The sequence below is a fragment of the Pinus tabuliformis genome, chromosome 6 (genome assembly GCF_031772625.1).
Source record: "Pinus tabuliformis cultivar Carrire ecotype Pingquan chromosome 6, CPIR1, whole genome shotgun sequence".
In the NCBI taxonomy this organism is placed as follows: Eukaryota; Viridiplantae; Streptophyta; class Pinopsida; order Pinales; family Pinaceae; genus Pinus; species Pinus tabuliformis.
The window spans coordinates 1,873,960,152-1,874,032,240 of NC_142292.1; the positions used below are offsets into that span (position 1 = coordinate 1,873,960,152).

Consider the following 72,089-nt stretch of genomic DNA (forward strand, 5'->3'; position numbering starts at 1 on the left):
TGCAACAGGAGTGCGCGTGGGGAATTTGTACAGACTAGATGTGAAGAGTATGCCACAGCAAGCAATGGTTGCAGCTGGATCGACAGCGGAAAATCTCTAGCATCAGAGATTCAACCATCTTAATCTGCAAGACCTCATTCTACTTCAGAGAAAAGGTATGGTCGATGGACTCCCTGTTCTCCATAATGTTAAGTTGGATTGTGATGGATGTGCATTAGGGAAAATGTATACATAAGAGTTTCCTTTGCATGTTAATAGAAAGGAAAGAGACGTTTTAGAACTGGTGCATACAGACATCTGTGGACCCATGCAAACCAGGTCATTAGGAGGAGCATATTACTTTCTCTTATTTACAAATGATTGCACTAGATTTTCATGGGTATACTTTCTGAGTAAAAAGAGTCAAGATTTTCAGTATTTTAAAGAGTTTAAATCCATGGTAGAAAACCAGACAGGAAAAAACATAAAAATTCTCCGCTCAAATCAAGGGGGAGAATACAGGTTGGGAGAGTTCATGGATTTCCGCAAGCATCATGGGATTGTGGAACAGTTTATAGTGCCCCACACTCCACAGCAGAATGGAGTGGCAGAACGAAAGAACAAAACCCTTGTGGAGTGCGCAAGGAGCATGCTTCAAGGTAAGGGTCTAACAAATGGTCTTTGGGCAGAAGCTATTAACACCACTGTATATTTAAATAATAGGAGTCGTACTAGATGTTTAGGCTTCAAAACCCCTTTTGAAGCATTGTTTGGATTCAAACCAATAGTTAGTCATTTAAGAATATTTGGGTCAAAAGCTTATACTCATATACCTAAGGCAGATAAGAAGAAGTTAGATCCTAAAGCACAGAAAAGTATATTTGTTGGATATGGCATTGAGTTCAAGGCATATAAGTTATTTAATCCTGTGACTCACAAGGTTTTTGCAAGCAGAGATGTCATATTTCATGAAAAGGTTGAAGAAGAAAAGAATGACTCTAACAATTATTGGCACATTCCATTGCTATTGGAAGAAAACAGTGAGGAAGATGAACAGCAAGAGGAGAAACAAGAAGAAGAAGTAACAGATGATATAATCAATGAAGATGCAAGCTCGGAAAAGGTTGAAATTGAGGTAAGTCCCCTAACAAGGAGATCAGGTAGGAAGACTCGATTATCTTCTAAATTGAAAGGCTATGCATTAATGTCAAAGATTTTAAACATTGTAGAACCTGCAAATTATGAGGAAGCATGTAAATCTAATGCATGGAGGGCTGCAATGTATGAAGAAATAGATTCAATAAACAGAAACCATACTTGGGATTTTGTTGAATTTCCTGAAGGTAAAACCCCCATAGGATGTAAATGGTTGTATAAACCAAAAATAAATGCAAATGGGAGTATAGAGAAACTTAAAGCTAGACTAGTAGCAAAGGATTACTCACAGCAAGAGGGAATAGATTTCGATGACACCTTTGCTCCTGTAGCCAAATTAAACAACATTAGAATGCTAATTTGCTTAGCAACAAAACACAGATGGTAGCTACACCAACTAGATGTCAAGTCTGCATTTCTGAATGGTGACTTGAAAGAAGAAATTTATTTAGTACAACCTGAAGGTTTTGTGAAAAAGGTACAGGAATATCTTGTGTGTAAATTGAAAAAGGCACTTTATGGTTTAAAACAGGCACCCAGGTCGTGGTATGAGAAAATTGACTCATTTTTTTTTCAGCATCGCTTTCATAGGAGCTTGAATGATCCAAATCTGTATACCAAGTTTAATAAGCAGAGACAAATTATTTTGATTCTTTGTATGTAGATGATATGATCATAACAGGGAATGCTAACAATCTGATCAAAGAAATCAAGCAGCAGATGTCACAAGTGTTTGAGATTAAAGATCTTGGAAACCTTCATTATTGTTTGGGATTGGAGGTGTGGAGAGACTCTGGACAAACTTTTCTCACTCAAGGAAAGTATGCCAGAAGCTTGTTGGAAAGGTTTAGAATGGAGCAGTGCAGATCAGCAGCAACACCATTACAGCAGAACTTAAAGTTGAGCAGTGACGACAGTACTAAACAGGTGGATGCTACCATGTACAGATAGCTAGTTGGTAGTTTGATATATCTGACTACAACTAAACCAGATTTGGCATATTCTGTTAGTGTGTTGAGCCAGTTCATGTCAAAACCACTCGAGAGTCACTGGATCGCAGAAAAAAGTGTGTTGAGGTATCTTAGTGGTACTAGTAATTATGGCGTTTTGTACACTGACACTTTTAATGTTATTCTAGCAGGTTTTTCAGATTCCGATTGGGCAGGTAACTTGGATGATCAAAGATCTATCACAGGTTACGCATTCAGCATTGGATCCGGGATCATAGCATGGAGCAACAAAAAGCAGCACACTGTAGCTCTATCTTCATGTGAAGCTGAGTACCAAGCATTGTGTGCAGCCACATGTGAAGCTATCTGGTTGAGAAGACTTCTCAACGATGCAAGAGAAGAGCAGAAAGAATCAACTATTATCAAAACTGACAACCAGAGTACCATCAAGCTTGCAAACAATCCAGTCTTTCATAAAAATACCAAGCATATTGATACTCAAGTTCATTTTGTTCGAGAGAAGCAACAGTCAAAAGAGATATGTGTTGAATATTGTAAAACTTGTGATAACATGGCTGATATTTTTACTAAGCCTCTTGGGCATGTAAAGTTTGAATTGTTTAGAGGGATGCTAGGAGTTCAGGATAATCCTTTCTCCATTAAGGGGGGGAGTTGAAAATAATTAATATTATTTTGTATTAATGGAGAAATGGTTACATAAGTTGTAACGTATCTCCTTAGTTTAGGATTTGTTCCTAGAGTTTAGGAGTTTGTTTGCAACTACCTGATTTCTAGTGATGTACTTAATGATGTAATCTTTCATTCATGAAGAGTAGAGTGTACGGAGAGAGTTCTCTTTGTATGAGTGCAGTCTCCAGGTGCAGTACTCACCTGTGAGCTGTATCTCCTTCTTTTTAATTCAAATCTGATTTTTATCTAAATAAGATAAATTATAGAGAGGAAATGAACAATATCGTTATGTTGATCATTTATTGAAGTTGAGTTTTTCAATACATTTATAGTGTAGCTAGGTATAAATTTTAAATGAATTAGTATATTTACAAAAAACAGTTAGATAAAATCATTTATATTAATGATGTGTGTCTTCAAAGTCACTTTATCAAGTAAACATGCCATTGAACCATGTGAATTATGAAGAGGGGTAGGCATGTAGGAAATATTTTTTTATTACAATGAATTGAAAATATTTTTTTGATTATAATGAATTGGGATAGGACGGATGAAAAGTATATATTTTTACATCTATTTAAAATCTTCTTTATAATCGTCTCAACCGTTGGTCTTTTGGCGGATTATCTCTATTTTGAATTATTTAAGCGTATATTTGGCGAGAGACCACATTTTCAGGATGTTTAAATTGTCGGCACTGCACTAAGATTTATATTCCACAATATTTATTAACACGAGGTTTAATAAAAAAATTAATATATTATTTCTAATTTTTACCTTTATCCAAATACCTCTATGACACTTTTATTAAAATAACTACCTATATATATTTTATATTTAAATTTAATTGTCTTTATTTATATTTGATATTTAAGTGTCTATATATATTTTATATTTAACTAGTTTTTTGGTATTTTTAATGACATTATCTACTGAAGCATCAATTTCTCCTAATAAGAAACGTTTTCTAGGCATTTCTCCCAAGTGCATTTTCCTAGGGTAAGTTTGTTGTATCTATTATGCTTGGTTGTTTTTTATTGATCCCACTGTTATTATAAAATTGTTGAAGATTTTGCAAGTCTAATTGTTTAATGATAGATGTGACAAGTAAAATTGTTAAATCATTGGAAGTAATTATCGAAGTTAGAAGATCATATTGTATTATGTACTAATGTAGAAAATTCAACATGGTATTAGAGTGAAGGTTGTTAAAGAAAAATCCTAAGACACGAGATAAGTGAGGTTAAAGAGAAACCATTTGAAGCCAATGGTGAGAGGACGAGCCTAATAAAACTAAGTGCTTGTGATGAAGAAATAAAATCAAGCAAGAATAAGGGATCTAGTAGAAAAATGACATCTCAATTATTAGTGTAAAGTATATTGTTTTTCCTTTTTGACAAAACTCTATCCATAAGACATGGATGAATTTGATGGAATGGAATCCTTGAGTTGCATAGCATACACATTACAAGATTCTTTTGGAAGTCAATGGTTGAATTAACGAAATTCATATGTCTAACATTCACTCAAGAATCCTTTACTTACCATGGTTTGAAAATTTTTAAGGTACATAAGAGCAGACACAACTTAGCACTTGCCAAGGACCTCAGAAAGTGTAAAGAAAAAAGGTTGAGACTAAGTATAGGTTGGACTATGGAGTGTATAGACTGAAATGATAAGGTGTTGTTAAAGTGTTGACTGAGATCTTGATTTGAAGGACTAGTAGAGTTGAGACAAGGTATTGTAACTAGCACCAAGGGCTACAAGGAATAATTCCATTAGAATCTACAATAATGGTTTTGGACGCATGGATGAAAACAATGCTATTACTACTTGAGATTGGGATAAAGGGATTTGGGACAAGACACCTCCAATGGCTTACTGCTGAAGGATATTTTTGTTCGTGATTATGGATACATTTTTTCAAGATGGCACATTTCTTGAACAACAATGCAAGCTACTACACAAGAGTGACAATGTAAAGGTATTAGACATAAATTATGTGTGCATATGAGAAGATTCAAGAGGTTCAAAGAATAATATGGATCAAATGAGATCAAAACAATTTTCTACCATGGATATCATGACAAGCTAGAGGGATCCAGGATCCTTATCCTCCTTAACACTAAAGTATGTGCTTTTCCTTGACATATTTATGGTTTTGTGGCACAAGAATTGGAAGCCTCAGGGTTTGTAAACCCTAGAAGACTTGGAAATTACAACTTGTATTAAAGACTTGAATGAAAATCCTAGGGTTTGTGAGATGAAACCCTAGAGAAATACCTAGAATGTTGATGCAAGTGAAGCTGGTGTGATGCATCTCTTTGATAGCATAAGGATGACTTGGTATTGATGATCCAAAAGAAGCATACCAGCCACATCAAAACAAATCAAAGGATTCTTTCATACAAAAGATAAGTAAGAGTCGGGAAATCTAAGAGGAAGTGTTTTTCATCTTCCACCCTCTTAGTATTACAAAGTTGATATATTCTATCATCCTAAGGAGTTTTGGGAGTAGACCATCACCCGATTTCACTTTGAAGCTCATGAGAATTAGTTATAATCCTAGCAATGTTCCTTTTTTCTTGTTGATGGACAAAACAAAGAGATAATTCGGGTTATCAAGGTTGGGATTGATCACCTCCTTATCATATTTTAGCTTTCGTTTCCATCCATCTCCTTATCATCTCAAAATTTATCCTTAAATTTGAAGGTAATAGTATCTTTGACACTATCCTTGTTTCCCAGGATGATCTCCTCATTTATCCCCTAGTGGTTGAGCCAAGACTGCACATCCTTATGCCACCTACGCTTGAGGCATAAGTCAAGATTTTGACTAGAGTTAGAAGAAATTTTGGGAAGCCTCTTGGATTCCATATTGTAAAGCTTCTTATTATACATCATCTACCTAAACATACTTATGCTTTCAATGGCTGAAAGGCAAACCTCGATCAAGAGTATAAGATAGGATAGGATATATTCCCCTTGATCTTGAGGTTATAGGTTATAAATTACTTTTGAATACTCTCAATATTTCTCCATGTCTCTTTGGATATATTGCAACCCCAAACTTCACATATGTATAAGATAATATGGGTGACAAGAGTCTCCAAAAGAAACCTTTTTTTACACCAAATACAAATATCAACCAACTTACAATTGTTTTCTAACTCATAATAAGTTTTCCAACCTCCAATAATCCTTTTTTTAATGCTATAATTTCAGTTGATTTAATGAGGAATGTCAACACCTAAATATTTATAAGAAAAAACCTATTTAAAGTAATTGTTATCATAGACGAAATTACCATGGGTGATTTTTTGGATTTAATTATTAGGACTTTAGTCTTGTTGGTATTAATTGTCATACCAATCTTAGAGCAGTAATCATGAAGAGACTTAAGCTACTTGTCTAGGTCATCATGGCCTCTGGCAAGAAGAACGATATCATCAGCGCAAAGGAGAAGACTAATGCTTATACCAGCAAGCTTGATGCCCTTGCAACTTGCATATTCCAAACACTTCTCAAGCTTATCGAAGCAAATGCCATAAAGGGTAGGTGATATGGGACACCCTTGCTTAACCCTAATATTGCGTTTACTATATTTAGACAACCCTTTGTTGGTCCTAAGATTAGAAAAAGTAGTCTTGTAAAGGCGAGTCACAAAAATCCTCAATTTAGAAGGAACCATTATCTCTTCAATTCTATTCCAAAGCTTATCCCAAGGAACAATGTTGAAAGCTTTTCTAAAGTCTAAAAAATAATAAAAGGGATCAGTTTTACTATTACGACATTCCTCGGCAATGATCTTGAGAGTGACAAGATGGTCGATAATGAAGTGATGTCTCCTAAAGCAAGCTTGCCCTTCAGCTCTATTACCATGGATTTAAAGGCAAAGGCTAATCTTCTTTTCCAAAATAAGCCCATATAGTTCGGCTAAGATATGACTAGTCATAATGGTCCTATAGTTAGAGGGAACGTTTTTGTTCCCACTTTTAAAGATAGGCACAATAAGGCTTTGCGTTCAAGGCTTAGGGAAGTCATGCTTTACCGCCAAATTGAGAAGCTTGTGGAGATGAGATATGAGGATAGACCTTCCCATTTTAAAGATTTCAGGTTGTTATCCTTCAATATCTTTATCTTTCCGATTACCGAGATTATTAATCCAAGATTCAACGTCTTCTAGAGAAAATATATCCTTCTTAATAAGAGTGCTTAAAATGGTCCCCATGGTATCTAGAGAGTAATAATGATAATAGTAATAAAAATCAAAGTTGAGTAATTAAAGTTTGTAAATTTTAGAATAGTAACATTATGGAGTTGACCAATCTTAACTAGTCTAGATCCATGTTAAATCCAAATCTACTATGGATCTAGGCTGGTTTAACCCCCCTTTAAATAGGCTATATTCCAAATTTTAAAGCTATATTCCAATTTTTATTTTAAAGATATTTTCTATTAATTTTATTTTATTTTGACTGAATGAAAATTATGACAATTTTTTTTTCAACTATTTAAAAAATAATAATTTTATTAGAAAAATAAAAATATGATATATTTTTTAAAATAAAATATTACATTTAAAAATCTTATATTCAAATACAAATTGTCTATTTTACTTTAATATCATTTTAATTTTATTTTTATTTTTATGTAATTTGACCAAGTCAAAATGTTAAATAGTATAGGATAGGACAAGACACGACATCTCTACAAGGCTTGAGAGCGCCTCTATATTATTATTATTATTATAAGCTTGAATATATTATTAATAGTTGACCATGATTTAACAACCCTTTTACCATAGTTAACAATAATTAACCTTGTTTATTCATAATAATAATAACAACAATAATAATATCTAAATAAATAAATGAAATAATAAATAATTAAGAAAATATAATAATAATAATAAATAAATATAAATATAGGAAAAGAAATTCTAAATAAATATATAAAAAAAAATTATAAGAATAATTAGATTTAAAATATAAAAAAAATAATAATCAAGAATTAAATTTAAAAAAAGAAATTGAGAAAAAAAAAAAATTATGATAACACATGGATTGTGTATATGAGGATCACTTTCCAATCCCCTCACCATTTTTGGAACAAATGGTTCTATTTAATGGATGAAAATGGACAGGAGAAGCATTCATTCTTTGAAGAGGAGAATTCTGAGAGACAAATGAAACATTGGGAGTAGTGGTTGATTAACGGTTTGAGGATGACCAACTAATAGAAAGATTTTGTGTAGAGCAGCCTAAGTTGGGTGAAGTGTATTCCTAAAAACAATGTTGCGGTCACTGGAAATAGGATAACACAACCACTTTAAATTATCCAATAAAAAATATTATCACTTACAAGTAAGCCTTTTCATTTCATGTTCTCGTAAATTATGTGCTAGCTAAATGAATAATTATGTGTTGATATTTTACACAACCACTTTAAATTATCCAATAAAAAATATTATCACTTACAAGTAAGCCTTTTCATTTCATGTTCTCGTAAATTATGTGCTAGCTAAATGAATAATTATGTGTTGATATTTTTATAACATAGATTAATGTAAAATTTGTATGTTATAATTCTGAGTCTTTATATGACTGCTTGTATCTACCCATCTGTGGATGGAGTATTGTAGACCTTTCAACTTAGTGTTCATTTTCTCCCACAAGGTAGTCCAAAATGCACTGAAAAATCTTGTGTCCCTGTCTAAAACAATGCTCTTTGGTATCTCAAAATGCACAGAGACCTATCCAAAGAAAAAGTTTGCTGCTTCTTGCCCACTAATGGTATTTTTAGAGGCTCCAAACACACATTTTGGTGAACCTATGAACTACAACAAATAGGTAGGCATATCCCTTCATTGTTATTGGGAAATCTCCCACAAATTACATGGAAATGTTTTTCCAAAGACGACTGGATACATGTAAGGGATGATATAGACCCTATTTCTTGTTACTAGGGTTGTTTGTACGTCAAAACATGCATCTTCTTATGAACTTAGCCACATTCTTACATCTTGGGCCAATGCACATACCTCTATGTCTCCCCTACATTAAAGTGCCCTGCAACTTTGGACGTGTGATCCCTCTAATCAACCATAATTAGTGACCTTTAGGAACACATAGCTTATCCATCATTTAGAGGAACTCATTGTGGACACAGTGGTCAACAATGTCATGGCTATAGTGCACATGACTTTGACTTCGCCAATAGACTTTACTTTCACATTTGATATGCCAATTAGTATATAAAAATGACTCAAATCTACCTATATTCAACCATATTTAATAATGTAGTTGTGCTAGTTATGCATATTAATGAAGTTTCTAACTAATTAATACTTGTATGATTAAAAATTTCACTTTCATCCACCTACATTCTCCATTATTTATAATTTCCCATACTAAATCTCTCGTTAATCTCCATTATTATTGTCTTTTCAAATGACATTATTTTTAATTCTATTATATCTTTCTATTTTCGTGTTTATATCTTAACAAATCGTCAGAAATAAAAATTCATATGGTTAGGATCCTAAAACTTAAAATCCTACAACTTCAAATTTATGTTTTGTATTATATAATGCAATCCACTCATGGTATAAGAACAAGCCTTTTCTTATGATTATTATTTCTTTTCAACTAACCATTATTTTTAATTCTATTATATCTTTTTATTTTGCTCTTTATATTTTATAAAATCGTCAAAGATGAAAATTCATATGGTTAGGATTCTAAAACTTAAAAACCTACTACTTCAAATCCTATATTCTAGTGGGAGGCTGGAAAAGTCTTGTAACTTCGAAGATGAAAATGAATGATGAGACATCATGGATATAATCTCCAAAACTATTTTGATTTTAGTAATTGATTCTAGGTGTAGCTATTGGAAATATTATAGAGTGCAAGCGCAAGTTTAATAGATTCTCTTGGACTGAAATAGTAATCATTATAAAATTGACCTATTTCATGTTATTTCTTAGGTTGTTATAGACTTTGAGGTAAATGAAAGGGATTCTTATGTTCATTAAGTTTTCTATTATATCATTCCATACAGTAACACCATCATAATGAAATAGAATAAATTGTTTATGAAGTCTATAAATTCTACACAACATTATTAATTAAAGGTGTTTGAACATTGAATTTGGATATTGAGAAGATCTATCTTTAATTAGTTGAGCATAAATTAGTTCTTACATTTACGTTGGAGTCCAAGAGAATAGAGAGAGCGCACCATCATAACCAAATAGAATAAGTTGTTTATGAAGTCTATACATTCTACACAACATTATTAATTAAAAGGTGTTTGAACATTGAATTTGGACATTGAGAATATCTATCTTTAATTAGTTGAGCATAAATTAGTTCTTTCATTTACGTTGGAGTCCAAGAGAATAGAGAGAGCGCGCTGCAGTAAATAATTTGCATTGGGTAGATAAAAACAACTGCATATTTGAATTAACAACGATACTAAGTGGTTTACTTATTAGCGAAACAGACATGAATCCAATACATCCAATGATGGGTGGTGATCCAAAAAATCCAAGAGAATAGAGAGAGCGCGCTGCAGTAAATAATTTGCATTGGGTAGATAAAAACAACTGCATATTTGAATTAACAACGATACTAAGTGGTTTACTTATTAGCGTAACGGACATGAATCCAATACATCCAATGATGGGTGGTGATCCAAAAAATAAATGATGTGAAGAAAACAATTTGCATTGGGTAGATAAAAACAACTGCATATTTGAATTAACAACGATACTAAGTGGTTTACTTATTAGCGTAACGGACATGAATCCAATACATCCAATGATGGGTGGTGATCCAAAAAATAAATGATGTGAAGAAAACAATCTGAAATTAACAACGATACTAAGTGGTTTACTTGTTAGCGTAACGGACATGAATCCAATACATCTAATGATCGGTGGCGATCCAAAAAATAAATGATGAGGAGAAAACAATCTAAAAGCACCAACGAATCCTGACGATGGCGCTCACTCAATATTGAAGTGAGAAGGTATTTGTGTATGCCTACAGCGAGGCCATGGCAAATAAAAGAGATCCTCCAAGGAGGGCAGCACCCATGGGGTATGAAGGGGAGGCTGTGCTCGCTCCGTTTGTCGACGACGATGGTGTTTGCACTGCAATCAGCGTAGATGCGGATGATGGGGAAGGCGTTCCAACAGTTGCGTTGTGGGAGAGGTCGATGACGAGGAAGGCAATCCAACAGTTTGTGCGGTGGGAGCCGCCGATGATGGGGATGACGATTGAACAGTTGCTGTAGTGGGAGGGGCTGATGATGATGGAGAACGGGCCGGCGAGTGGGATGGTCTCGGAGAGGCCGATGATGATGGAGAACGGGCGTGCAAGGGGGATGGCGCTATTCTGTTCTTCTTTGAAGCAGATGCAGCGCCAACGGTGATAGTGACTTTCATACCGGCAGAGCAGACCTGTGATTCGGCAGATGTAATACTTGGCAGCCGTGTTGTGCAATGTAATGTTATCGTTTCCACTGGTGTGTGTTGCCAATGGATTACTAGCATTTGCACCAGATGTTGCAAAGGAAACGCCGTAAGGCATAAATTGAAAAAAGCAAATAGAACAAAAAAATACTTTGATAAAGAATAAAAATATATTGAACCACTGAAATCAATGCCCCATTAACTGAAACCACTTAGTAGACGTTGCATATGAAATGGGCATATGATCCAAGAGTCCCATCCCCAAACTGCTTCCTCTCTATGTAAAATTGTTTGGGTTATATCGTGATTCCATGGGATTGATGCCGACTTCGCAGGCAATGCCCATCCCTAGTGAGTATAGAGGTATTTTGGGTGGCATGATTGGAGGAACAGTACTGCAGACTCTAATTCTTATGTTTATCACGTATAGGACTCACTGGGACAGAGAGTTATTTACCTGTAATTCCAAATCTACTCTTTACTAACATTCTTCCTGGGCTTCGTAATTTAGTATATCATTGGTTTTACCCATAAATTGCAGGCTTCACAAGCTAAAGATCAGATTAAACTTTGGGGAGGTTCAGTAGATTCAATCAAAGACAGTTTAAGGAAGGTAGATAAAGCAAACCCTTTATGATTTACTATGTGATATCTTGTATTATACAGAGATGTTTATTGTTTAGAAGATTAATCCTCTCATGTTATATAGAGATGTTTATTCACAAGATTAATCTTGTGGCAGGACAGTGAAAGAGATGACAGGGAGCAGTTATCTTCTGAAGTATGAAATGAGGATTGCTACACTGTTACTCTGAAGTGATGCATGTACTCTAATCCATCCACATCACCAGTTTCGGCAGATAATAGACATTTTTAAGTGTATTTGAAGAGGACAGTGACTTCATGGTGAATTTGATTATGGTGTCTTCTTCCACAATCAAGAACAAGGAAAGCCATTTTGTCAAGCTGCATTCAATTGTCTAGACAAATTTTTAATTCCCTCATTCGTTGTTTTCGTGGAATCACCCTGTTCTTTTATTGTAGGCTTTGACTTTTACAAATGTTGATTAATGGTATTCTATTTTCCATAACATCATGTGACTATCAGGTGATGTTGAAAAATATACAATCTTCTGCCACATTCAAGGGCAAGGAGAGTCATTTTGTCAAGCTACACTGAATTGTCTAAACAATTGTTTAGTTCCCTCATTCATTATCTTCATGGAACCACCCTGTTCTTTTATTGCAGACTGACTTTTACAAATGCTGATTAATGGTTTTCTAATGCTGATTAATGGTTTTCTATTTTCCCTAGCATTACGTGACTATCAAGTGATGTTGAAAAATATACAAATAGAAGGAAAACTTCACCATGTCTATGTGAATTTAAAACACATGACATATTTAAATGTGAAAATTATTTTTGTTTGTTTGTAGGGTTTAATCTTTATCAAGCTCTAGGTTTAAATTTCTTGGTGAAGAGTTGAGGATTGAAACTCTCCTATGGAACATCCAGACTTGATCAAACATTAGATACTTTCAATGACAACATCACACAATTGAATAGATTATTCTTCCATCCAACATAAAGCTGAACCTGACATGAAACCAGCCCAACCTAGACTCAACCTTCAACTTATAAAAATATAGATAAAAAAATTCAAATAGCTAAGAAGAAAAGGACTACTATAGAGTGTATAAATATAAAGGTATTAAAACTCTATAAATTCTATTCAAATAGTGTCTACATTCTAACTTCAAATAGCAAAGTAGCATAATTAATATGTTCACTTACCTTGGTATCGTTTCTTGCCTCTTGGTTGATTCTTCGGCTTTTACATTGTGTGGGGGCACATTCGTTGATGTTGTTCACCACATCTACTCTCCTTTCTACTTGACTCGAACCTATGTCTGATGACATCTTTCTCTACTGGCGTTTTATCTTCTTGAAACATCTTAGTTATCTTGTTTTTCCCCTAGGGCTTGAATTGCTGGACAAATCTTTTCCAAACGAATCCAATCTCATATTTCTTCCCAAATTGTTGGACAGATCTTCTCCGGATATAATCAATGTCATGTTCTTTTTGCTAAATTGTATTCTAATATCGTCTTCGAGCCTTCCAATATCATGTTCTTGATTAATGGAAACACCTTTGGCAAATGATTTCATGAATTTGCTTTTCATAAATCTCGGAATTTTATCTCTCTAAATCTTGTGAATAGTCATATGCTTGTCTGAAAGATTAAGCCATGCATATCTACATATTAACCAATTCAGACTTTCAAACTTTAAAACTGTGGATGGCTAATAAGATCCAGTCTGATCACAATGCTTTGAATCTAATCAAATTTCCATACAGACAAGCCACCTCTTCAGTCTTACATAAGTGCCGAACATATCTTCTTTAGACAAATCCGATGTCATGTTTCTTCCTAGATTGCCTTACAGATATTTTCTAGACAATCCAATGTCATGTTTCTTCATATTTCTTACCACACACAAGCCACCTTTATATATTTAAATAGATTTAGTGGGTAGTTATAAGTCAAGGAATAGTTTGTTGAGCTCAAGGTAAATAGTAATCAAACTGCCCTATTTTCCTGAGTAAATTTGGCCTTAAATCTAGTTTGAATTATGACGGAAGTCAGAGTTCTGTTTATTGGAGGTGAACTTTGCCTGTGGAATTTATTTTTGGAGTTTTAGTTGATTATCTCTTTTCAAATAAAGAATAAAAAAGATTGGAACTTTTGACTCGTGGAAAAACAAAACTCACCAAAAATGAGGCGATATGAGTGCTGGATATCAAACATGGATCTCAATATAATTTCATTGCATCGACCTGGTTGTTAAGTTACCAATAATGTGATTCTGTACACGTTTCTCGTTTATTGGTAAATAATACATTTCTCCACCAACCTCTTTTTGTTGTCAATGAAACCATAATGTTTCTTAGAGAAATAATCTCTGTTACTTACGTGAGATAAAAAAAAATTAAACCCAGATTTGGCCACTGCAGCAAAGTAAGTCATTTTCCCTTAATGTAATTGTATTCTCTAATTATCATTTGTTTTTGGTTTAATTTCTTTTCAGGTTGTTGCATTTGTCAACTAGGTTCGTTTGTTGAGAGGATTAGAAATACATCATTTTTTTTTGCAGAGTATTGATTTAGACTTGTTTCTTCATTGAATTTTATTTATTTCTAAGCTAAATGGATCACTCACTACTTTTTTTTTAATGAAGTTCAGATTTGCTTCCTCTGGAGTATACCTTCCCACCTAGATCTAGACTGGCACTCTCTCCTCAGCCTCCGTATTTCAATTTTGAATTGATTTGGAACCCTTTTTTCAATAAAAAGACTTCATCAGATCTAATCCATGGATCTTGGCATTCCCACTAAGATTTCACTGAATTTCTTTCAGGTCAGTTAGTTTTGTATTAGTTCTATTTTTTTTTACATTCATTTGTCTCTTACCTCACAACTTTTTAGCTTTGTTATTCTCTTCCATTACTAGCTTGCTTGAACCCAACATCCACTTTTCTCTACGATTTAGCCTATTACTGGCCACATTACACCCCTATCACTGCTCCTGCAGATCAAGATCTTATGCTGTTCACGGTATCTAAAAGTACAGGTCATGCAGGAAGTCGGATTGGGTAAGTAATGTTGATTCTTTTACAATTATATGCAATTTGCTGTGCTACCTCTTCTTTCTCACTTGTAACTTGAATGTTGGCAGACCTTGTACTCTGTTTCTCTGGGTCTGTATGTGTATGCTTGTTTTTGTGTGCATGTGTGTACTCAATGGCTTGGAGTTTGACTGGTACTTATGCATGTCATGTAAGGTATGTACATTTCAAATGGGTCTATCTGTCTATTGAAGTAGAGACATCAATGAATGGTGGAACTAAGTTGATGTCTCTACTTTAAATGGTTGAAATGAAAATACTTGGCAAAATGGACTAATTACTCTTACTCTGGCCGTCTGTATCAATGCAGCTCTTGCAGGGCTAAAATGTGAAGGAAAGGAGGATGAAGATTGTGATAAGTTATTGAAGAGCAATGGAATCGTCACACGCAGTGGGATGCATTTTGGTGCACCTCAAACTTATGTGAAGTTGAGTATTATTGACAGAATCCAGACCTTCAATCTTTTGCTTGACAGGCTTTCAACTATTCATGGATGATAAGTTGAATCGCTCAATCATTGATGTGAGATCAACTATATTCCTTTTCAATGTTTAGAACTACAAATACAGTAGTATCTTTAACTAGAAGGCCGAGCGACCATGGCAGGATGATACAAGGCTTTACAAAAGTTTATCCACTCTTCACAATTCTACAAGCAAATTCCCAAATCAGCGTTCTTTTCTCGGTTCTGTTCCAAATAATCTTTATATGTATGTGCACCACCTACTCATAAAAAATCATTCTCAAGATCGTGGAGGGCCTTCCACCTTTTTGTTGAACAAAGAATTAATGTCACTCACTATAGCAATTGAACTTGAAACTACTGCCAGAAAAATCATGAACAATGCGATAAATATGTCCTTCCTGGTTGAGATTCCATGGGTGTCTCTGCAATTAAAAAATAATTGAGGTTAGAAGTTACATGCAAGCAAGGTGAAAGACAAAACCAGAAATGAAAAACAACTTTTTTTCTACCTGAGAGCAATGGAAGCTGGGAAGATGAACCCAATACAAACTGTTGTTGTGGCCCCTGTGAATTGAAATGCATCCCAGATACTTGGTATGAATGATGACCCGAGGAAAACGATTCCAATTAACCCAGCAGTGATCAAAGTGAACCTCTTATTATCCAAAACAAGATGCTTTTTCGTTGGAAAGACAAGCCCATCAAGATTAAGTCTCAGGGGAAAAAAAATGAGAGGAAAGACCAGAATCAGATGCACAACATAGGTCACACGAACAATGTCATTCAGCACAACACTGTAGGGAAATCCCAAGTTGGTGTCAAAATTGGCCAGGACATCATCCATGGTCTGGTCTCCAAATAGAAGAAAGCCAAAAAAGCTTGTACTTATGTATACAATTGAGCACAATACCAATGATGTGCGAACAATGGGCTGCATTTCTGAAGGGTCTTCAAGTTCATTGTATATGGAATGAACTGCATGGCGCAAAGACATCACAATTCATTATAACATAATTTTAAATGCAAATTCAACTAATGAACTCTAAGATACTACACTACAGGACTAGAGATGGAGGAAAATAATCCATACCATTGTAATGACAGATGTAAGCAGTCACAATAACTGGTACCACAGTGAAAAGCTGCAAGAACGAAGTAAAATCCACAATATCTGGTAACAATCTTGGTGCTTTGACAGTGCCACTGAACAACTTTACAATCGCAATACCAGCCGTAATCACAACAAATATAACAGCAAGTGCAACTGATAATGCAGAAGTGAATTTCAAAGAATCTGCAAATTCATGGAAATGAACACATCAATATAGGCATCAAGATTTGAACATCACAACTCCTAAGGAATAACCCATGATCCACATCCTTGAATGTATATGCCATATGCCATTTCTAACAGGGCAACATGAAAAGTCAGATAAATCGTTAAGCAGATGCCATAAGTATGTGACATTCCCAAGATATGTTGAATCCCCTCATATAATTACAACAGTTTCTAGACATTTAAATCCCTGATAGCTGTAAGGTATGTATATTTCAAATGGGTCTATCTGTCTGTTGAAGTAGAGACATCAATGAATGGTGGAACTGAGTTGATGTCTCTACTTTAAATGGTTGAAATGAAAATACTTGGCAAAATGGACTAATTACTCTTACTCTGGCCGTCTGTATCAATGTAGCTTTTGCAGGGCTAAAATGTGAAGGAAAGGAGGATGAAGATTGTGATAAGTTATTGAAGAGCAATGGAATCATCACACACAGTGGGATGCATTTTGGTGCACCTCAAACTTATGTGAGGTTGAGTATTATTGACAGAAACCAGACCTTCAATCTTCTGCTTGACAGGCTCTCAACTATTCATGGATGATTAGTTGAATCGCTCAATCATTGATGCAACATCAACTATATTCCTTTTCAATGTTTACAACTACAAATACAGTAGTATCTTTAACTAGAAGGCCGAGCAACCATGGCAGGATGATACAAGGCTTTACACAAGTTTATCCACTCTTCACAATTCTACAAGCAAATTCCCAAATCAGCGTTCTTTTCTCGGTCTTGTTCCAAATAATCTTTATATGTATGTGCACCACCTGCTCCTCATAAAAAATCATTCTCAAGATCGTGGAGGGCCTTCCTCCTTTTTGTTGAACAAAGAATTAATGGTACTCACTATAGCAATTGAACTTGAAACTACTGCCAGAAAAATCATGAACTATGCGATGAATATGTCCTTCCTGGTTGAGATTCCATGGGTGTCTCTGCAATTAAAAAATAATTGAGGTTAGAAGTTACATACAAGCAAGGTGAAAGACGAAACCAGAAATGAAAAACAACTTTTTTTCTACCTGAGAGCAATGGAAGCTGGGAAGATGAACCCAATACAAACTGTTGTTGTGGCCCCTGTGAATTGAAATGCATCCCAGATACTTGGTATGAATGATGCCCCAAGGAAAACAATTCCAATTAACCCAGCAGTGATCAAAATGAACCACTTATTATCCAAAACAAGATGCTTTTTCGCTGGAAAGACAAGCCCATCAAGATTAAGTATTAGGGCAAAAAAAATGAGAGGAAAGACCGCCATCGGATGTACAACATAGGTCACACGAACAATCTCATTTAGCACAACACTGTAGGGAACTCCCAACTTGGTGTCAAAATTGGCCAGGACATCATCCATGGTCTGGTCTACAAATAGAAGAAAGCCAAAAAAGCTTGTACTTGTATATACAATTGAGCACAATGCCAATGATGTGCGAACAATGGGCTGCATTTCTGAAGGGTCCTCAAGTTCATTGTATATGGAATGAACTGCATGGCGCAAAGACATCACAATTCATTATAACATAATTTTAAATGCAAATTCAACTAATGAACTCTAAGATACTACACTACAGGGCCAGAGATGGAGGAAAATAATCCATACCATTGTAATGACAGATGTAAGCAGTCACAATAACTGGTACCACAGTGAAAAGCTTCAAGAACGAAGTAAAATCTTCAATATCTGGTAACAATCTTGGTGCTTTGACGATGCCACTGATCAACTTTACAATCAAAATACCAGCCGTAATCACAACAAATACAACAGCAAGTGCAACTGATAATGCAGAAGTGAATCTCAAAGAATCTGCAAATTCATGGAAATGAACACATCAATATAGGCATCAAGATTTGAACATCACAACTCCTAAGGAATAACCCATGATCCACATCCTTGAATGTATATTCCATATGCCATTTCTAACAGGGCAACATGAAAAGTCATACAAATCGTTAAGTAGATGCCATCAGTATGTGACATTCCCAAGATATGTTGAATCCCCTCATATAATTACAACAGTTTCTAGACATGTAAATCCCTAATAGCTGTAAGGTATGTATATTTCAAATGGGTCTATCTGTCTGTTGAAGTAGAGACATCAATGAATGGTGGAACTGAGTTGATGTCTCTACTTTAAATGGTTGAAATGAAAATACTTGGCAAAATGGACTAATTACTCTTACTCTGGCTGTCTGTATCAATGCAGCTTTTGCAGGGCTAAAATGTGAAGGAAAGGAGGATGAAGATTGTGATAAGTTATTGAAGAGCAATGGGATCATCACACACAGTGGGATGCATTTTGGCGCACCTCAAACTTATGTGAGGTTGAGTATTATTGACAGAAACCAGACCTTCAATCTTCTGCTTGACAGGCTCTCAACTATTCATGGATGATTAGTTGAATCGCTCAATCATTGATGCGAGATCAACTATATTCCTTTTCAATGTTTACAACTACAAATACAGTAGTATCTTTAACTAGAAGGCCGACCAACCATGGCAGGATGATACAAGGCTTTACACAAGTTTATCCACTCTTCACAATTCTACAAGCAAATTCCCAAATCAGCGTTCTTTTCTCTGTCCTGTTCCAAATAATCTTTATATGTATGTGCACCACCTGCTCCTCATAAAAAATCATTCTCAAGATCGTGGAGGGCCTTCCTCCTTTTTGTTGAACAAAGAATTAATGTCACTCACTATAGCAATTGAACTTGAAACTACTGCCAGAAAAATCATGAACAATGCGATGAATATGTCCTTCCTGGTTGAGATTCCATGGGTGTCTCTGCAATTAAAAAATAATTGAGGTTAGAAGTTACATACAAGCAAGGTGAAAGACGAAACCAGAAATGAAAAACAACTTTTTTTCTACCTGAGAGCAATGGAAGCTGGGAAGATGAACCCAATACAAACTGCTGCTGTGGCCCCTGTGAATTGAAATGCATCCCAGATACCTGGTATGAATGATGCCCAAGGAAAACGATTCCAATTAACCCAGCAGTGATCAAAATGAACCACTTATTATCCAAAACAAGATGCTTTTTCGCTGGAAAGACAAGCCCATCAAGATTAAGTCTTAGGGCAAAAAAAATGAGAGGAAAGAACGCCATCAGATGTATAACATAGGTCACACGAACAATGTCATTCAGCACAACACTGTAGGGAACTCACAAGTTGGTGTCAAAATTGGCCAGGACATCATCCATGGTCTGGTCTCCAAATAGAAGAAAGCCAAAAAAGCTTGTACTTGTGTATACAATTGAGCACAATGCCAATGATGTGCGAACAATGGACTGCATTTCTGAAGGGTCCTCAAGTTCATTGTATATGGAATGAACTGCATGGCACAAAGACATCACAATTCATTATAACATAATTTTAAATGCAAATTCAACTAATGAACTCTAAGATACTACACTGCAGGGCCAGAGATGGAGGAAAATAATCCATACCATTGTAATGACAGATGTAAGCAGTCACAATAACTGGTACCACAGTGAAAAGCTTCAAGAACGAAGTAAAATCCACAATATCTGGTAACAATCTTGGTGCTTTGACAGTGCCACTGAACAACTTTACAATCACAATACCAGCCGTAATCACAACAAATAAAACAGCAAGTGCAACTGATAATGCAGAAGTGAATCTCAAAGAATCTGAAAATTCATGGAAATGAACACATCAATATAGGCATCAAGATTTGAACATCACAACTCCTAAGGAATAACCCATGATCCACATCCTTGAATGTATATTCCATATGCCATTTCTAACAGGGCAACATGAAAAGTCAGACAAATCGTTAAGCAGATGCCATCAGTATGTGACATTCCCAAGATATGTTGAATCCCCTCATATAATTACAACAGTTTCTAGACATGTAAATCCCTGATAGTTGTAAGGCATGTATATTTCAAATGGGTCTATCTGTCTATTGAAGTAGAGACATCAATGAATGTTGGAACTGAGTTGATGTCTCTACTTTAAATGGTTGAAATGAAAATACTTGGCAAAATGGACTAATTACTCTTACTCTGGCCGTTTGTATCAGTGCAGCTTTTGCAGGGCTAAAATGTGAAGGAAAGGAGGATGAAGATTGTGAGAAGTTGCAGCTTTTGCAGGGCTAAAATGTGAAGGAAAGGAGGATGAAGATTGTGAGAAGTTATTGAAGAGCAATGGAATCATCACACGCAGTGGGATGCATTTTGGTGCACCTCAAACTTATGTGAGGTTGAGTATTATTGACAGAAACCAGACCTTCAATCTTCTGCTTGACAAGCTCTCAACTATTCATGGATGATTAGTTAAATCGCTCAATCATTGATGCGAGATCAACTATATTCCTTTTCAATGTTTACAACTACAAATACAGTAGTATCTTTAACTAGAAGGCCGAGCGACTATGGCAGGATGGTACAAGGCTTTACACAAGTTTATCCACTCTTCACAATTCTACAAGCAAATTCCCAAATCAGCGTTCTTTTCTCGGTTCTGTTCCAAATAATCTTTATATGTATGTGCACCACCTGCTCCTCATAAAAAATCATTCTCAAGATAGTGGAGGGCCTTCCTCCTTCTTGTTGAACAAAGAATTAATGTCACTCACTATAGCAATAGAACTTGAAACTACTGCCAGAAAAATCATGAGCAATGCGATGAATATGTCCTTCCTGGTTGAGATTCCATGGGGGTCTCTGCAATTAAAAAATAATTGAGGTTAGAAGTTACATACAAGCAAGGTGAAAGACGAAACCAGAAATGAAAAACAACTTTTTTTCTACCTGAGAAGAATGGAAGCTGGGAAGATGAACCCAATACAAACTGCTGCTGTGGCCCCTGTGAATTGAAATGCATCCCAGATACTTGGTATGAATGATGCCCCAAGGAAAACGATTCCAATTAACCCAGCAGTGATCAAAATGAACCTCTTATTATCCAAAACAAGATGCTTTTTGCTGGAAACACAAGCCCATCAAGATTAAGTCTCGGGGCAAAAAAAATGAGAGGAGAGACCAACATCAGATGTACAACATACGTCACACGAACAATGTCATTCAGCACAACACAGTAGGGAACTCCCAAGTTGGTGTCAAAATTGGCCAGGACATCATCCATGGTCTGGTCTCCAAATAGAAGAAAGCCAAAAAAGCTTGTACTTATGTATACAATTGAGCACAATACCAATGATGTGTGAACAATGGGCTGCATTTCTGAAGGGTCCTCAAGTTCATTGTATATGGAATGAACTGCATGGCGCAAAGACATCACAATTCATTATAACATAATTTTAAATGCAAATTCAACTAATGAACTCTAAGATACTACACTGCAGGACCAGAGATGGAGGAAAATAATCCATACCATTGTAATGACAGATGTAAGCAGTCACAATAGCTGGTACCACAGTGAAAAGCTTCAAGAACGAAGTAAAATCCACAATATCTGGTAACAATCTTGGTGCTTTGACGGTGCCACTGAACAACATTATATCGCAATACCAGCCATAATCACAACAAATACAACAGCAAGTGCAACTGATAATGCAGAAGTGAATTTCAAAGAATCTGCAAATTCATGGAAATGAACACATCAATATAGGCATCAAGATTTGAACATCACAACTCCTAAGGAATAACCGATGATCCACATCCTTGAATGTATATGCCATACGCCATTTCTAACAGGGCAACATGAAAAGTCAGATAAATCGTTAAGCAGATGCCATAAGTATGTGACATTCCCAAGATATGTTGAATCCACTCATATAATTACAACAGTTTCTAGACATTTAAATCCCTGATAGCTGTGAAAAGGCCCAAATGAAATATGATATATCTCAAAATCAGTGCTAAAAAATGCTTATCAGGATGAGCAAAGCAGACTTACCCACTCTCTTGAAAGACTCTAGACATTTAAATCCCTGATAGCTATGAAAAGGCCCAAATGAAATATGATATATCTGAAAATCAGTGCTAAAAAATGCTTGTCAGGATGAGCAAAGCAGACTTAGGATCGGAACACGTCCATTCCACCAAATGAAATCCAAACCATTCTTCAAGTATACCAGCATGATGCACGCCATTTGATGATGTTCCAGATAGCACATCGCCTGCCCAAATCAAGAAAACACCTCCATCAGACATAGAGATTTCTAATTCAAAGCCATATATAAGATAGGAATCATGCCCAAAGTAATATAAAAGTGGCACCAGATAATTGACCATTCAAACAAAAATGAAAGGAATCTAAGAAAAAAGAGACACTAATAAAGCATGTCAAGCCATGTATGCTTCATAGAACACTTCAACTTTGTTAAACAGAAACAAGTTGTTAGTGTTTCAGCTTGCTAAACTGCTCACAATGCAAAAATTGGGTCGAAGTTTCAATTCAAGCAGTACTTTTAAAATACTCTAGTTGTAACATACATGCTTAAATATTCCCACACGATATACTATTTATCCTTGGATATTACCCTCAAAACTGGGCTAATTCAGCCTACGACCTAAAATGCATAACCTACAATGTTTAGATTGAATTACTTTTCAATTCATCTTATCTTGATTCCTTTCTAACAGAAGCCTGTAAAAAAAATATCAACGGACTGCTTCTAAATCAATGATTGCAAATAGTTAAACTCTTCACAAGGTACGAGGGTCTCCCTTGATCTCCAACATATTAAACACGATGCAATTATGATCTAAAGTCAGATGAACAGAAACAGACTCAAGTTCAAACACTGGATTCAGTGATTAAAAGCAAGGGACTATCACATATTTACCAAGATTCAACTTGGGAAATATCACTGAATAAAAGCAGTGATAAACTGGTAATTCACCTTATGTTGCATCCCTATCCATAATCTTCCAACAAATTGGTCTCCTCAAACAGAAAATACTGATTATGATCGGTTGTTCTAACAACAAAGGGAGTGAGATTTTTTCAAAAACCATTAGAAGCAGAAAAAAAATAACAGAGGAGAAAGAAATAATTTGTTCCCAGTATATGATTCTGTAATCAAATAAAAAGACTTTTATAAGATATGTTGAATCCCCTCATCTAATTACAACAGTTTCTTGACATTTAAATCCCTGACAGCTGTGAAAAGGCCCAAATGAAATATGATATATCTCAAAATCAGTGCTTCAAAATTCTTATCAGGATGAGCAAAGCAGATTTATCCACTCTCTTGAAAGACTCTAGACATTTAAATCCCTGATAGCTGTGAAAAGGCCCAAATGAAATATGACATATCTGAAAATCAGTGCTAAAAAATGCTTATTAGGATGAGCAAAGCAGACTTACCCACTCTCTTGAAAGACACCAACGGAGATAAAATAAGGACTATGGTGAGAACTAGGATCGGAACACGTTCATTCCACCAATGAAATCCAAACCATTCTTCAAGTATACCAGCATGATGCACGCCATTTGATGATGTTCCAGATAGCACATCACCTGCCCAAATCAAGAAAACACCTCCATCAGACCAACAGAGGCCATCACTGCTACATTCCTCCTGGCTGGCAAATTTTTCTTCTCTCCGTTTCTCAAGAACGAAGTCCCCTGAGCACCCATAAACCTTCCAACAGCGGAAGCCATGATCTGTAACAAAAATAGGATGATCCACAAACCTAGCTTGAATCCCCAGTGCAAAACAATTCTATCTAAATGTACAGAATGGGTGTACCAAAATCCAGTAAAATACTCAGGATGAACAGAAACAGACTCAAGTTCAAACACTGGATTCAGTGATTAAAAGCAAGGGACTATCACATATTTACCAAGATTCAACTTGGGAAATGTCACTGAATAAAAGCAGTGATAAACTGGTAATTCACCTTATGTTGCATCCCTATCCATAATCTTCCAACAAATTGGTCTCCTCAAACAGAAAATACTGATTATGATCGGTTGTTCTAACAACAAAGGGAGTGAGATTTTTTCAAAAACCATCAGAAGAAGAAAAAAAATAACAGAGGAGAAAGAAATAATTTGTTCCCAGTATATGATTCTGTAATCAAATAAAAAGACTTTTATAAGATATGTTGAATCCCCTCATCTAATTACAACAGTTTCTTGACATTTAAATCCCTGATAGCTGTGAAAAGGCCCAAATGAAATATGATATATCTCAAAATCAGTGCTAAAAAATTCTTATCAGGATGAGCAAAGCAGATTTACCCACTCTCTTGAAAGACTCTAGACATTTAAATCCCTGATAGCTGTGAAAAGGCCCAAATGAAATATGACATATCTGAAAATCAGTGCTAAAAAATGCTTATTAGGATGAGCAAAGCAGACTTACCCACTCTCTTGAAAGACACCAACGGAGCTAAAATAAGGACTATGGTGAGAACTAGGATCGGAACACGTTCATTCCACTAATGAAATCCAAACCATTCTTCAAGTATACCAGCATGATGCACGCCATTTGATGATGTTCCAGATAGCACATTGCCTGCCCAAATCAAGAAAACACCTCCATCAGACCAACAGAGGCCATCACTGCTACATTCCTCCTGGCTGGCGAATTTTTCTTCTCTCCGTTTCTCAAGAACGAAGTCCCCTGAGCACCCATAAACCTTCCAACAGTGGCAGCCATGATCTGTAACAAAAATAGGATGATCCACAAACCTAGCTTGAATCCCCAGTGCAAAACAATTCTATCTAAATGTACAGAATGGGTGTACCAAAATCCAGTAAAATACTCAGAGCAGATATTATTGCAAATGTGGGAAAGGTAAGGAAAGCCAATATCTCAAGTTTACCATCATTCGCTAAAAGGAATTCCAGGCGTCCGCGCGTAGGGCTCATACCAGGCATTACAGTGGCAGATTTGGTTTTCTTCTCGCTGGCGTTTGCCGCTGTGTTTCTCAAAAAAACGAAATACAGAGAAAAGATCGAAGAATGGGAGCAGGATTTTTTTGGCCCCATAGATTCATTTACAAGGAACTCCGCATCGCCACCAGTGGATTTAGGCACGAAAATGTATTACGCCAGGGGATTTGGGAAGGTTTATATGGGCGTTTTCCCTAGCAGTGGCCAGGCATAAACTAAGGAGTCAGTTCGGTCCAGATCCAACGGTGTAAAATGTTTTAATTGTCTAACAATCTATTATAGGGTGCAGATTGTGCCAGCGCAACAGCCAGGGGAGTTGTTTCCAGAGGGAAACGCCTTACGGCGTAACTAGTGGTGCACGAATCGTACACTGCCTTGTTCACAACCAGCAGAGTGTACGTGCCGGGCGTGTATTTGAACACTGCATTATATTCAATTACCACTCGTTAATATATATCTTCAGTTGCAACAGTATCATCAAATATTCATTTTGGGTTTTGCTATAATTTGTGATTTTACATACCGAGTTTTTCGCCCACAACAAATGTTTTGCCAGAAGCCCAGGTCTTATAGTTGACGCCCATATTCCACTGTGCGCTATCGTCGACGGTGTAGTCAGTAGCCAAAAAATTGAATGGAAAAAGCATCATCACCATTGCCATCACAATTACAATCCACAGTCTCTGCTGCTCCATATCTCCCGCTAAAATTACTGCCAATATCCGCTATGCGAACAAACACCATACATGAAAATTTCTAAGAAGATACATCAAAAGGTCACTGCGTTCTACCATCAAAAGTAAATGGTTATACAACAATACAAATGGGCATCTAAACAAGAGACCATGGAAATATCATTGAAGAAAGATCAAAGACCATATGATATTTTGCAAAGAATTATCAAAGCGATTTTGATGGTGCAGGCGCTACTGGTTCCGAAATAGCTCTTTCGATGAACTGAGAGAAGTATTTTTGTTTCAAAAAGATTGGATATATAACACTCCCGACGCATTTGGTATCCGGAAGTCTTCCAAAGGCAACCATATCAATGGTCAAAAGTTGGCATTTTAATATAATGGATATAGCACAGCCCGACCCACAAAATCTCTTGAATATACCCATGAGGTTCCCTTTCCCACGAGGAAAAGCTCCAATTTTCTTACCACCCAATCAAGTTTAAGGGCGAACGAGGTCCACCAAAAACACGTATAAGCAGTTGGTTTGAATACATCTTCTTCTAGTTATTCATTTACCTTCATTTACCGGAATATTTACACTACACGACATTACATACTGTTGGGAATTTTCTGGTAAATTCCAAAACAAAATCACTGAACAGAGAACAATGCTCTATTTTTGCCACAGGATCTTAACACAGGGAAGCTATAAACAAATTATTTTCTGAGAACAGAGTATTACACACACCCACAAAAGCTTTGTATTCATTAATCAAAGACAACTGCTGTTACAAAAATATTCTTCCTCTGCCTGAGGGATTACACCAAGAACATTTCAACAAAAATTACTCTGTCTCCTTTTGAAAAGATTTACACTGTTGTGTGTAAATTTTTCATTTACATTTACTGTTGTAAATAAAAAAATCTTACATATCCATTCTTCACATTACATTTCAATCAACAAAAATACATATGCGCTGCTGCATATATTTCCCTCACGCTGCTGCATTTACATTGCATTTCCCTTTTTAACAAAAGTTACATTCTCCCTCTGCTCTGTTTTTGTTTCGCATTGTTGTGTGTTTCTTCCCTTGCATTACAATACAATACTAAAAAAAAATTATATTACATATGCAACCAAAAAAAAACTTACATGCGTTTACTATGCCATACTTCTCGTACATGATAAAAAACAATAAAATTTAAAATTCTACCAACATTTACTTGTGCCCATACTCCCGCTAATAGAAAATAATAAAATTAAAAAAATTTACCTACGTTCTACCCATCACAATAAATTTCATTTATTACTTTTACGGAGAATACTAGCGGTCAAAACAAAAACTTCATGCAATGTGTTTGCTGCAGGCCTGTACGCAGCTTTGACTTTAATCAGCGGTCATCATCCATCCTTGCAATCGGACGAATATCACTTGCCCAAACCAAACCAACAATACGTCCCGATGAAAAATAGTTTTGGAAAAAGTACTGTGGACACGCGTCGAAAGGTGTACAGTATCGGAGTCCCTCGGAGGAAAACCACTAACTCGTGAAAGGCGGTGCGATAAGGCTCAGCGGTTTTCTGGAGTAGTTTTACAGTCACTGTTTTAATGTTTCTGCACGGCAGTTGAAAGTATAATTTCAACACTCCCCTTTAATTTCAACTGCTGGGTTATTAGTCATACCCAAACATTTCCTCAAAAATTCAAAGCTTTTCTAGTGCAATGGCTTTGTTAGAATGTCTGCAACTTGTTCCTGAGTCCTGCAATGTTTTAAAACAATTTCTCCATTGCTTACCAATTCCCTGATGTAATGAAACCTTGTGTCAATGTGTTTCGTTCTCTTATGAAACACCGAATTCTTGGATAATGCAATAGCTGAGCTATTGTCACAAAAAATCACAGTTCCATTTGCCTGCTCTTGGCCTAAGCTCCTTAACATTATTCTCATCCAAACTACTTGACATGCTACTGTTGCAGCTGCCACATATTCAGCCTCTGCTGTAGACAGTGCTACAATAGGTTGTTTCTTAGAAGCCCATGAAATGGCTCCTGAACCCATGTGAAAGACACAACCGGATGTGCTTTTCCGATCATCTACACTTCCAGCCCAATCACTATCAGTGTATCCAATTAAATTTGAACATTCTGAAGTAGTATACAAAATGTCAAATCTTTTAGTACCATTAACATACCTCAGAATTCTTTTCGCTGCCTACCAATGTGCTTCTTTTGGCCTCTCCATGAATCTGCAAATTAAACTAACAGCAAACATTATATCTGGCCTAGTTGTAGTCAAATACATAAGGCTGCCAACTATACACTTGTACAAACTAGGATCAAAATCCTTGCTGCTGTCCTCTTTGCTGAGTTTTAATCCCATCACTGCGGGAGTGATTTCTGCCTTGCTGTCCTGCGTATTGAATCTCTCCAATACTTCATTAACATATTTTGCTTGTGAAATAAAAATCCCATTTTCATTTTTATCTACTTCTATTCCTAAGAAGTATCTCAGCAAACCCATGTCAGTGATCTCAAATTCTTCTTTCATCACTATTTTGAAGTTTTCAATAAGGTAGTCATCATTACCTGTGAAAATAACATCATCAACATATAACACAACAATTAGAAATTTACCATCCTTTTCTTTGATGTAGAGGGTGAGTTCTCCCTCACATTTGTCAAATCCATTTTCCAGTAGATAGGAATCTATCCTACTGTACCATGCTCTTGGCGCTTACTTCAGCCCATAAAGAGCTTTCTTCAATCTGCACACTTTGTGCTTTTGGCCTTTCTTTTCATAGCCTAGAGGTTGTTCAATGTAAACCTCTTCCATTAACACTCCATTTAGGAATGCTGACTTCACGTCCATTTGGTAAACTTTCCACTTGTTTTGTGCTGCTATGGACAACACTACTCTCACGGTTTCCATTCTTGCAACTGGTGCGAAAGTTTCCTCATAGTCTCTCCCATACTGCTGCTTATATCCTTTGACAACCAGCCTTGCTTTGAGTCTTTATATTTTTCCTTCAACATTACTCTTGGTCTTGTAGACCCATTTAACTCCAATGACTTCTTTTCCTTTTGGTAGTTCAACCAAATCCCATGTTTTGTTTCTTTCTATGGCATTAATCTCCTCATCCATAGCTTCTATCCATTTCTTATCCTTAATTACATCTTCGAAATGAATAGGGTCATCAACATGACAATATAAAGCAAACAAAGAATTCATACCTTCATCATAAATTTCACTTAAATTTCTGAACTTCTTACCTCTTTCATTTGGTGTACAAGTGCTTGAAGAAGCACTTGAATTTCCTCCTTGTGGTGTGCTTGGAGAAGCACTTTCATTTCTCCTCAAGGGTGTCCCTTGCTATCCTTGTGCTGGCATTGTTGTTTGGGTATGTATTTCAGCCATCTCCTCATCATCTTCATCATGAGACAAACAATGTTTAACATTCACTGTTTTCTCTATGCTTCCATCCCAAGCTTCCTCCTCAATGAATTGGACATCTATGCTCACAAAAAACTTCTTGGTAGATGGAATATACAACCTGTAAGCTTTGGATTCCTCACTGTATCCAATGAAAATACATTTCTCCCCTTTGCTATCCAACTTCCTCCTTAGCTGATCTGGAATGTGTGCATAAGTCACACAACCTAAAACTTTCATGTGGGTGACTCCTCACTTTCTCCCACTTCATAACTGCTTTTGTTGGACACCTATTCAAAATATATACTGCACAGTGTACAACTTCAGCCCAATAATCATTTGGCAAATGCTTTGCCTTTAGCATACTCCTTGCCATATCCATGATGGTCCTATTCTTCCTTTCAGCTACTCCATTTTGTTGCGGGGTGTACCTAGCTGTAAACTGCTTATGAATTCCATTTTCTCTACAAAAGCGTAGAAATTCTTTGGAGATATACTCACCTCCTCTATCAGTTCTTAGAACTTTGATATGCAACCCGCTTTGGTTTTCCACAAGTGCTTTGAAATTCCGAAATTTTTCAAACACTTCACTTTTGTTCTTCAGGAAATAAACCCAAGTCTTTCTGGTGAAATCATCAATAAATGTTAGAAAATATTGGCTGCATGCTAGTGATGGAGTTTTCATTGGTCCACATAAGTCTGAGTGGACAATCTCTAAGGGTGCTTTTTCCCTTATGCTTTTCCCTGATGGAAAACTTTCTCTGTTTTGTTTCCCCAATATACAACCTTCACAAAGGCTGTCCGGCTTCTCTATCAATGGTAATCCTCTTACCATTCTTTTTCTACTCAACAAGTTAAGACCTCCAAAGTTGAGATGTCCAAATCTCAAATGCCACAACCAATTTTCATCCTTTGGTACGCTTTGGAAAGCCTCTTGTGTCGCTGCTGCTATTACTTCTTTATTTTTTAAATCTGCCTTTATTCTGAGAGGGAACATCCTGTTCCTTGTCATATTCACTTCAACAATACATCTTTTGCTGGGTGCTCTATCTATGATGGTGCATACATCATTCTCAAAGAAAATATTGTACCCCTTTTGAACAAGTTGTCCAATACTTAAGAGATTACACTTCATTCCAAGAACATAATAGACATCTGCTATGGTTTTCTTTTCACCTTTCTTTGTAAATATTTTTACTTCTCCTTTTCCCATAACAAAAATTTTACTATCAGTGCCAAGTGTGACTTGTGATTTCACATTTTGATCTAAAGCAGAAAACAAGGCTATGTTTCCTGTCATATGGTTACTACAACCGGAATCTAGAAACCATATATCTTCATTGTTTGTTTCAGCCATGTTACAAGCTAAAAGGACATTATCTTGGCTGATATTTTCTCTAGTGATATTTGCACTAGATCTATTATTTATATCATGCTGCTTCTTCCTACATTCATTTTCATAATGCCCATATTTTTTACAGTAATAACATTGAACACTGGATTTTTCATACCTTTGTCCTTGAGCATGATGTTGTCCACTTTGTTGGCTGCTGCCTTGGCTTGGTTCTGATTTGGATTGCTCCCTCTTCCTTGAGCATTTGTTGGGTTGTTTCTTCCACCTCTGTTTTGACTTCTGCCTCTTCCTCTCTTGCTTCCTCTGCCTTGACCTCTTCCTCTACCAAAGGACATCTGGGTCTTAAAGGGTTGTTCTAGAGATGATTTTTCATTTCTACTCAACCTCTGCCCATGTGTTATCAGTGATGCATATAGTTCATCAATTGAGAAATTTGAGAGATCCTTTGTCTCTTCTATGGTGGTGACAATCACATCGAACTTTGAGGGTAGGACCCTCAACAGTTTCTCCACAATCCTCCTTTCTTCAAGAGTTTCTCCATGAGACCTTATTTGTGTGACCAGACCAATCACATATGTGAAGAATGTGTCAATATTGTCTGACTCCCTCATGCACAGATTCTCAAAATTTCTCCTCAACAACTGTAGTTTTGTTGTCTTCACTTTCTCCATGCCTTGGTAGGCTGTCTTGAGAGTTTGCCACGCTTCTTTGGATGTCTTGGCTGCTGCTACCCTTGGAAACACACTCTCATGCACTGCTTGATACAAAAATACGAGGGCTTTTAAATCCTTCTTCTTATAGCTCTTCAACAGATCTTTCTCTGCCTATGTCAAGTTATTAAACTCTTCTTCATCTCCTGGTTCTTCAAACCCATATTCAACAAGTTCCCATAAATCTTGTGAGGCAAACAGGGCTCTCATGGTTATTGCCCAATAGTCATAGTTTTTCCCATTAAACTGTGGGAGCTGAGTATTAAAAATACCCATGCTAGTGCTGGTGCTGGAGCCAGCCATTCCTTACACTCTCAGCTATGCTTCAAATATTTGACTGTGTATTAAAAATCACTGAGTGTCTTCAACAGCAACACAAAAAAAAACTTGACAAATACCTTTGAATCTTTCCTGACTGAGTCTTCACTCTGCTGGAGAAGCTGATGCAGCAAAAGGAACCATCCTTCAGCTTCTTTGACACCTTCAAGGGCCCTGGAGAAGCTCTGATACCACTGTTGGGAATTTTCTAGTAAATTCCAAAACAAAATGACTGAACAGAGAACAATGCTCTGTTTTTGCCAAAGGATCTGAACACAGGGAAGCTATAAACAAATTATTTTCTGAGAACATAGTATTACACACACCCACAAAAGTTTTGTATTCATTAATCAAAGACAACTGCTGTTACAAAACTATTATTCCTCTGCCTGAGGGATTACACCAAGAACATTTCAACAAAAATTACTTTATCTCCTTTTGTAAATATTTACACTGCTGTGTGTAAATTTTTCATTTACATTCACTGCTGTAAATAAAAAAATCTTACATATCCATTCTTCACATTACATTTCAATCAACAAAAATACATATGCGTTGCTGCATATATTTCCGTCACGCTGCTGCATTTACATTGCATTTTCCTTTTTAACAAAAGTTACATTTGCCCTCTTCTGTGTTTTTTTTTTTTTTTGTTTCGCACCGCTGTGCGTTTCTTCCCTTGCATTACAATACACTACTCAAAAAAAATTACATTACATATGCAACAAAAACAAAACTTACATGCGTTTACTATGCCATACTTCTCGTACATGATAAAAAACAATAAAATTTAAAATTCTACCAACATTTACTTGTGCCCATACTCCCGCTGATAGAAAATAATAAAATTAAAAAATTTTACCTACATTCTACCAATCACAATAAATTTCATTTATTACTTTTACGGAGAATACTAGCGGTCAAAACAAAAACTTCACACAATGTGCTTGCTGCAGGCATGTAGGCAGCTTTGACTTTAATCAACGGTCATCATCCATCCTTGCAATAGGACGAATATCGCTTGCCCAAACCAAACGAACAATACGTCCCGATCAAAAGTGGACACGCGTCGAAAGGTTTACAGTATCGGAGCCCCTCGGAGGAAAACCACTAACTCGTGAAAGGCGGTGCGATAAGGCTCAGTGGTTTTCTGGAGTAGTTTTACGGTCGCTGTTTTAATGCTACTGCACAGCAGTTGAGAGTATAATTTCAACACATACAAGGCTCCAGAGAAGCTTATTATTATTATTTGATGGAATATATTATTAATAGTTGATTATGATTTAATAACTCTTTTACGATAGTTAACCTTGTTTACTCATAATAATAATAATAGTAATAATATATAAATAAATAAAACAATAAATAATAAAGAATCATTATCCATTTTTTTTTGGGTTTCGGAAAAATTGGTTTTACTTAATATATGAAAATAAAGGAGAAGCATTCATTCTTTTTAGAACAGAATGCTGAGAGACAAATGAGTCATTGGGAGTAGTAGTTGATTAAAGGTTTGAGAATGACCAACTATAAAAATAGTTTGTGGAGATTCATCCTAGAAACATTGTTGCGGTCAGTGGAAATGGGATAGTACAACAGAAATATTGTCACTTACATGTAAGTCTTCTCATTTAATTATCTCTTAAATTATGTGCTAGCTAGATGAACATTTATGTGTTGATATTTTTATAACATAGATTGATGTAAATTTTTTATGTTATAATTCTGAGTCATTATATGACTGCTTTTGTCTACCCATGGATGGACTATTGTAGACCTTTCAACTTAGTGTCCATTTTTCCCACAAGGTAATCTAAAATGCACTGAGAAATCTTGTGTCCATGTCTACAACAATTCTTCTTGGTATCTCAAAATGCACCAAGATCTATCAAAAGAAAAAATTTGCCTCTTCTTGCCCACTAATGGTCTTTTCACAAGGCACCAAACACACATTTTATTGAACCTATCAACTACCACAAATAGATAGTCATATCCCTCCCTTGTTGTTGGAAACTCTCCCATAAATTACATGGAAATGTTTTTCAAAAGATGAGAGAATATAGGTAAGGGATGATATAAACCCTATTTCTTGTTCTTAGGCTTGTTGGTACATCAAAACATGCATCATCTTATAAACTTAGCTACATCTTCTTACATCTTGAGCCAATACACATACCTTTGTATCTTCCCTGCACTAAAGTTCCCTACAACTTTGGAGGTGTGAGCCCTCTAATCAACCATACCCACTCACCTTTGGGAACACATAGCTTATCCATCATTTAGAGTAACTCCTCGCGGAGATGGTAGTCAACAATGTCGTGGCCATAGTGCATAGGACTTTGACATTGCTGATAAACTCTACTTTCACCTTTGATATGCTAATTAGTATATAAAAATGACATAAATCTACATTTATCAACCATATGTAGTAATATGGTTGTGCTAGTTATACATATTACTGAAATTTCTAACTCTTTAATACTTGTATAATTACAAATTTCATTTTGATCCATCTACATTCTCCATTGTTTGTAATTTCCAATACTAAATCTCTTGCTAATTTATATTATTATTGTCTTTTCAACTAACAAGTATTTTTAATTTTATTATATCTTTCTATTTTCTTATTTATATTTTATAGAACCCTGAGAGATGAAAATTCATATGGTTAAGATCCTTAAACTTAAAATCTTACAACTTAAAGGTGAAATTTATGTATTGTGTTATACCATGAACTCATGGTATAAGCTCAAGGTTTGTCTTAGGGCTAATATCACTCGAGATGTAACAGGGAATTTATATTTCAAGTAAGAATTACATTGGAACGATGTTTGATATCGTTTGAATTCGTTCGCTATGATATCCTAGTTTATTTGAGAGAAGAAACGTGATGCTCGCGGTGTTATTTTCTTCTTTATATTGTATATTTTATATTTTCAAAGATGGAAACTGTGGTCTCCTCTCTTATATCAATGGGTCTAGTATTGGATCATATTTGAAAAATGAAGATTCCACATATCTAAGATATCATATGACTTTATAAAACTTATCATATGACTTTATTGAACCAGTTTTAGGAGCAAGGCACGAGTGTCCATCTTGGTGATAATGTGGCCTATTCTATGAAACTATTTATTTCCATTGATTTTTATTTGCTGTGGTATTTTTGAACCGACTAATAATTTGTTGATTCCTAGGTTAAACAATAATCTTCAACCCTCAATGATTGATTGTAGAATAATAGTGCACTATCAATGATTGTAATCTAGCTTGTATGACAATGTTGACTTGAACAACAGGATAGGGGCAGTCTTTATCAATGTGATTTGCTATTAAGAGGCATGTATACATTCTAGTGGGAGGTTGGAAAAGTCTTGTAACTTCGAAGATGAAAATGAATGATGAGACATCATGGAGATGATCTCCAAAACTATTTTGATTTTAGTGATTGATTCTAGGTGTACCTGATGGAAATATTATAGTGTGCAAGGACAAGTTTATTACATTCTCTTGGACTCAGATAGTAACCATTGACCTACTTCATGTTATTTCTTAGGTTGTTATAGGTTTTGAGCTAAATGAAAGGGATACTTATGTTCATTAAGTTTTCTATTATATCATTCCATACAGTAACACCATCATAACCAATTAAAATAAATTGTTTATGAAGTCTATAAATTCTACACAACATTATTAATTAAAGATGTTTGAACATTGAATTTGGACATTGAGAATATCTATCTCTAATTGGTTGACACTAAATTAGTTCTTACATTTACGTTGGAGTCCAAGAGAACAGAGAGAGCGCAGTACTCTGCTGCAGTAAACAATTGGCACTGGGTAGATAAAAACAACTGTATATTCGAATTAACAACGATACTAAGTGGTTAAAATTTGATGATAGTTTACATGCAGATTTTGCATTATGAATGATAACAGCTTACAAATAACTAATATTCCTACAAATGGGAAGAAACACTAACATGATATTGGTTTACTTATTAGCGTAAGGGACATGAATCTAATACATCCAATGATCAGTGGTGATCCAAAAAATAAATGATGAGAAGAAAACAATCTGAAAGCACTAACGAATCGTGTGTTGGAATGATAATTTTAATCTGCCGACAGCTGAACAACGATTGGACTTTCCCTGCGATGCGATCTGATCGCATATCGCATTTTTTCCCTCGTCACCCTTCGCTGCATGCTTGATTGTCTGCGATGCGATCGTAGATCGCAGATCGCATGATCGCAGATCGCAGATCACATGATTTAAAGGTTATAGAGGCGGTGGCACATCCTTCTCTTATTGCGATGCGATGGTGTGATAAGCCATGCATTAAATTCCAGCAAGATATTTTCAACCGTGTAATAAATGATATTTACTAGGGTTGGTAAATGTAGGTGAAATCTTAAATTTTACTATTTTTTTTATTTTCACGGAAGTGGGAAAAGCAACATGTATTGTAAAAGATATTTTGTATTGTTCATTGTATATATATAAAAAAAAAATATGCAAGTGTAGAGCGAGTAGAGAGTATTAGCAAGAAGAGTTCATTCTTCTCTGAAAACGCACAGCAGTGCTGAAGATATATTTTCTGGAACTGAAGTTCCTGTTGTAAATCCCTCTGAGTTGAGGAAGACAAATTCTGTAACAGTTTTTATTATTGTTTTATAATAAAGATCCTGCAGAAAACCAGAGCGTTGTTCTCTATGTTATTTTTTTTGTTATGTTTGAAATCAACAGAAATTTCCATCATGGTATCAGAGCTAGTCTAGGCACTCAGTGAATAAAAAAAACAGAGGTGGTTTTTTCACTGTAGGAGCTGTAAGAAGCTTATTGAGCATTTTTTTTTCAGCAGAGAAAAGTTTTTGCTTGTTTTTTTTACAGTAAGTATCTCTTCTTTATTTTTCACAAGTTAAGATGGCAGATGCTGGAACTGGGTTGACAAATCCCCAACTGCCACAGTTTAATGGAAAAAATTATAGTTATTGGTCCATAACCATGAAAGCATTGTTTGCTTCTCAAGGAATATGGGAGCTGGTTGAAACTGGCTATGCTGAACCGGCAGATGCAACAGCGTTGGCTGCCTTGACAGCAGCAGAAAGAGACCAGTTGAAGGGCGACAAAAAGAAGGATGCCAAAGCCCTCTTTTTCCTCTTCCAATCAGTGCATGAAAGTGTTTTTCCACGGATTGCAGCAGCAACAAAATCCAAGGAGGCATGGGATATTCTCAAAACTGCCTATCAAGGCATGGAGAAAGTGAAGACTGCAAAGCTGCAGATGTTGAGGAGAGACTTTGAAAATCTCAGCATGAAGGAATCTGAAACAATAGATTCATTCTTCACTCAGGTTATTGGCTTGATAACCCAGATAAGATCTCATGGTGAGATTCTTGAAGAAAGAAGGATTGTAGATAAAATCTTGAGATGTTTACCCTCAAGGTTTGAATCTATTGTGGTAGCAATAGAAGAAACAAAAGATCTCTCACAGTTCACGGTAGATGAACTGAGTGATTCTCTTTTGTCTCATGAACGCAGACTGAGTAGAGGAACAGATTCCTCTTTTGAGCAAGCATTCAAGACTCAGATGTCTTTTGGCCAAAGAAGAGGTCGAGGCAGAGCAAATAACAGAGGTCGTGGAAGAAGCCAAAACAGAGGCAGAAATTATCCTGCAAGCACAAGCGGAAGGAGCTGCAATCAGAACCAAGATGAAGATTCAAGCAAACAACAAGCTCATGGACAAAGGTATGACAAATCCCAAGTCCAATGTCATTATTGTAAGAAATATGGGCACTATGCCAATGAATGTAGGAAAAAGCAAAGTGACATGAATAATAGGCAGAATGCTAATTTTGCAAATGAAGAAGATAAGAACCCAAAGAACGTGTTGTTAACTTGTAACATAGCACAAGACAAACAAGAAGATTTTTGGTTCTTAGACTCAGGTTGTAGTAATCACATGACTGGTAATATTGCAATGTTTGCCAATCTGGATGAAAATGTGAAATCTGAGGTAACAACAGGGACTGATGATACGATATCTGTCAAGGGTAAGGGCAGAGTCAGTATCCGAGCAAAAAATGGAGAACAGATGATTGTGCCAGAGGTATACTATGTACCTGGTCTGAAATGTAATCTTTTGAGCATTGGACAGCTCGTTAACAAAGGTTACAATGTGTTCTTCAAAGATGATTTGTGTACAATCAGAGACATACCTCCAAGTAAGAAGATCATTGCACAGGTGCAGATGACCAGCAATAGAATGTTTCCTCTCAAACTCAGGGCAGATTTGAAGGAAGGCAGAACTATTGCGGCTGTAACACAAGAAGTCTTTCAGGAACAAGTGAAATATGTGAATTGGTTGTGGCATTTGAGATTTGGACATCTCAATTTCAGAGGCCTGAATCTGTTGCACAGAAAGGGAATGGTAAAGGGATTACCATTGATCGAGAAACCAGACAGCCTTTGTGAAGGCTGCATCTTGGGCAAGCAACACAGAGAAAGCTTTCCAGCAGGAAAGAGTATAAGGGCAAAAGCACCATTGGAAATTGTTCATTCTGATGTGTGTGGACCAATGCAAACACCATCATTTTCCGGAAATAGATATGTTTTAACTTTCATTGATGATTACACCAGAAAGACATGGGTGTATATGCTGAAACAGAAGAGTGAAGTGTTTGAGAAATTTCGCCACTTCAAAACTCTTGTGGAGAAGCAGTGTGGGCATTATATCAAAGTGCTCAGAACAGATAGAGGAGGAGAGTACATCTCCCAAGACTTTCTGCGTTTTTGCAGAGAGAATGGCATACAAAAGTAGTTCACCGCAAGGTATACACCTCAACAAAACGGAATTGCTGAAAGGAAGAATAGGACCATTCTTGACATGGTCAGAAGTATGCTGAAGGCAAAACACTTGCCGCATGAGTATTGGGCAGAAGCTGTCACTTGCGCAGTTTACATCTTGAATAGATGCCCAACTAAAGCTGTCATGAACAGAATACCAGAAGAGGCATGGAGCGGTCAAAAGCAAACTGTCACTCACATGAGAGTATTCGATTGTGTGGCATATGCACATGTACCGGATCAATTAAGGAAGAAGCTTGACAATAAGGGGGAGAAGTGTGTCTTTATTGGCTACTGTGATGAGTCAAAAGCATACAAACTCTATAACCCATCCACCAAGAAATTAATAGTAAGCAGAGATGTGCAGTTCATTGAAGATGAAGCCTGGGATGGAAGCTTAGAGAAGACAGTGAATGTGAAGACAACTGTGTCTCACGAAGAAGAAGAGGAAGGGACAACAGCAAATAATCCTTCCTTAATGGCTCCTCCTACACCACAGCAAGTACAACAAACCACACCACAAACTGGAATTTGAACAGCCTTAAGAAGTCAAGGAAGTGCTTCTCCAAGCACACCACAGGGATCAGAAATACCCTCAAGTTCGGATGGAACTCCAAGTACACCAAGAAGACCAAGATTCAGAAATCTGAATGAGATTTATGAACAAGGAGAGGTAAGTAACAATACCGGTTTGAATTCATTATTCGCTTTATATTGTCATGTTGATGACCCAGTCCATTTTGAAGATGCTGTAAATGAAGATAAATGGATTGAAGCAATGAATGAAGAAATTGGTGCAATTGAGAAGAGTAAAACATGGGAGTTAGTGGACCTCCCTGTAGGCAAAGATGCCATTGGAGTTAAGTGGGTCTACAAGACCAAAAGCAATGCTGAAGGCAAGATTGACAGGCACAAAGCAAGACTTGTTGTGAAAGGCTACAAGCAGCAACAAGGAAAAGACTATGATGAAACCTTTGCACCAGTACCAAGGATGGAGACAGTCAGAACAATGTTGTCTATTGCAGCACAACACAAATGGAAGATTTATCAGATGGATGTTAAATCTGCATTCCTGAATGGGGTGTTAAAAGAAGAGGTTTATGTTGATCAACCTCCAGGCTATGAAGTCGAAGGCCAAGAGCATAAAGTTTGTAAACTGAAAAAGGCTCTTTATGGGCTGAAGCAAGCTCCAAGAGCATGGTACAGCAGAATAGATGCTTATCTGATTGAGAATGGGTTTGACAAGTGTGATGGTGAACCCACACTCTACATAAAGGAGAATGACGGTAAGATTCTTATCGTTGTTCTATATGTAGATGATTTGATTTTTACAAGCAATGATGCTTCTCTCATTGCTGATTTTAAAGCAGTCATGAAAAGTGAATTTGAAATGATTGACTTGGGCTTCTTAAGATATTTTCTTGGAATTGAAGTAGACCAAAGTGAAAATGGCGTTTTCATTTCTCAAGATAAATATGTAGAAGCAGTGTTAAAGAGATTTAACATGCAGAACAGCAAAGCAGCTGTGACTCCAACTGTAGTGGGGTTGAAATTGACCAAAGAAGACAGCAGCAAGGATTTTGATCCAAAATTGTACAAGAGCATAGTTGGCAGCCTTATGTACTTGACTGCAACTAGGCCGAACATTATGCATGCTGTGAGTTTAATCTCCAGATTCATGGAAAGACCGAAAGAGACTCATTGGCAGGCAGCCAAGAGGATTCTAAGGTATGTGAATGGAACGAAGGGGTTTGGTATTTTATACTCCTCTTCTGAAAGTTTCATGTTGACAGGTTACACTGACAGTGATTGGGCTCGAAGTGTTGATGATAGGAAAAGCACATCAGGATATGTGTTTCATATGGGATCGGGAGCCATCTCATGGGCTTCCAAGAAGCAACCAGTTGTGGCTTTGTCGACAGCAGAGGCAGAATATGTGGCAGCAACAGCAGCAGCATGCCAAGCAGTGTGGCTGAGAAGAGTTCTCAAAGATTTGTGTCATGAACAGGAAAAGGGCACAACCATTTACTGTGACAATAGCTCAGCAATAGCATTGTCTAAAAATTCTGTTTTTCATAAAAGAACAAAGCATATAGACACCAAATTTCACTTCATACGTGAATTGGTTAACAATGGTGAGATTGTTTTGCAGCACTGCAGAACAGAGGAACAGCTAGCTGACATCCTGACAAAACCATTGGCAAAGAAAAGCTTTGATCATTTCAGGAAATGCCTGGGTATGCAGAAAAACCCAGCAGTTAAAATTAAGGGGGAGTGTTGGAATGATAATTTTAATCTGCCGACAGCTGAACAACGATTGGACTTTCCCTGCGATGCGATCTGATCGCATATCGCATTTTTTCCCTCGTCACCCTTCGCTGCATGCTTGATTGTCTGCGATGCGATATTTGCGATGCGATCGCAGATCGCATGATCGCAGATCGCAGATCACATGATTTAAAGGTTATAGAGGCGGTGGCACATCCTTCTCTTCTTGCGATGCGATGGTGTGATAAGCCATGCATTAAATTCCAGCAAGATATTTTCAACCGTGTAATAAATGATATTTACTAGGGTTGGTAAATGTAGGTGAAATCTTAAATTTTACTATTTTTTTATTTTCACGGAAGTGGGAAAAGCAACACGTATTGTAAAAGATATTTTGTATTGTTCATTGTATATATATAAAAAAAAAAATATGCAAGTGTAGAGCGAGTAGAGAGTATTAACAAAAAGAGTTCATTCTTCTCTGAAAACGCACAGCAGTGCTGAAGATATATTTTCTGGAACTGAAGTTCCTGTTGTAAATCCCTCTGAGTTGAGGAAGACACATTCTGTAACAGTTTTTATTATTGTTTTATAATAAAGATCCTGCAGAAAACCAGAGCGTTGTTCTCTGTGTTATTTTTTTTGTTAGGTTTGAAATCAACAGAAATTTTCATCATCGTGAAGATGGCACTCGCTCAATGTTGAAGTGAGAAGGTATCTGTGTATGCCTACAGCGAGGCCATGGCGAATAAAAGAGATCCTCCAAAGAGGACAGCACCCATGCGGTATGAAGGGGAGGCTGTGCTCGCCCCGTTTGTCGACGACGATGGTGTTTGCACTGCAGTCGGCGTAGCTGAGGATGATGGGGAAGGCGTTCCAACAGTTGGAGTTGTGGGAGCGGTCGATGACGGGGAAGGCGATCCAACAGTTGGGGCGGTGGGAGCAGCTGATGATGGGGACGGCGATTGAACAGTTGTTGGAGTGGGAGGGGCGGATGATGATGGAGAACGGGCGGGCGAGGGGGATGGCGCTGTTCCGTTCTTTGAAGCGGAGGCGGCGCCAACGGTGATAGTGACCTTCATGCCGGCGGAGCAGTGACCTGTGATTCCGCAGATGTAATACTTGGCACCCGTGCTGTCCAATGTAATGCTATCGTTTCCACTGGTGTGTGTTGCCAACGGATTACTAGTGGTGCAGGAATCGTACCCCGCCTTATTCACCACCAGCACAGTGTGCGTGCCGGGCGTGTATTTGAACACTGCATTATATTCAATCATCACTCGTTAATATATATCTTCAGTTGCAACAGTATCATCAAATATTTATTTTGGGTCTTGCTATAATTTGTGATTTTACATACCGAGTTTGTCGCCTACAACAAATGTTTTGCTAGAAGCCCAGGTCTTATAGTTGACGCCGAGATTCCACTGTGCACTGTCGCCGACGGTGTAGTCAGTAGCCAAACAATTAAATGGCAAAACCATCATCGCCATTGCCATCACAACTACAATCCACAGTCTCTGCTGCTCCATATCTCCCGCTAAAATTACTGCCAATATCCGCAATGCGAACAAACAAATTAAAAAGCCATACATGAGAATTTCTAAGAAGATACATCAGAAGGTCACTGCGTTCTACCATCAAAAGTAACAGGTTATGCAACAATACAGATGGGCATCTAAACAAGAGACCATGGCAATATCATTGAAGAAAGATCAAAGACCATACGATATATTGCAAAGAATTATCGAAGCGATTTTGATGGTGCAGCCGCTGCTGGTTCCCAGATAGCTCTTTCGATGAACTAAACGAACTATTTTTGCTTCATCAACTTATTGAATGGGAAGATTGGATATATATGAGCCAGATCAAAAAGATTGGATATATAGCACTCCCGACGCGTTTGGTAGCCGGCTTAAAGTCTTCCTTCCAAAGGCAACCATATCAATGGTCAAAAGTTGGCATTTTAATATAATGGATATCGCACAGCCCACCCACAAAATCTCTGGAACATACCCATGAGGTTCCTGGCTTATGATTCCCACGAGGAAAGCTCCAATTTTCTTCCCACCCAATCAAGTTTAACCGCGAAAGGAGTCCACCAAAAACACGTGTAACCATTTTGGTTTGAATACGTCTTTCTGTGGTTATTGATTTGCTGGAATAGTTTATGGAGGTTCCTTTATATGTTTCGCCAGAATAGTTTAGTTCTTATAATATTACAAGGAAAATGTCAACAAATGGCGTCCACCCATGCGTTGCCAAGAAATGGTGATTGCTCTCTATTGGAAATGGCTACCCGAGTAGCTTAGGGCGTAGTCAACAACATTTTCCCTTTGAATCTTTCTGGTTACACAATCATTATAGAACACGTATTCCTCTTACGTCTTCCCACCTAACTTATGTAAATGCTCTTCTATATTTGGTCAATGGGTAAATGGTGTGTAAATGCTCTTCCATATTTGGTCAATGGGTAAATGGTGTGTAAATGCTCTTCTATATTTTGTCAATGGGTAAATGGTGTAAATGTTATTCTATATTTTGTCAATGGGTAAATGGTGTTTGGGGTTTTAATTTGATTCCTTGAGAGAATGGTTGGTTTACTTTTCCATTTGGACTCAATTTGTCCAAGGGTAAAGTGATACGTTGATCCTTTATAAGAAACGGTATATAGATTGCTTTTCTCTCTACCTTTTTCCAACTCGATTCGATGTGGCAAAACACGAATTTGCAAAAACTTTTGTTTGGGAAAATGAATATAATTTAATTTCCTTTCCATCAAAATTTAATTGTTTAAGAAAATTATATCCAATATAATTTTTTAAATTTAAAATATATATATATATAAAAATTATATCCAATATAAATTATTAAATTTAGTATATATATATATATGTATTTCAGTGAATTATATGTGAATAAAGACTCTTGTGAGTAGCAATATTTAAAACGAAGTATTTTGAATCTATTACATAATTGAATAATTTGTGTTTGTGCATGCCTTTGTGGTTCATCATTATGATGATTTAGAATAAATAAAAGCTTATAATTATAAATGATAAAAGTCAAAAATATAAAATAAAGAGATTAAAAACTAAAATATAAATAATTCATTAAAAATAAATAATTAACTAATATAATTATATAAATAATAAATAAATATGTATATAACACTAATAATAATAATATAAGAAATTTATTCTAAATAAAATAAAATAAAAAACTATGAGGAATTTTTGGATAATTATATATGTATTTAATTTATAATTCGATTCTAAATTAGTATGATTATTGATCCTATATATATAATTTTTATTTATTCTATATTTTTTTTACCTTATAATTTTATTTTATTTTATTTAGAATAACTTTTTTCTTTTATTATTATTATTTTAATTTTTTGTCTATATCTTTGACCTCTAATTTGTGTTATATAATTATTTATTTATTATTTATATAATTATATTACTTAATTATTTAGTTTTAATATTTAATTATTTACATTATTCTTAATTTATTTATTTTATATTTGTTAGTTTTTATTATTTACATAATTATAATTATAAGGTTTTTTTTTCATTCCTGATTTAGAATATTTTTAGTTTTTAATTCTCTTATTACTTAAATTAATTGATTTATTGTTTTTAATAATTTTATTATTATTATTTTCTTGTGATTAGTTTCTAAGTTTAATTTTAATAACTACTTACTTTAATTTTTCCTTTTATTTTTTTTATTTTTTTCCCTTTTTATACCTTGTTAAATTTTTTTTATGACATGTAAATAAAATAATCTAGATAATTCACACATATCACTTTTCACTTTTATTAATATTTCAATGAACGAGATCATTCCCCTCATTACATAGTTACGAGATCATTCCCCTCGTTACATAGTTATGTGGAAAATGTTCATAAATTATTATTATGGTCATCATAATTAATATTTTATTAAATAGTTTAATGTAAGAATAATGTTTCTAAATATATATTTTAATTTTTTAAATAAAAATAAATATTTACCAATATAAAGATGTATATAGAATCTATTGAATTTGTAGATTTAGATCACTATTTATATATTTTACTAGTTTAGAATAATTTTATATATAGTAAATTGTTAAATTGTTTTTATATATTCATATTATTAAATTGAAAAATGTTCAGTATCTTTTATGTCTTTTTTTTGTGTTAATTTTGAAATTTTTGATAGCGCCGCTTAGCAAAATCCTAAAGGGTGGATTATGTTTTGTAATATTTTAATAAGTATTTTAAAAAAAATGTGTATGTAAAAGTTGTGGCTAAATGAAGTTGACAAATAAATTAGTCTTTTAGGTGCACATTTTTTTATTATATCAATTAATAAGGTTTTTTTTTTCTCGGTAAAGCTATCTATTCTATTAAATATGTACAGGCAAACATTACAATCAAAAAGATAGGCTGCCCAGGGCCGACTGTGGCACTTTGGGTGGCTTTTCTTGACTCAGAATTCGCCCTCGCAGGGGCAGCACTTCCCACATGACATAACACATAGTTGTTTTTGGATCATACCAAAACATCTCGCGCAGGGGCACCAAACAAAAAGACTCGTAACGGACCTTGCAAGGCCTACTCCCCAGACTATAGTAAACGTGAACATAAACAAGAACTAAAGAGACACAAACATAGATATATAGCCTAATCCAGGCCCCACCAGAGACCAAGAACCTATACCAGACCTGAGAGAGAAAAATGTATGCCAGAGTGGGTTGCTGGAGACTATTCCTCTGGCTTTTCCTCAATAATTCTGCACCACCCGTGGCCTTCTGGGTAGCCTTCCCACATTGCCATGGGGTCCTGCGTCGAGGCTGGCGTCTCCTGCTCTTGAAGTCGAGTGGGGGTATGCTTAGGCTCCTCCGCTGGTTTATCCTCTGCAATTGCCGTCTGCACATCCAGGCGTTTCTCCCCACTGCTCTCTGGATGTTCCTTTGCAATGTCCGGTTGCGTTCCTTCGGCATCCTCCTGAGGAACCTTTGTGAAGAGAACCGATATGTGTGCGTTAATGCCATGATTATCCCGCGAGCTGCCAAGGGTGAATATGACTGAGCCATACGCTGGAAGCAGGGGCGCTCCATCATTGGAACTGCCGGCCTCCATGAATTGACTGGCCGGTATAGGGGTGGCTCCCGCCCTTCTATGGCAGTAGCAACAGCAATAGTGATGGTGGGCATCCGCCGCAGGGTGACGTGAAGAACCTCCTCGCCCAGAACCTCTTCTACATGGCATCCTTTCCCGGGGATGAGCCATGGTTGTAGAGACGCCAACAGCTTGTAACCAAACAACGCTTGAGGGCTTGTCGGGATAGAGTCGCCCCCCAACTGAATTTCGTCCCCCCACTGTTCCGTGACAGAGCTCGGCCTCACAGAAGCAGCTGTACCCCGGATAAACAAGCAAGAAGTTTTCTTCGTCAATATGAATGCCGTCGCTCCCAGCAAGAACAGAAGCTTGAAAGAGACAATTTCCCTCAGAGATCTGAGCTGCTTGCTCTGCACTCTGAGTCCAAAACCGCAACATTCCTTCATTCTTAAAACAACAGACATTCCCTCGATTTTTGCCCGCTTTGATTACTCTCTGCAGGCTCGTCATCGTACCCTGCTTCCTCATTAAGGTTTCTGCTCTGCGCCTCCCGTCTTAACTCCTCGACGGCGAGGGGCATTAAACTCCCTTGGCGATTACGAGGTGGCACATGTTGGGCATGTGTCTCCTCACAGCCTGGCATGTTGACACCCGCATCCGGGGATATCAATTAATAAGGTTAGGGTTTTGGATCTCTATGATTTTACAATATAGGACAACATATTTTATGTTAGAAAGAAGTTTTAACTTTTTCTTGTTAATATAATATAGGATCACATTTCATTAAATAAGTTATGCTCATTCTAGCTAGGATATATTTCCTTGTAATTTTTTTTTTTTTTTAAATTATTATTCAATAAAGTTTGGGTTTCAATGTATTATTTTGCTTTATACAATATCTATTTATTTTTCTTTCTTAAGTTCATTCTCTAAACAATTTAGATTAGTATTATTATAGCAACCCTCTGTTTCTCATTTCTTTGCCCATGTCACAAACAAGGTAGGGTATACAAAGTGGGTTCTTTAGTTAATTAAACTTGGGTAATATTACTCTCCTCACGCCAAGTGGCATTTGATGATGTAAGAAAAAATAATTAGTGGTTCAATAGATTCTATCAAGTTGCTACTCAGGAAAGCCCTTTGCGTGACATAAAGAGATAATGAATAAGTTCAGATGGCTACCAATAGTGCTAGAGAAACCTTCAACAAGAAATCATCTTAGAGGTGTTACACCCCTCAAGGTACATGTTAATATTGACCTTCCTTTATTTGAAGTCTAAATAGACACATATGCTTTGTGTATTTGGTTAAATTTCGTAGTTGGTTATTCGTCAACATGGTCATCTTTAGTTACCTATCATAAGCCATAATCAATAATCAATAATGGTCAAGTTTAGTTAGCCTTCATAAGCCATAATCAATAATGGTCAATGATGATCAACCATAATCAACCATGGCCATCTTTGGTTGACCATACTCAAACTTAAAAAAGGATGGTCAAGCCATGCTCAACATGGAAACCATGGTAAAAAATGGTTAGAATAGTAAAACATACTCAATTATGGTCACTATGGTCGAAAATGGTCAACTACGACCGTCCATTGTGGATATGGACCACCATAATCTATGATAGAAAACTATGGTTAACCATGGTCTACCATGATCAAACATGAAAAACCATGGTCAGCTATAGTTAATCATAATCTATCATAGTCAACATATGAAAATAACAAGCAATTACCTCTAACAACCATATTTACTAATCTGGTTAAGCTAATTATAAATATCACTAAAACTTCTAAACCTTTAATAATTGTGTAATTACAAATTTTATTTTCACCCATGTACATTTTTTATTGTTTGTAATTTCCCATACTAAAAATCTTTCTAATTTCTGTTACTCTTGTCTTTACAACTAACAAGTTTTTTCAGTTCTATTATATCCCTTCTAAGATGTCGAGGTTGAAACTTATTGAAACACATAAAACTTGTCAATAAACTTGTTAAGGATTCAAATATTATCCATTGCTTCTATTTTCTTGTTTATATTTTATAAAATCCTTCAGGATGAAAATCCATATGACTAGCCCCCAGGGGGTAGGCGAGTTGGTAATCACAATGCGGTGAAGTTCGTTAGAAAGGCGGGCTCCGTACTGAAGGTCACGAGTTCAAATCCCCCAGACTTATCCTGGAGCTGTATAGAGGGGCAGGTGCAGCTCCCAGTGGTTATAGAGGTAGCGGTCAGAATCGACCCCGTGTAACACGAGTTGCGAGGCTGCCCCTATTGCTGATTCCACTGTAATTACCAAAAACTACAAAAACATATTATAACAAAAAAAAAAAAAAAATCCATATGACTAAGATCCTAGAACTTAAAGGTGAAATTTAGGTATTGTATTATACCATGCAATCCAATCATGGTGTAAGAGGTTACTCTTATGGCTAATATCACTCTAGACGTAACAAGAAATTTGTATAGAGGTAACAGGGAATCCGTATTTCAACTAAGAATTAACTTGGAATGGTGCTTGACATTGTTTGAATTTGTTTTCCATGATACCCTAGGTTACTTGGGAGAAGAAACTTGCTGCTCACAAGGGTTATTTTCTTCTTGATATTGTACATTGTATATTTTCAAAGATAGAAACTTTGGCATCTTCTCTATATCATTGGGTGTAGTATTGGATCATATTTGATAAATTAAAATTCCACACATTTGACGTATCATAGGTCTTTATTAAACAAGTTTTAGTAGCAGCCATGATTTCCTATCTTATGAGACTATATATGACTATTTATTTCAATTTTTTTAGATGCCTTCAAGTCATATTTTTGAGCTCAGTAATATTTTGTTTATTCCTAGGTTGAAGAATAATTTTCCTTTATTATCTTATATATTGTATGATAAATGTGAAATGGAGAATTGTTTTTAATAAAGTGCGCAATTGATGATTGCAATCTAGCTCATATGACAACTTTGACCAGAACAATAAGAGAGGATAGCCTTTATCAATGCGATTTGCTATCAAAGGGGAACTTATACAATCTAGTGGGAGGTGGGAAAACTCTTTTACCTTTGAAGATGAAAATGAATGATGGGATATTATTGAGATAGGTTCCAAAAGATTGATTTCGTGCGTAGTTGATGGAAATATTATATAGTGCAAGGACAAGTTTATTAGATTCTCTTTTATTCAAATAGCCAACCTTGATCGAATTGATGTATTTCATGTTATTTCCTCAATTTCTATAGGTTTAGAGGTCAATGAAAGTGATTCTCACGTTCATTAAATTTTCTAATAAATGATTATATTTAGTAACACCATCATAACTATATAAAGTATATTATTTGTCACACTACTACATGAAGGGCACTTTTAAGACAATAATTTTTTTGTCTTAAAAAGTCACTTTTTATTTTAGTTATATTCCAATAAACTTTAATATCAATTGAATTGTCTTAAAAATATAATTTAGGATAAAAATAGTTCGAGACAAAAACATTTTAAGACAAAACTTTTTTTTAAGACAAAAACAGTTTGAGGCAAAAATATTTTAAGACAACTTTATATTTAAGACAAAAACAGTTCAAGATACAAAAATATTTTAAGAAAAAACTTAACATTTAAGACAATGACCACTTAAGACAATTTCAATTAAGACAATGAACAATTGAGGCAAAAATCATATCAATTTAAGACAACATTATCTGTGATATCCCTCTGCTGCTGTAATGTTGTTTTTATTTAGAGTGAATTATGTTAGTAAGAATGGCAGAAAAGTCATGAAGTACATTGAAATATTTATGTAAATAAATATTTTTATTAATAAATAAATAAATGGAATTTAAGTACTTGGGTAAGAAGCACCTGAATATGAGATTCTTGCCAAAGAAAGAATAATAGAAAAAAATCTCATTGGCAAATCGGATTGGGATAATTGTTTGATGACCAAGATTTTGGATAAGATTCTAGATAAGTTTTAATGGATAGGAGAGAAAATCCACTAAATGGCTTAGTTGGGGAAAGATCCTAAGCCTGGATAAGCCTAAAAGCATCACGAAAGAGAAAGGAGTGATTTTAAGGAAAAGCCTAGGCAAGTGGGCATTAAAGACCAAAAAAGCGAGATGCCGCAAAAGGAAAGAATTATCATGGAAGAAAGGTATAAAATACATATTGAAGGGATCAATAGAGGTTTTTGATTGTTGAGAAACAGAAACAAGAAATTCCAGTTTAATTTGTCCTTGAATTAAACTCAGAATTAAAATTGAATTCTATTCTCACAACATCTTGTAAATAGTTAATTAAGTTTAATTAACTTAATTAGATTAGAAATTTCGGGTTGGAAGTCTTTCTGAAGTCATATATATGTTCTCTCTAAGTTTTAGGGGTCCAGGATGATTTTAATTATGAGTTGTAATTAGATCACTCAGTTTACTGATTTATGTTCATTTAAATTAGTTTCAAATTGTTTGTGGAACTAATAGAGAGTTAACAGTCAATTGGTGCACTAGTGCATCCACATGTGTCACTCTAGCTAACTAAATATTCCCTCATCAAAAACTCATCCATGTCGATTCTGAGAAAGACCCAGTTGATACTAGAGTGCAGGGACAATGTATTATCATTTGTGTGATTTACCAAGTTGTAAATATCATGTAGGCAATCAGAGAAAAACCTGTGTTTGGATTGCACAGTTTTGGAAGCATGAATTCCCTTTAAATATGGGTTATTCATCCTAGGAATTATGCAATAGATTAGGGGCTTGGAGAGCTGCTAAATAGGTCAAGGATATGGCTTGAGCTAGCTTGTGAGCTAAGAGGTTTGGGCATACTTATGCAACATTTTTCTAGTGAGAAAAGACTTTGCATATTTATGATATATGCAATAGAGATAGCGGGGTTTTGAGAAGTTGTTTTCCCTAGATACATCTTGTGTTATGTGTCATTGATTTATCTTCTTCTTGTTCTTATTGTATTCATCAATCTATTGGCTTCCACTAGTTGAAAGTAGAAGTAGATTCTTCTCCTGTGCTTTAGTACATTGTATGAGCTTGTGAATCTACATCATTTTCTACATGGTATTAGAGCTGAGAATAGTATACTCAAGGATATTTCGAAGTTTTGAGTTCCGGATTAGAGGTGAAATTTGAATTTGCAATAGATACTTCAGAATTGACAGATGGCATTCTCTGGTTTGCAGCTCGAGTATGCCTTGGAAGGCAACTCAAATTTTATAGCTTGGAGGGGAAAAATAGAGGTTGTGCTAGAGGATAATGGCTCGAAGGAATTTTTTGATCAAGAAATTCCTAAGCCAGCATCATTGGATGCATAGAATTTGGCCAAATGGAAGAAGCGTGTGGCGAAGGCGAGGCAGATAATCATTGAGGGAGTTTGAGACCACATTGTCTTGAGTCTCCATGGTAATGAAACACCATATGCTATGTGGAAAACATTGACGAACTTGTATTAGGATAGCAGTGACCAAAGGAAATTGGCATTGAATGAAAAACTTCAAAAAATCAAAATGGGGAAATGCGAGACGATTCCAAAATACTTGACCAAGTTCACTCAGTGTCATGATGAACTTGGAAGTGTTGTAATTAATGTTGCCAAGGATGATATAGTGAGTCTTTCTCTTCTAGGACTCCCAAAAAGTTGGAATAGTTATCAGGACTTTGTCAATGGTTAGGAGAAGTTGCCAGATTGGGAACGATTGTGGTCAAATTTGATGCAGGAGGAGATCAGGAGGAACATTAGGGATGGATCTTCATCAAACACTGATGATGAAGAGAACTGTGCCTTAGCGATTAAGGTGAAGAAGGAGAAAGGGAAATCTTCCCATTCCAAATCAGAATCTTATCGTGGAGGTAAGAAGAAATACACAACGAAAGTTAAGTGCTTTCATTGTCATGAGCTAGGCCACTTTTCTAAAAATTGTCCACTCAATAGTTCCAAGAAGAAGTCCTCAGGAGGAGTCGCAGGTGTGGATTTGGCCTCTCAATTCGAATTGGACTTTTACCTCATTGCATGCATGGTGTCATCAATGATGGGAAGTGTATGGTACTTAGATAGTGGAGCTTCATTTCACATGACTAGCGACAAAGAGTTATTTAGTGATCTGGAGGAGAAAGATCTCCAGATGCATATTGAGATGGGTGGCGATGGGAAGTATAATGTTACTGGATTGGGCATGATTACTTTTTAGAGGGAGCATGGGACTCCACCCACCTTGAATAATGTTATGTATGTTCCTGGGATGAAGAAGAACTTGGTATCCATTTCCATGCTTGAAGATAGAGGCTATGATATTATATTCTCAAAAGGAAAGGCGTTCCTTCGACACATAACCACGGGTCAAGTAAATAAGATAGGGATTCACGTGAAGAATATCTATAAGCTGGAGGTAGAGGAGTGTGTTGCTTTGATCTCAAAATAAGAAAGGGTGTAGATCCGAGACATTGGGGAATTGTGGCACATGCGATTGGGCCACTTGCATAATGGGGCTTTGAAGATATTGCACCAGATCTCTATCAGTCTTCCCAAAAGTATGCTTGATCAAGTTGATACATGCAAGGGGTGTACTTTGGGAAAATACACAAAGTTTTCCTTTCACGTCAGAGAAAAGCATGCAAGTTTATTCTAGAGCGAGTCCATTCAGATGTGTGTGGACCATTCTCGATAGCATCCATGACCAAACACAGGTATTATGTTATGTTTGTTGATGACTATTCTCGTAAATGAAAGATATTTTTCATGCAAAAAAGGGATCAAACTTTCAAAGTTTTGTGAGTTTAAAGAATTGGTGGAGAAAGAGTTGGGAAAGAAGGTTAAAGCTCTACGGAGTGATAATGGTGGTATGTCTCAAACAATTTTAATAACTTTTGTGTAGTGGAAGGGATTAAACTAGAGTTTACGACACCCCATAACCCTCAGCAGAATAGGGTGGCAGAGAGGAAGAACATAAGCATAGTAGGGGTAGCGAGGGCGATGTTGCATGATTAGGGCCTACCACTACACTTGTAGGCTGGGGCATGCAACATAGTGGTTTATGTTCAGAACCATAGCCCACATCAGATACTTGAGATCAAGACACTAGAGGAGGCGTATTCTAGTAAGAGGCCAAATGTTGGTCACTTCGAGATTTTTGGGTCATATGTATATTACAATGTGACCAAAGATGCACGGAAGAAGATTGAGCCTACCAAAAATAGTTGGGTATATTTGTGGGGTACACTGATACACCTCACAACTATCGGGTCTACTTGCCGACTAGGAAGATGACAATGGTTCAAAGGAATGTTAGATTCGATGAGGAGAAGGCCATGCGCGTTTCCCTTGAGAGGGAGATTGAGCTACATGTGGATGAGGAGCTTTTAACTCCTAAGATTGAGGAGCCTCAAATTGATGTGGAGCAGCCACATGTAGAGGATCCGAGAGTGGAGACATCCACTCAGGTAAAGTCTTCCAAAGAGGGAAGAAAGCGCACCAGAGAGGCTAAGAGATTGTTGGATGATGCACGGGAGAATGTGGGAGCACCCACTTCCCAACATAGGCAGAGGAGGTCACTTGAGAGGTACACTGGATAAATGGATCTTATGGGCGAATGTGTTGTGACAGAGGCATCTTCCTTTAAGGAGGTAGTGCAACAGCCGGTTTGGGTTGATGCCATGGTGGAGGAGTATGACTCCATAGTTCGTAACAGTGTTTGGGATGTGGTCTCGAGACCGTAGGAAAAGTTAGTGGTGTGCTCCCGTTGGCTTTACAAGGTAAAACATGTTGCAGATGGTAGTGTGGAGAATCATACGACTAGATTTATGGCCTATGGATTTTGAGAGGTAGAGGGGATTGACTATGATGAGAACTTTGCTTCTATTGTAAGGTACTCGTCAATCAAACCTATATTGGCACTATAAGGACAGATGGGTTGGAAGATACATCAGATGGATGTAAAGACAACCTTTCTTAATGGAACGATTGAGGAAGAGGTGTACATAGAGCAACCTGAATGTTTTAAGACCTTTGACCATGAGTTGCATGTGTGCCGACTCAAGAGAGTGTTGTATGGGATGAAGCAAGCACCCCGTGCTTGGTAAATCGGGATAGATAGCTACTTCAACGGGTTGGGCTTCATTAAGAGTGAAGTGGATGTGAACCTATACCACATAGTGGTGGAAGGTAAACTGTTGATCATTGTATATGTTGATAACCTCATACTGACAGGTGATGATAAACTAATCAAATCTTGTAAGGAGGACCTTGCAAGAGAGTTTGAGATGAAGGACATGGGGCTCACGCATTACTTTCTTGGCATGGAGGTATGGCAGGGAGATGGGGAGTTTTTTGTGTCTCATGGAAAGTATGCCAACAAAATACTCAAGAGATTCCTCATGGAAAGGAGCAAACCCATGGAGACTCCTCTGGTAGGTAATTGAAGGAAGGAGGATGCTACTTCACGAAAGTGGTGGACTATTTTGTTTACAAGAAGCTTGCGGGTTCACTCATGTACTTGGTGAACACACGACCGGATATGTGATATGCAGTTAACAAACTTACTTAAGCAATGGTTAGGCCTACCAAGTTGCATTGGAAGACAACAAAGCATGTGTTGAGATACCTCGAGGGCACTTCTCAATATGGATTATAATATAGATGGACAGAGGGAGTGAAGCTTCAAGGCTTCACTAATGAATATTGGGCAGGGATTCCATCCGACCGAAAGATCACATCAGGAGGGAACTTCAACATTCGTTCAGTGACAATTTCTTGATACATTAGGAAAAAAAGGTCGGTTGCACTTAGTGCAGCAGAGGCATAGTACATGGTTGTGATTCAGGAAATGTGTGAGGCCATCTGGATGAGGAAGGTCCTGTTTGGTTTGTTGGTCAGTAAATGGATCCAACTTTGATTTACTACAATAATCAGAGTTGTATCAAACTCTCTGAAAATCAAGTTTTTCATGATCAGTCCAAGCATATTGATATCCGATATCATCATCTCAGAGATCATGTATTGAGGCAGATTATGTTGTTAGAGTATATTCCCATAGAGGAGAAATATGCATACATTTTGATAAAGGCATTATCAAGATGTAAATTCGAATTTCACATAGAAAGGACTTGGGTAGATGATAATCCCTTTCTTGTTGAGAGGGAGTGTTGATAAATGGCAACACCAAATACTAGTTTAATTTGCCCTTGAATTAAACTAAGAATTAAAATCGAATTATATTCTCATAGAAACTTGTAAATAGTTAGTTAAGTTTAATTAACATAGGAATTTGGATTTGGAAGTCTTTCTGAAGTCATGTATATGTTCTCCCTAATTTTTAGGGGTCCAGGATGAGTTTAATTTTGAGTTGTAATTAGATCACTCAGTTGACTGAGTTATGTTGAGTTAAATTAGTTCCAAATTGTTTGTGGAACTAATAGAGAGTTAACATTCATTTGGTGCACTAGTGCATCTGCAAGTGTCACTCTATTTAACTGAAGTTTCCCTCATCGGAAACTCATGCATTTCGATTCTGAGAAAGACCCAGTTGAGACTAGAGTGCATGGAGAATGTACTATCAGTTGTGTGATTTATTGAGTTGTAAATATCATGCATGCAATCAGAGAAGAACTTTTGTTTGGATTGTGCAGTTTTGGTAGTGTGAATTCCCTTTAAATATGGGCTATTCATCCTAGGAATTATGCAAGAGATTAGGGGCTTGGAGAACTACTGAATATGATAAGGATTTGGCTTGAGCTAGCTTGTGAGCTAAGAGAGTTGATCATACTTGTGCGGAATTGTTCTAGAGAGAAAAAGCTTTGTATCTTCGCTCATATTTATGATATATGCGATACAGATAGCAAGGTTTTGAGTAGTGGATTTCCCTAGATACATCTTGCGTTATGTGCCATTGATTTATCTTCTGCTTGTTCTTATTATCGTCATTGATTTATTGGATTTCTCTGGTTGAAAGTAGAAGTAGATTCTTGTCCTGTGCTTTAGTACATTGCATGAGCTTGTGAATCTAGAGGAAATTCTGCCTTGATACCCTCATAAGTTCATCTCAGCTCAGGGGTGAACTGGAGGAATTACAATTCTAGGTTGGGTGGAAAAATGTGTGGAGTTCCCAAGTATCCCTAATGATGCTATTTGAATTATCTGTTAATTTATCTTCTTGTTCTTTTATTTAGAACAACGAGACACTGATGCTTTGTTAGGAATAGTCATAAGTGGATGTTGTATTTTTGAGTTGTTCGTAGTGTATAAATTTAGTTTCATAGAATTGAATGTATTGTAGAGATGTAGGTGTTTAACGAATTGAATTATAAACTTGTAGTTGGAATTGAGATTTAGCGCGGAGACTGATTTTACTGCATTGTTGAAGCACATATATTCTGTTATACTAGATTTAGTGGCGTGAAACTAAATTCTATTACTGTGACGTGTAATTTACTGTAATTTATTGTTATAGATTTTATTTGTACACAAAGAAAATAAATAAACTATTGGTTAGACTTGTTTACACAAGTATGCCAACTTCGTAATTGAGAGGTACGGATATAGATTGAGTGCACCGATTTCAGCAACTACATGATTAGGTTTCCTCTTTTTACAAAAGATATGCTTCAGAGATAACAATTCCTTGTATCAGTGATAAGCTATTGATAAGCGCACATAAAGGAACATGTTTGAAGCCTCGAAAATTTCATCTTAGTATCATTGATTTGTTAAGGTGTAAAGTACTGACATGCACGTGACGTGTTAGGAAGGAAAACCTTCCAAAAAAAAAAAAAATTGTATGTAGATAGCTAAAATCTTGAATGAGTTCTTATCTATAGCATCGACAATATCATCAAACTAACCTCTAAACTATTCAAAGTAGCATTGGTTACTTGCTATCAAATGAAATGTGCATGGGTTGTAAAGAGAGACTAGTAATCATACGAGATGAAAGGATACCAAGAAGAAATGAATGGATCTACTTCTTTTATATAATTATACAAACTCAAATAGCAAAAAGAAAGGAAGAATGAATATGAAAGAAAATTAATTCCTTTTTCATTCACTTGGCAACAATGACATATATATTAACTATTGTGACTGATAATAAAAATAGATTGTGGATCCAATAATTTAACCATTGTAACCCATAACTTGAGAATTATATATATATATATATATATATATATATATATATATATATATATATATATATATATATATATATATATATATATATATATATAGATATATATATATAATGGAAACCTTCGACTATAAATTACATCATTGTTGCATGGAAGACTACCTGAGCAGATCATAATGAGATACATTTGTAAAGAAAGCATCGAGCTAGCCATAGTACGATACCGTCAACAGGTAACACATTGTGGGAAACCAACAATCCCTATTACAAGGCTACATAAAAATCTATTATGATTATGATAAATCATGTTGGAAAACACGATAATACAGGGTTTGCGCCCACATCATGAAGGAGTGCCCTTATAATGAGCCTGGAAAAAAATTAGAATAGACACACTGTATAACTATTACTGATTCGATAACTAAGAGCTAAGGGGAAAAAATGAGTTAAAAGAATCCATTCAACTCTTAACATTCATATTGTGCATCAGAGGGGCACACTTTATCACCATCACATAGGGAATTGTACTGGAACTTTGACAATAAACATGAACCTTGAGAAGGGAGGTGAACCAACGTGAAATCCATATGGATAGCATATCAACCTTGACGGCATCATATCGATCGTGATCAAGGAATATTGTTATGAAAGGCAACAAGAACCTATACGATAGGAGAGGAAGAACATTAACATTATGCATCAGAATCCAAAACCTTACAGAACAAAAAATGTGCCCTAATTAGAAAGGAAAAAAGAAAAAAAGAAAAAAAACCAGGAAGTAGTTAAAGCATTACATGTGTATGGAAGACGTGCCAAAGTGCAAAGTGTGAACCTTTATGCTTAGACCTTTCCAATGTAGTAACTTACAAACAAACAGTGAAAAAGTCAACACTCGTACTCACTTTAATTCACTGAGGGCGGGTGAATTCTTAATTCACTGAAAAATAAAAGGAAATATAAGGTTTCTGTGAGGAGAAATTCAAGGACAATAATGCTAACCAAGTACTTAGAGAGGGGTCATGACTACCCAAGCCCATTGAAGACACATTGTTTCGAACATTGAAAGTACCAGGCATTGACCATTGGATGAAGGAGAATTATCTTTGGCACCCCTTGTATACAAAAATGTGGGAAAATAGGAGTATAGGCAAAGATGAAGAAATCTGAGTACAATGCCTTAAGAAAAAAAACAAAAATAAGTTATAGGGAAATGCTTGTTGATTCATAAAGGAAAAACCAAATTGTAGAAGGATCCATACTATAAATAGGTAGAATTTGCTGCTAAAGGAAACTTGGAAGAAAATTAATGCTTAATATAAACTGTATAGTCAATGTATTGTTGGGTTCTGTTATATTCTTTCCACAACCAGCCCAAGTAGCTAATCGAGGGGTTAGAGGGGGGGCGGAGCCCCCTTCGTTGTGCCAATTGTGTAGCGAGGGAGGGGGGGGTCACCAGGGGTTTGAGGCATACCCGTACCCCACTTTATGGGGTTTGGGGCAGCGCCGCGGAAAATTTTGGTTTTGGACCCTTTGTTAGCTTGGGCGGACCCACCTATGGTTTTGTGCATGATTTTCGCACATGTTTTTGGTCCATGGTATTGGATGCTTCGGCATGTATAAATATGTATTATAACATTGAAAATAACATAATGAAAATCAAGCTGGTAGTCCCGGTTTTGGAATCCAGGGGAAAATCTTTGTGTATATGTGTTTGGTGTGTTATGCTCTCGCATTGTTTATTTTCTGTGTTTTAGAATTCGTATGCAAGTAATTTCTGTATGGGGTTAAAACCTACATTTGGTATCAAAGTAGATTTGGATTCAAAGGGATGCCTTTGTTTCTGAGGGGTTTCGCTCGAGCCTGTGGTAGACCCTGTTCAGTGGGAGATCTACGAAATCAATTCTGGTGGTAAAAGAAGATGGCGAGCAGTGGAAAGATAGAGATTGAGAAATTTAATGGTCGGAGTTTTGAGTTGTGGAAACTCAAGATGGAAGATCTATTGGTGAATAAATATCAGTGTATCGTGGTAAATCCGGGTACTAAACCAACGGGAGTGTTCGATGAAGAATAGAAGAAGTTGGATCAGAAGGCAAAGAGCACAATATGATTGTGTGTCTCAGATTCAGTATTGCTAAATGTATCAGGGGAAGCTACAACAAAGGCTTTGTTGTACAAGTTAGGGACTTTGTACCAATCTAAGTCTGGTGAATAAATTGTTCTTGTGGAAAAAGCTGTATAACCCAAGGATGAAAGATGGAGACTCGGTGACAGAGCATCTGAACGCATTTAATACTGTGGTAAGTCAGTTAGCATCTGTTGATATTACAATTTCAGATGAAGATAAGTGCATCATTTTGTTGTGTTATCTACCAGATTCATGGGATAGTCTGGTTATTGCAATAGGTAACAATGCAACTGCTTTGCAGTTTAATGAAATAGTCTCATCCTTGCTGACGGAGGAGATGAGATGGAACAATATGGAGAACCAGAATGGTGATGCCTTGTTTGTACAAGGACAATCCCAGAACAGAAACAAAAATAAGTCATCGAGTGGGAGATCTAAATCTAGAGGGAGATCTAAATCTCCAGGAAAACCTGTAAAGGTGGTGTGCTATAAATGCAGAAAGGAAAGGCACTACAAAAGGGACTATAAATCTAAAGCTCCTGATAAAGGAAAGGGATCTGATGATGCTCCTTCTGCAGAGGAAAAAACCACCTCAGATGAAGGTGGGGATGTGTACTTGGCTTCTTCAAGTACACATGTAGATCATGAGGCATGGTTGTTTGACTCAGGTGCATCCTTTCACTTCACTCCCCATAGAGAGTGGTTCTGCGAGTATGAGAAATACGATGGTGGTGTTGTCTTCTTAGGGGATGATAGGAAGGCTAGAATCATTGGTCGCAGAAAAGTAAAGTTGAAGTTGCAAGGTGGAAGGGTTAGAACACCTCTAGGTGTTCTACATATTCCTGCATTAGCCAGAAATAGGATTTCTGTAAGCAAGTTGGATGATGCAGGTATAAAAAAAAGTGTTCGAGAAGGATACCTGCAAAATGGTTCAGGGAGCACTGGTATTGATGCGGGGAGTTTGAATTGGAACTCTGTACAAGCTGCAATGTAGAATTGTTGTTGATGGGTGCAACAGTTCTGTGGTTCCTGAAAGTCGAGAAGAAAATCTAGTGGTCTCTGGAGAGAAAACCATGTTGTGGCATCAAAGGCTTGGACATATTACAGAGAAGGGCTTTCAAATACTTCATGGTAGAGGTATGGTAGAAGCTATGAGTAATAGCTCTCTGGATTTTGATTTCCGTGAAAATTGTGTATATGGGAAGCAGAATCAGGTGAGTTTTCCCTCTGGTAGTAAGAGGGTGAAACAAATATTAGAGCTTGTGTAGAGTGATGTGTTTGGACTTGTGAAGGTTCCATCACTGGGTAAGTCTGTGTACTATGTATCATTTATAGATGATTTATCAAGGAATACATGGATATATTTCCTTAAAAAGAAATCTGAAGTCTTTGACAGGTTTAAAGAATTTAAGGCTCTCGTGGAAAATTAGACAGAGAAAAAGATAAAGGCGTTGAGGACAAATAATGGTGGAGAGTTTTGCAGCAAGGAATTTGAAGAATTCTATAAGAAGTGTGGTATAGCACGACAAAAGACTACTCCATATACACCTCAGCAAAATGGAGTTGCAGAAAAAATGAATAAGACGTTGATGGAAAGGGCAAGAAGCATGCTCAGTGGTGCCGGGTTAGGACGAGAATTCTGGGCAGAGGCGGTGGATACTGCATGTTACCTCGTCAACAAGTCACCTTCATCAGTGTTGGAGGATAAAACTCCACAAGAGTTATGGACTGATAAGAAACCCGCTCTTTCACATCTAAGGGTGTATTTGGATGTGATGCATATGTACATGTTCCAAAGGAGAAATGAACCAAGTTGGATAGAAAATCTGAAAAATGCATCCTTATTGGGTATAAGAATGGTTTAAAGGGTTATAAGCTTTGGAACCAAATAACAAGGAAGGTTGTGTACAGCCGAGATGTGGTGTTCAGAGAGGTGAAAGATGTTATTAAACATGAAGTCCAACAAAAGGAACCTGAGAAGATAGAGTTTGAGCTAAAGGAGGAAGAATCAAACTCTACAGTAGAGTAGGAATCAGAAGATGAAGAGCCACAAACTCCAGGTGTGAGGAGATTATTTCGAGAAAGAAGGCAACCAGAAAGGTATAGTCCATCTACTTTCTGTTCAAATTTTGCTTTATCTATTACTGATGATGATCCCAGAACTATGAAAGAAGCAGTAGATTTAGAGGATGGAAAACTCTGGAAAGAGGCCATGGTTGATGAAATGGCATCTTTGCACAAAAATGAGGCTTGGGATCTGGTGGAGTTGCGGGTTGGAAGGAAGCCCATTGGCAGTAAATGGGTGTTCAAGAAGAACACAAATGTAGAATGAAAGGTGGATAAATACAAAGCTCGGTTGGTAGCAAAAGGTTTTTCCCAGGTGCCAGGAATTGATTTTGGTGATATTTTTCCTCCTATTGCAAATGTAACTTCTATTAGATTACTTTTATCTGTTTATGTTGCTTTCAATTTTGAGGTAGAACAGATAGATGTGAAGACAACATTTCTTCATGGGGATCTAGAAGAGGAGATGTACATGAAGCAACCTGAAGGGTTTGCAGTGAAGGGTAAGAAAGAATTGGTATGAAAGTAAAAGAAGTCTTTGTATGGGTTAAAATAGTCACCAAGGATGTGGTATCAGAAATTTGATACATTTATACGGGGACTTGGCTTCACCAGAAGCAAACCAGATCATTGTGTGTATTTTAAATTAATTGGTGACCATGTTATTTATCTGGTCTTGTATGTAGATGATATGTTGCTAGTTGGAAATGACAAAGAAATTATCCTGGATTTGAAAACCCAATTGTCCTCCAAATTCGACATGAAAGATCTTGGTACTGCAAACTATATTTTGGGAATGGAAACTAAAAGATATCAGGCAAAGAGGAAGCTCTGGTTAAACCAGAATAAGTATGTCGAGACAATACTGCAGAGGTTTAATATGCAGGATAGTAAACCGGTGAAGGTTCCTATTCCTGTAGTTGTAAAGTTATCTGCTAAACAATGTCCCAAGACACAAGAAGAGGAAGATATGTCTCATGTTCCATATGCAAGTGCAGTCGGTAGCCTGATGTATGCAATGGTCTGTACTAGACCAGACATTGCACATTCAGTGGAAGTATTGAGCAGGCTTATGTCAAAACCAGGGAAAGAGCACTGGACAGCAGTGAAGTGGGTTTTCAGGTATTTGCGTTGCACTAGTGATTATGGTTTGTGCTACTAAGGAAGACCAGGATTGGATAGAGTGCTGGATATTCATGGCTTTGTTGATACAGACTGGGTTAGAGACCTGGATCAGAGAATATCTACAAGTGGGTATGTGTTTAACATATTTGGAGTTGCAATCAGTCGGATGAGTAAAAAACAATCTGTAGTGGCACTATCAACTACAGAGCCAGAATACATGGCAGCCACTCATGAAAGCAAGGAAGCAGTTTGGTTGCAGAGATTGTGTTCAAGTATGGGGTTAGTACAAGAAGCTATAAGGATAGACTGTGACAACCAAAGTGTAATTTTCTTAGCAAATAACCCTGCATACCATTCAAAGACAAAGCACATTGATGTTCAATATCACTTTGTGAGGGATATGATAGAAGACAAAAAGGTGTTGCTGGTAAAGGTGGACACTTTGAAGAACACTGCAGATGCATTGACAAAATCTGTGAGCTCTGAAAAGTTTTCTTGGTGTAGAGAGACAATGGGCATTTCAGGGTTGGAAAAATGACTAAGCTCTCTTGTTGCCCCCTGTGGAAAGAAAACAACAAGTGGTAGAATGTTGGGTTGTGTTATATTCTTTCCACGACTAGCCCACATAGCTAATTGAGGGTTTAGAGGGGGGGTGGAGCCCCCTTCATTGCGCCAATTGGTAATGGGGGGGGGGGGGGGGTCATAGGGGGTTTGAGGCATACTCGTAACCCCACTTTATGGGGCCTGGAGCAGTGCCCCAGAAAATTTTGGTTTTGGACCCTATGTTGGGTTGGGTAAACCCACCTATGGTTTTGTGCATGATTTTCGCACATGTTTTTGGACGCGATTGTTTTCGATCCATGGTATTGGATGCTTCAGCATGTATAAATATGTATTATAACATTGAAAAGAACATAATGAAAAATCAAGCTGGTAGTCCCGGTTTTATGATCCAGGGGAAAATCTTTGTGTATATGTGTTTTATGTGTTATGCTCTCACATTGTTTATTTTATGTGTTTTAGAATTCGTATGCAGGTAATTTCTGTATGGGGTTAAAACCTACATGTATGAATGGAAAAATGACCAAAAAGTTACCTGCTGATGAAAATTGTCCACAGGGAAGCTACACTTCGAGAAAGCAAGACTATCCTTCTAACTTGTAGTCACGCGCACCGATAGGCTGGTTGAACAGGTATTTCGACAAAGCAGAAGAACACAAATAACAAACAGAGGGGAAGTCAGAGGTAATTCACAAAGGAAATGTGAAAGAAAGCCCAGAATACAAATTTGATTCAATACTGAGGATGGGAAACCATTACCTTCAATGGATGAGAGGGGTCAACAATGTCATGACTATAGAGCACATGACTTTGACTTCGCCAATAGACTTTACTTTCACATTTGATATGCCAATTAGTATATAAAAATGACACAGATCTACCTATATCAACCATATTTAGCAATGTAGTTGTACTAGCTATGCATATTAATGAAATTTCTAACTAATTAATACTTGTATGATTAAAAATTTCACTTTCATCCACCTACATTCTCCATTATTTATAATTTCCAATTCTAAATCTCTCGTTAATCTCCATTATTATTCTCTTTTCAAATGACATTATTTTTAATTCTATTATATCTTTCTATTTTCATGTTTATATTTTAACAAATCGTCAAAAATAAAAATTCATATGGTTAGGATCCTACAACTTAAAATTTATGTTTTGTATTATATAATGCAATCGACTCATGGTATAAGAGCAAGCCTTTTCTTATGATTATTATTTCTTTTCAACTAACCATTATTTTTAATTCTATTATATCCTTTTATTTTGCTCTTTATATTTTATAAAATCGTCAAAGATGAAAATTCATATGGATAGGATTCTAAAACTTAAAAACCTACAACTTAAAATCCTACATTCTAGTGGGAGGCTGGAAAAGTCTTGTAACTTCGAAGATGAAAATGAATGATGAGACATCGTGGATATAATCTCCAAAACTATTTTGATTTTAGTGATTGATTCTAGGTGTAGCTATTGGAAATCTTATAGAGTGCAAGCACAAGTTTAATAGATTCTCTTGGACTGAAATAGTAATCATTATAAAATTGACCTATTTCATGTTATTTCTTAGGTTGTTATAGGTTTTGAGGTAAATGAAAGGGATTCTTATGTTCATTAAGTTTTCTATTATATCATTCCATACAGTAACACCATCATAACCAAATAGAATAAATTGTTTATGAAGTCTATAAATTCTACACAACATTATTAATTAAAGGTGTTTGAACATTGAATTTGGACATTGAGAAGATCTATCTTTAATTAGTTGAGCATAAATTAGTTCTTACATTTACGTTGGAGTCCAAGAGAATAGAGAGAGCGCGCTGCAGTAAATAATTTGCATTGGGTAGATAAAAACAACTGTTTATTTGAATTAACAGCCATAGTAAGTGGTTTACTTATTAGCGTAACGGACATGAATCAAATACATCCAATGATCAGTGGTGATCCAAAAAATAAATGATGAGAAGAAAACAATCTGAAATTAACAATGATACCAAGTGGTTTACTTATTAGCGTAACGGACATGAATCCAATACATCCAATGATCGGTGGCGATCCAAAAAATAAATGATGAGAAGAAAACAATCTAAAAGCACAAACGAATCCTGACAATGGCGCTCACTCAATATTGAAGTGAGAAGGTATCTGTGTATGCCTACAGCGAGGCCATGGCGAATAAAAGAGATCCTCCAAGGAGGGCAACACCCATGCGGTATGAAGGGGAGGTTGTGCTCTCTCCATTTGTCAATGACGATGGTGTTTGCACTGCAGTCAGCATAGTTGTGGATGATGGGGAAGGCATTCCAACAGTTGCGTTGTGGGAGCAGTCAATGACGAGGAAGGCAATCCAACAGTTTGTGCGGTGGGAGCCGCCGATGATGGGGACGACGATTGAACAATTTGTGTAGTGGGAGGGGCCGATGATGATGAAGAAAGGGCCGGCGAGTGGGATGGTGTCGGAGAGGCCGATGATGATGGAGAACAGGCGTGCGAGGGGGATGGCACTATTCTGTTCTTCTTTGAAGCAGATGTGGCGCTGGCAGAGTAGTGACATGTGATTCCGCAGATGTAATACTTGGCAACCGTGTTGTGCAATGTAATGTTATCATTTCCACTGGTGTGTATTGCCAACGGATTACTAGTGGTGCATGTTGGGGATTTTTCTGGTAAAATCCAAAAAACAAAATAAACTGAACACAGATACAATGCTCTGTTTTTCTGCCACAGGATCTTTTGCACAGGGAAGCTATTTTTGACTTAGAGAAACAGAGTTTTTCTACACCCCAAAAAAAAAACTTTTCATTCATCAATATGACTGCCTTTTACAAAAAAAGATCTTCCTCTTAACAGAGGGATTACAAAATTACAAAATTGATGTTACACAAAGGTCTTCCTCACGTAGAGGGATTCACCAACACTGCTTCAGATGCAGTTCCACAAACAACAAAAGAGTCTTCCTCAAACAGTGGGATTAACCAGAGATTATGCTGAAGAGCATCTTCCTCTTGACAGAGGGATTCACCAGTCTATGCTAAAAAGAATCTTCCTCTTGACAGAGGGATTCACCAAGAGACTGTGCTGAAAAGCACCTTCCTCTTTAACAGAGGGTTTCACCAAAAATACATTTCAACCAACAAAAATTTACTCTGTTTTCCTCCTGAGATTTTACACTGCTGTGTGTAAAATCTCATTTACATTTACTGCTATAAAAACAAAGTCTTACATTTACTGTTGTAAAGAACTTTTACATATACTCCTGTAAAAAGAACTTTTACATTACATTCACTGTGAGGTGAAAAACCATTTCTTTACTCACACCATTTACACTGTTGTGTAATACAATTCTTCATCCGCTCGCAGCTTGCTTCCCTTCGTTTGAGCAACCAAAAAAAATTTACATTTCAACCTCTGTTTTATAATACTCCGTGTTCCCTTTTTTTTCACACTGCTGTAGTGAGCCCCTTTTCATTTCATCCTTTGCGTTGCTCCCAGTTTTACATTGCATATCCAATAAACAACATAACAAAAAAATATACGCGCTGCTGCGCTTTTCATATATTCTTCACAAAAGAAATCAACACATAATTTATGCACTGCTGTGCATCTCCCCTTGGTTGTTCGCTGCTGCAAATTGTCACTTTTATTCCATGTGCAAAAAATTACAGCTGCCCCTTTTCGTTTCATTCATTATCCAAATGAACCCAAAACAAAAATATATATGATATTTTTTTTATATTTTGAGGTATGCTCCCGTGTAATAAAATTTCACAAACAATCTACGAACACCATTTAATTCTCAGCATGGCGAAGGTACTTCATAAATTAATTCACTGACAAGTCAGCGGTCAAAACAAAAGTTTGTTTTACTCCACGCAATATTAACTGCAGGCTTGTACACAGCTTCGACTTTGATCAACAGTGGACAGCCATCCTTGCAATCGGACGGTTGACAGTGATTTCGGGAGGCCCTACCATGCTGAATGTTATGTCCCGATGGAAGGGTGGTTTTGAAAACATACATAGGATCACACATCCAAAACTCATTGCATCGGGTGAGATTTACGGAATACCACCTTTCATGAAAAGTGGTCCGATAAGTGTCAGTGGTTTTCCTGAGCTGTTTTCTTGCTGCGTGCTGGCTGATTTGGCAACTGACTGTGCTGTCGTCACTGTCCGCGTCCGCCAACACTGCACACAGTTGGAATTAATATTCCAACACTCCCCTTTAATTTCAACTGTTGTGCTCAAGCACTCCAATCACGTAATATCCTCTTTCTCTCTGCCTTAGGCAAGATTTCCAATCTTTGCATCTCCAAGCTATCCTGCAACCTTTTCTTCTCTGCTCTTATGGAAAATTCAATTTCATATCTCTTCCCTATAAGAAGATCTTCAACAAAAAAAAATCTTCATGCTGCTGCATTTTTCATATTCACACTACTGTGTGTGTGTTTTTTTTTTTACTACATATTCTCCAACAACAAAAACAAGACTTACATTACCCTTTTCACTGCTGTGTGAAAAATTTCATAATTGCACTGATGCGTGCTTCCGTTTTCTACATTACATGCTCCTCCTTCATTTTACTCTGTTGTGTAAATTCTTCATTTCATTTTATTTTTTATTTTACTCACCTTCTGTTGCGTTTTGTTTCGCACTGTTGTGCGTTTCTTCCCCTTTTTCTTATCGCACTGCTGCGCCTTCACTTTCATTACATTACATTGAACAATAAAGAGAACTTACCTCACACTTCTGTGTGTAATGTATTACAATACAACAACAAAAAAATTTCATGCAGCCCCTGTTTTTATCCTCTTCGCACTTCTGTGCATTTCATTCCCCTATAAGAAGATTTTCATCAAAGAATGACTGTTAATATGGTTCAGCAATAATGATCAAGAATTACATGCTCCCCCTAACTGTATGCATCATCTCTTTTTGGTAGAGTCTTCTCAAAAGAAACTTAGATTGACTGGGAGCTCAAAGGAGTTTCGGACTGTATTTCCTTCCTTCTCCATACTTGTGTAACTTTCTTCTTTTGCATGGATCTAGCTTGTGTAAGAGCCCATGTTAAGTTACAATCACGTGTCATACGCCCAATGTTATGACACTTGAAACATTCTACATTTTTCATGAATAAGATTTCATGATTTCTTCCTGTAAAATTGTTTCTTGGAGGTTGACGGAGACCATAACATCTATCTCTATGAGATGCTCTACAGTCTTTTTCCATATGACCAAAGTTTGAACAAGAATAACAATAATCAAAAAATGAACTTTGGTACCTGGGAGATGGAGGTTTCCTTGATGTACATCTGAATCCTTTCTGCCTTGATATCCTTTGATGATAACCATTGCCTCTTACCTCTTTGACATCATCAACATTTCTTCTTGGAGCTGGTTTTCTATTTGGAGTAGGATTTCTTCTATTGTAGCCTTGATCTTTCTCCTTGCCTTTGCTGGAACTAGGAGCATCACAATTTCTCTCTGCCTTCTTCACATCTCTTTTGCTTAAAGCATTTCCATTCTTGTTTGAGGGTTCACCTTCATACCCGAGTCCTGATTTATCAGATGGAGATCTGTGATAGCTAAGCATGTCATCGAAGGCTTGAGAGCTCCTCATGATTTTGTTCATCCCTTCAACCTTTTTTCTGAGGAGGACAATCTCTTCTTCCAATCTTTCACACTCATTATTCTTCTTTGTAAGTTGTTCCTCAGTTTCTTCCTTGCTACGAGTAGCTTCAGCTGCTATTATTTTAAGGGAGATATTATCTGACTTCATTTTGGAGATTTCTTCATTCTTTGCTTGACTGCTCTCCATTTTCTTCTCAGCTTCTTGTGCCTGTTTCCTGGCTTCTTGTAATTCAGACTTAAGGGAGGATACCTCTACCTTGTACTATCCAATCTCTTCTACAAGTTTGTTCACTCTCTTGTGCCTTTGTTCAAGTTGACTTGACAAGGTATCTTCCTACTTCTTTGCTTTATTCAATTGATTTGTCATGGATATGACTTCTTCATGATGCTTCCTTTTGCTTTGATCAAGTTCCTTCTTAAGCTTGGTGAGCTCTTCATCCCTTTCTTGTACTTGAAGCTTGATGAGGTCAACCTTCTCATTTTCAGCTTCTATGATGGGTTTAGAATTTCCTTCTTGACTAATGGTCATGGTCAGTGCTCCCTTTGCGTGAAGGTCATGAAGTCTGTCCCATATATCCTTTGCTGATGAATATTTTCCTAAATTCTTCTTTACAGAATCAGGCAGTCCATCCAAGATTGTCTTTGCTGCTTTTGCATTGTACTCCTTGGATTCTCTATCCATCTTGCTATCATCAATCACTAATTCACAAATTTCAATCCCTTCAGACTTTAAGAAAATCCTCATTTTTATTTCCCATATACAAAAGTTCCCATTGAACCTTGGAGCCTCAAATAGAATGCTTTCAAATAGATTATCTTCTATTTTAGTAGTAGAGGGAGACACAACCTTAGGAGGATTGGAGACTTTCTTCCTTGACCTTGCCATTCTTAACTATGCTTAAAATACTTGACTGTGTTCTTAAAACAACTAACTGTCTTCAGCAGCTACACAAAGAAAGACTTTGAGGAATACCTGGATTCTTTTGCCTGAGACTTCACTCTGCTGGAGAAGTTGTTGCGGCAAATAAACTCCTTCCTTCAGCTTCTTTGTCACCTTCAAAGAGCCTAGATCAGCTCTGATACCATGATGGAAATTTCTGGTGATTTCAAACAAAATACTGATGATCCAGGTGGATATTGGTGGCCACCTGCCAAGTCCACCTAGACCCCCACCATTGTCCCTCTTGACATTTTCAGTTTCCTTAATTATAGCACAATTTACTATTTTTAGCAGTTTTCGGGTCCTAAACTTCCGGAGCCGTTTTGAGGCCCTAAACGACGTTTTTTGGGAAATCCCGCTATTTGCGTTATAGTCCTTAGAAAGATATTTTCAACGGGCTATCATGCGCGTAAAACGGAGATCGTATGCCAAAGTTACGACCCCGGGAAGTTGATGTACCAATTTACCCAAACGGGGCCCATAGTTTGGCGTTTTCATCTTCTAGGGTTAGGTTTTGGAATGTTAAGGGTTTTCCATTGTTTCTCAATAATAAATAGGCCTTTGAGCCTCATTGTAAAGACAGTTCGAAACAGTTCAGAGGCATGTAGCCGACACATCTCTTCTCAGAGATAAGCTACCATCGCCCTAGCTGGGTTATTTCTATTTGTAAGCATATTTCAGTATTCTCCATTAATTAAATGAAGTATTATTTCCGCGGCATCTCTGTTTTTATGGTTATCGCATATTATTATTTCTGTTGCATCTCTGTTTTTATGGTTATCGCATCTCTGTATTTATGGTTATCTCTGTAATCTATTACGTTCCTGCTTAAATCCGGATCAGTGGTATCAGAGCGGTCTGCTTTTTCTCTGTTTTTCTTTGCATGTCCCCAACGAGGTCGGGATATAAGGAGTTAGGGCTTGAACTGGTCGAACCTTTGCAAGACCAGCCTCGCAAATCTCGACGTCCTCCCATGGCGGATGAGAAGAAAGACGAGGGGGCAGGAGATCCTATCAAAATCTTGCTCGAAGAAGCGCTCGAGCGGCAAAGGAACGCGATGATGGATAGCTTTGCGCAGATCCTTCAGCAGCTACCCAGAGGCGACGCATCGGCTTCCAACAGCTACTCTGGAAACGCCACACCGTTTAAGGTACAAGTTAATTTTGAAATCCCCATCTTCGAGGGTCAAATAGACGCAGATGCCGTAGATAAATGGTTAAATCTGCTAGATGGGTATTTTTCTGTTCACGAATTTTCAAGTCGGGAGAAGATTGTTTTCGCTCTTCTCAAAGCAGCCCCCCACGTCAAGGACTGGTGGGAAACCTATTGCGAGCAGAAGGATGAAAGTACAGGCTCACTATTTTCAACCGCACCCACTTGGAATGACTTCCGGGATGGCATCAAGGAGCAGTACTACCCCGTCGGAAGCTATGAGGACAAATACATCAAATGGACCACACTGCGGCAGGGACGAGACCAAGATGTGCCGGAGTTCACAAACATTTTTCATACCCTTCGCACACAGTTGGGTATCAAAGATTCTGAGCTGCATCTGGTACTCAAATACCGCGGCTGCCTACACAGATACATCCAGGAAGAGATGGAGTTCTTGAACATCTCCTCACTCGGCACAGCATACCGATACGCTGTCAAAATCGAGCAAAAGTTCAAACAGAAGAAGCGAGACTTTGGATCTGCAAATCCAAAGCCCAAAGGACAAAGCCAAGGCGGGGTGACCCAAGACAACCCGTCGAAGCTGCAAGAAAAGAACAACACCACGAAGCCGAAGAAGGACACAGGAAAGTGGTGTGAGTTCCACAAGAGTCCCACTCATAACACAAGTGAGTGTCGGACCAAGCAGTCGCTGGTGGCCGAGTTGAAGGCTTCCGAATCAGATGCATGTTCCGACTCTGAGTCAGAACCCGACAAGGGGAATGACAAAGGGAAGCAGATTATTGATGCGGATCCGAGCGCCACTGTTGCTACTGCCAAGATCTAGAAAAATGAGCCCGAAGATCCAGAGGAGGGGGAACGTCTTTTCCACTCACAGATGTGGGTGAAGGGTTCGCCGCTGCAATTCATTGTCGATAGTGGCAGCCAAAAGAACCTCATTTCAGCAGAGGTCGTGAAGTGGTTGGGCCTACCAACTACACCACACCCACAGCCGTACACTATCGGTT

At 36.8% G+C, this 72,089-nt stretch overlaps 2 protein-coding genes and 3 pseudogenes across 4 annotated transcripts; all 5 read right to left on the minus strand.

Moving 5' to 3' along the window:
* Positions 1-15,556: 15,556 nt before the first annotated feature.
* LOC149266637 (amino acid transporter AVT6A-like) lies at positions 15,557-16,816 on the minus strand. The gene is made up of 4 exons (XM_089408877.1): positions 16,789-16,816; positions 16,502-16,705; positions 15,921-16,386; positions 15,557-15,833 (listed from the first exon to the last, which is right to left on the minus strand). The coding sequence occupies exons 1-4, from the start codon at positions 16,814-16,816 to the stop codon at positions 15,689-15,691; spliced, it is 843 nt and encodes a 280-aa protein (XP_089265003.1). The 3' UTR covers positions 15,557-15,688.
* Positions 16,817-17,430: 614 nt separating this feature from the next.
* On the minus strand, positions 17,431-18,670 carry LOC149266638 (amino acid transporter AVT6A-like; annotated as a pseudogene). The gene is made up of 4 exons (XR_016255186.1): positions 18,643-18,670; positions 18,356-18,559; positions 17,775-18,240; positions 17,431-17,687 (listed from the first exon to the last, which is right to left on the minus strand). The product of XR_016255186.1 is annotated as an amino acid transporter AVT6A-like (transcript).
* Positions 18,671-18,803: 133 nt separating this feature from the next.
* On the minus strand, positions 18,804-20,523 carry LOC149266639 (amino acid transporter AVT6A-like; annotated as a pseudogene). Its single transcript, XR_016255187.1, has 4 exons — positions 20,496-20,523; positions 20,209-20,412; positions 19,629-20,093; positions 18,804-19,541 (listed from the first exon to the last, which is right to left on the minus strand). The product of XR_016255187.1 is annotated as an amino acid transporter AVT6A-like (transcript).
* A 782-nt stretch (positions 20,524-21,305) lies between these two features.
* LOC149266640 (amino acid transporter AVT6A-like) lies at positions 21,306-25,358 on the minus strand (annotated as a pseudogene).
* A 16,363-nt stretch (positions 25,359-41,721) lies between these two features.
* LOC149266641 (uncharacterized) lies at positions 41,722-43,047 on the minus strand. Its single transcript, XM_089397130.1, has 3 exons — positions 42,931-43,047; positions 42,563-42,751; positions 41,722-42,460 (listed from the first exon to the last, which is right to left on the minus strand). Exons 2-3 carry the CDS (start codon positions 42,732-42,734, stop codon positions 41,931-41,933), a joined length of 702 nt encoding a protein of 233 aa, XP_089253256.1. The 5' UTR covers positions 42,735-42,751; positions 42,931-43,047; the 3' UTR covers positions 41,722-41,930.
* Positions 43,048-72,089: the final 29,042 nt, after the last annotated feature.

What these genes read in the sequence shown, in the direction of transcription:
- LOC149266641 (XM_089397130.1), bottom strand. Translation starts at nt 42,734, where the DNA reads ATGGAGCAGCAGAGACTGTGGATTGTAGTTGTGATGGCAATGGCGATG. An exon ending in TGTTGTAGGCGACAAACTCG is followed by an intron (nt 42,461 to 42,562) that starts GTATGTAAAATC and finishes AATATAATGCAG; the next exon opens with TGTTCAAATACACGCCCGGC.
- LOC149266637 (XM_089408877.1), bottom strand. Translation starts at nt 16,816, where the DNA reads ATGGCATATGGCATATACATTCAAGGAT. An exon ending in TGGCATATACATTCAAGGAT is followed by an intron (nt 16,706 to 16,788) that starts GTGGATCATGGG and finishes ATGAATTTGCAG; the next exon opens with ATTCTTTGAAATTCACTTCT. An exon ending in TTACATCTGTCATTACAATG is followed by an intron (nt 16,387 to 16,501) that starts GTATGGATTATT and finishes TGCGCCATGCAG; the next exon opens with TTCATTCCATATACAATGAA.